Consider the following 60948-nt stretch of genomic DNA (forward strand, 5'->3'; position numbering starts at 1 on the left):
GGTGGGGGGTCATGGTTTGGTCCTGCCTTTGCTATTGTGGTTGATATGGGGGTAGGGACGGCCTTAGGGCGTCTGGGGAGTCCCTAGGGACGTTTTCCCTGGAGGGCCTAACCCGGGGGATGTGGCCATGACCTGTTAGGGGCTCTGGTGGCTCTTAGATGGTGTTTTCCTTGTGGCTGCGTACAGCGGAGATGGGGGAGGGTTTGTGCTGGAGGACGTTGGTTACTGGCCTGGTAGCCTGGCTGCCCCTGGGTGGGTCCGGGACGGGCGTGGAGGCTTGGGGGTCTGAGAGTGCTCCACCCCCGGTCTGGGGTGCTGGCTGGGCCTTGGGGGCTTGAGTCCTGGCTGTTGTGTCGCCGGAGCTGTGGGCGGGTGGGTGCAGGGGGGCTCAGCCCCAGTGCAGGGGACCTCTGGTGCATTGGCCCAACTAAGGGGCTCTCTAACTGGTGGGGAGGTTGTTATATCTTTACAGGTGGTCTCCTCTCTACAGGAGCTCCCTCTGCAGGTGTGGGAGAGATAAAGGAGAGGTAGAGAATGAACTCAACCTGGGTGTCTATTGTCTTGTGTAGTTTGGGAGATGATTGGATGATGGGGTGGGTGCAGTTTTCGCTGGGGTGGAGTCGGGTGGGCTGCCCCGGATTCTGTGGGGCTGGGCGGTGCGGCTGCTGCGGGCTCCGGTCCGGATGGGCCTGGGCCCCCTTGCCCTGGTGGGTTCCAGAGTGTGGGGGTGCCTACTGGGGTCAGAGGGGGAGCTGGCCCCAGGGAGGGGCCGCTTGCCCCTCCCTTTCTTCCCTCCCCATCCTCAGCTGCCTCCCTATTCCTGCTCTACCACCCACATACGCAGGGCTTGGGGTGCAGGTATGTCACCAGGGTGCAGGGGAGGCACTCCCCCTCTGTCCCCTTCTGGCCGCCTGTGCCTCAATTTTATTCTGCAACCTAGACATCCACATTACTCACACTCTCACATAACACATACATATAGGGCCTTGGGGGTGGGCACATTTTACAGCATCCAGAGGATGGTCGGTGTATTCCAACCCACCTCTGGCGCTGGTGCCCTACCCTCAATTTTAAATGCATTTAGATACTAAGGGTTTTCGGGAGGAGCCGTGCTGCTCTCTGAGAGGAAGCAGGAACCATGCTCTCCTGCGTTTTAAATGCACTTTAGAACAGCACACAGCAACACTACATATGAGCGGGCGTAGGGAGGTTTGGGGTCTTCACTCACCCCGGCTCTGTTAGCCGTCAGGGCTAGGGGGCTGGGAGGAGGTGCTGGCCGTCAGATTGGGGTCTGGGATGCGGGGCCTCCCTGCTACTGCAGATAAGGAGGTGGTCCGCTTGCCTCCACCCCAGAGAGAAGGGTTACATCTCCTGGGTCTAGGTGCGGCTTGCCCCTCTGGGGACGGGGGTACCTGGACCTGGGATGTAGAGTATGTTTGGGGAGTGTGACTGTCTGTGCAGTGTCTATTTGTGTCTGTCTACACGTTGGGTGAGTGCCGAGTATTTGGTTGTGCATATGGGGTGGGAATGCACGTTTGTGTCCGCGTGCGCCTGTTCGTCTGTGTCTATATGTCAGGTTGGGTCTTAGACTCAACCTCTCTGGGTACATCTCAGGCCCTCCAAAGTACGGAGGCCTATCTACCCTCACCACATTCCCCGCCGGTGGCTGTTGCCCTCAGACGTTGGTGTGTTGGTGGCCCTTGTCGTCTGGGGCTGGGAGCTCATGTATGTACCGGCTCACTCCTGGTGGCCGATTGGCGGGGCCTGGCGCCTGTGGCCCGGCTGGGCCCCTTCCAGGGGGTGTGGTGCCCTCAGGCCTCTAGCCTCTGGGCCTGAAGCTCGGTCCTCTCTGGCACAGCGGGCACGCCACTGCAACCCCCTCTGGCCTCTGCTCCGTAGCTGCTGGGTGACCTCTCGTTTGGGGCTCTACTCAGCTCTTACCAGGAGGGTGGCACGGTCCCCCCCCTTTTGGTGGTCCTCCTCGGGTCCTCGTACTCTGGGACCTCTGGATATCTGGGGCCTGGATCTCCTCCATACCTGCTTCATGCCCTGGGGGACGGAGCTATGGCTCCCCACACTCCCTAGCAGATCGTTACATGGAGAAACCTTTGGAATACAAGCATGCTGATCCACACAGGTGTGCACACAGGTGTACACACGGGTGTTCACAGACGCGGACTACACCTTTCTTGGCTGCTGCCTCAAAGCACATTGTACGCTGTCTATCTTGCGTGCCGCACAATATCGTTTAATATTTAGTATCTACTGTTATCTACTGCTAGATAGTTTATTGTGATGGTGCTGTATTTATTATGTTGCTCTTTTTTTTGTTTGCTTTCTCTTCTGTTTTTTTTTTCTCCATACAGGTGATCCAGGTGTTTTGTTTGTTTTTCTTTCTTTCTTCCCCCCTTTCTCACCATCTCTTCTCCCCTCTGGTTTTCTCTCTCCCTCTCTTTCTTTCATTCTTTCTGCCTGTCCTATCCCCCAGTCATGTCTGTCCCGTTTGTAAAATAAATACATAATTATAATAAAGGTCAATCAAATGGACCAATATGGCAAGGCCATGATGATCCACTTGGTAAAATAAATCCGCTTGGCATCTTTCTTGGCCTTAAGACGACAATTCTGATGGCTAAAGATCCAAACGGGACACACACACAAAAAAAGAAATCCTTGAAGTGCTACAGAGAAAATTACATTTTATTTATGTAATTAACACATTTTGAACTCTTAAAGAAATATAACAAAAGGAAAGTGTTAAAATCTCCCAATTCTTTTAATCTTTAATCCTCTCTCCCTAGCCTTGATAATCTAATGTTGTTATCCATTGTTCCTCTAGTGATTCAAAGTTGGTTTAGAATCTCATGTTCAGGACTCTCTGACCCAGGGACTTATTCTAATCATAATCTATGTGTGTAAGTGTGTTTGCATTTACCCCTCTGCACTCAAAGTCAATACCTACAATATATCCATCCGGACAATAACGCCAAACGAAGCTTACGACCTTCAAAAGATTGAGTGCCAACCCATTATGAGCACATTTGCAATGTGTGTATATTTAGTAAAAGAAATCAAAAATTAATGAACCATTTCTAAGTCTAACACATTATAAGTTTTACCATACCTAAATTATTAAACACACAAACAAAGTCATAAAATGTTCATAAAACCATTGTTTGATGTTCAGACACAAAAACCATTGTTTGATGTTCAGACTCAACTCAACTAGAACTCAACCTTTGTTCGCAAAATGTGTCTTGCTCTAGTCCAGAATAAATGTAAACCCGTGATTACACAGCGGTTTCAGTTTTATTCTGTAGCTATGCGGGAGTCCTCAGTTCTCAAGTCACCACCTTGGCTAACCAGACGCCGCTGGACCGGCCGGTGCGTCCACAGACAGGGGGGCTGCCACACCATGAACAAGCTCTTTAGGGGTTCCACTCCCAAGGTTGCTACCCTAGTTACCTCCGGGCCGCGTCCGATCTACCGGTTGGGAAACCACTCCCGGAACTAATCCACGAGGCCCGCTAGACATCAACCTTTGATCCTAAAATGTGTCTTTGCTCTAGTGTCCTCCCATTCACACATCAACCGGCACTGTCACCATGTTCATATTTCACACAATGAAACACACAGAGAGCGCGTCTCACATGCAGAAACACACACAGAAACCTCTGAGCTCACCTTTGAAAATGCAAGCGCACCACAAGCCAGACTCCATTTCACCTCTATTTCATATGCTAAACTTTGGCCGCGTTTTAGAAGTTTTCCCCATTTCTTGCAACAGAAGCCAATCATAGACAAAGTCAAATGCGGAGGGTAACGTGGGCTGCAACTCTAGTCTCAACGTAGAATGTTTTTAGTGTCTTGCTAGAGCCAGTTCCTATGACACACTGGAATTTAGCCTCAACTTATGATGTTAGTATCTCGTGCCAAAAACCAGACACCGACAATTTAATGTGAAAATACGTGTAACTCAGCGAACAGATTAATTTGGAAAGCCCAATATGCACATTTGGTATTTATAATACAACAGGCTGTGCTTACCTTTTTATATTTGGACCGGTCCTCTGTTCGCCTCGCCCCACAATCTCACCACAGGCCAAATCTGCCCCTCCTCAGCACACCAAAGATCCGGGTCACGGCACCAAGTTGTTAAAATCTCCCAATTCTTTGACTCTTTGGGCTGAAGGAAGGACAATACTCGGTGTATAAATGCTCAATCAACAATCCTTTATTTCCATACAATCCAACACTTTATGAGCATAAGCCATCATGATGGGGAGACATGCATGAAGGGGGTCACAGCAAATCTCAAACTGGTAGAGGGTTACTCAAGCTCTTATAGCCTTTAGTGGCCCCCACCTAGTCGTAAAAGCCTAAACATTCACATTCTTTCTCTGTTACGGCGCCTAACTTATGACCTCGGCTCCCTGTCTTTCTGCTCTCTGTAAAGGTGGGGGTATGGATTGTGGTCTGTCTCTTCTATTATCGGCACAAGGTCCTCTGCACCCAACACTCTCTTCATGATTCAGCAGTATGAAATGTCAAGAAACCATGTAACACATTCAACAGTGTCGAATAATATAGGTCAATCCAATAGATCTAATGATTTTCACACTCTTTTAAGTCAGAAGTATAATGCAAACTAAAACTATATACTGATCACACACTCTATACTAAGGAGTATAATATGACCTACAGCAGTATCCTAATTCAACTACTTCAATTACAGATATAAGGTAACATATGATAACAGAATAATCTCACAAAAGACACCCAGCTAAACTAAAATGATCCATGTAGCAAACAAAAACTGTTGTGAGCCGCCACCCTTATATCGCCTTTGGGTTTTTGGAGCCTTGACCTGACTTTTAAAAAATAATTGGAAAAAAAGCACTATGCTGCTAAAAGATGAAAAATAGATATTTGCAAAATTCTGCCTAAATATGTATTTTACCTGGTTAATGTGTGTGGCGCACCTGAGCAGTGCTGTAATTTATTGGGGCTGAGTGGAGAAGTGAGAATACGTGAGTGTGGCAGGCAGACAACGTTGGAAAAAAACTGAGGTTATAAACAAGGAAGGAGAGAAGAGAGACAACAGACACAAAAGGGCTCAGAACAAAACATTCTGCACAGGACTGACCATCGTATTTGGTTATAAGATTTCACGGACGCAGTCCTGAGGTCTCTGTTGTTGTTTTCAGTCCAATTTACCCTTCAACATTTGATCACCTGTGAGTGGCCTGCTGGCTGCTCTTCCTAACCTACAGACACATGTAGTGCCTCTGTTAACCATCCTCCACATAATAAATTGTGGTGTCTGATTATCATAGGACTACTCTGTCTCCTACAGAGACTGTTTTGAAAACACTAATTGCCCATGTGTTCATTTATCACCTGAGAAGATTTATCAAACAGAAATCCAGTGGGCTCATTATCATGATAAACTGTTTTTCAGTTGCAGTCTAAAGTTATGTTTTGTTTCCGAATTGTAGGTATTGCTTTGCTTTCAGTGTGTCAACAACAGCACACCAGACCAATTTAAAGTGGCACCATAATGAAAAACTAGATTTGGGACTTGTTTTGCAATTTATGTGTGTAAAACAAAGTTTTGTTTTGTTTTTAAACCATACTATTTTCACTTCTCCATTGTCTTCAGTATATGTGATTATACAAGAGGTTGTGAAAAAGTTTCAGGAACAAGAATATAAAAATAAAAAACCTTACACAAGAGCTTAACTTGGCTAATCCCCCAGTGAAAAATTTCTTTTCAGGCATGCACAGATGGATTCAAAAGCAGGTGCTACTTTTGGTTTAGTCCCCTGGAAGTGTCACTTCAACCACTTGCACTGTGCCTTTGCAAATTTAACATGGGCCTCAAACTTGGACAGACCGCAAATATCTTTCAAATATGTGAAGGATCATTGATGCGAGTTGTGTCTCCAGCTATGACCATGCAGTTTTCAACAGTTCAAGGGGTTCTGCACTGTGAATTGGTCCCCCTGGGTGAGACTGCCAATGTCTAGTTCTAGTGTAACATGCTGAGGCGTCTGAGAGGAAACATTAAGTGGAAATGAACTGACCTGTGGTGTGTGTCAGTTTGTGCCAGCACAGAGTGCATTGAAAACAAAGACGTTTTTAGTCATGTCCTCTCAGTGTTTGCTCACTACCTGGAACATTCACTGGATTTTGCTTGAAGCTTTGTCCAGTTGAAGTTCAAGTTGAAGGATCATCACTTTGTCATATGGGAAAAGATCTATCTTCACTGCAAAGACACAAGTGAAAGGGGATATATCACTGGAAATCGCACCAGTGTATGAAAAGGATCTTGACTGGGAATCCAAATTTAAATCAGGTCATGTTTTTCATTTTTATTTGGCCATTCACAGAATTTTTGTTCACCCCTTCCTAGGGATGGGTATCGAAAACCGGTTCTTGTTGAAAACCGGTTCCCACTGTTTCAATTCCTTGGAATTGTTTGCCATTTTTGCAAATGATTCCCTTATCGATTCCAGTCGCCCCAAATGACGTCACCACGTTGCGGAGCGTCATTTACCCGGCAGGAAACACGGCGCCTAAGCGGCTCAAACGCTCAAAAGTTTGGTTATACTTTACGAGAACGGATGACAACAGGGCAACTTGCAATACTTGAAAAGTAGATATTTCATTTAAGGGAGGAAACACTACGAATATGCAAAAGCATTTGCTCACAAAACACACGATGACCTTAAATGAATGTCGTGTTTTTAATTCCGCTCCGGACTCGTGAATCTCAACCCAGCAGCAGCGGTAACGTTTGCACGTCCTCTCCCGTTAGTGCGGCAGGTAAATAATCAACTAACAGTGCATATTATGTTAGCGCGATCTGCCTTATTACAAAACCTGCCATTACTGTGCATTTAGGTGACCATGATGAGAGAGACAGAGTCTGGCTGGCTCAGATGCTGGCAGTTTTCGCTGCAGTCTACCGGTAGCGTCTCCTTTCAGGCCAGGATAGACGAATGTCACCGAGCAGTGACTAAGTTTGTGGTAAAAGGCTTGACCCATTTGCCACAGCAGATGCCCCGATTTTTGGTAAGTGAATGTGTTTAATTGTAGACAGGGATATTACAGGATATTCTTGTGTAATTGCTACAGAGAAATTTATGTTATACTTTGTTATTGCTACAGAAGAATATTTATTTTGTTATTTTACATTTAAAAAAATTTTTCCTGGGGACCCGGTGACACCCCATTGAAGAGCCGTAGGCTGGATCTCTTAAGATCTCACTGTTGGTTTTGTAAGGCCATGTTACTCCTAAATTTCTATCTTGTTCAAAGAGAAGATATAAAACAAAGTTCTAAGTTAATCGACCTTAGTGTTCTCCTTTTTTAAAAAGAATCGATAAGAGAATCGATAAAGAATCGAATCGTTAAACAGAATCGAAACTGGAATCGGAATCGTGAAAATCTTATCAATACCCATCCCTACCCCTTCCATATATTGATTTCTCTAGAGCTTTGAATCCATTGTCCTTCTGCCTGCAGAGTTTAGATGATGACACTGTTGTGAAGCAGAACTGGGATTATGTACTGTAAACCGGCTTTTACGATTATTCACATCACTCTTTCGGTAAATGCTAACTGTCTATCCTCTGAGGGACAAGGCTAATCTGAACCTATCGGTCACTTCATAAAAGTTGAGTTCCTTTCACTTTAACAACAACAAGCCAATAATTAAACAGATTTAACACTAGCAAGAAATAATTTATGACATTGTTAACATAATATAAGGTCACTTCAGGTTAAATTAGCTCGGAACGGTAATTCCAGGTATTGCCGGTGGGCAATTATTGAACATGCATTGAAATGATTATAATTTGCGTTTTATGGGCTTTGCACTGTATGTTATTACATTATGTAGAACTCTTTGTATTAACCGCTGGTACAAATGGGGCACTGCTGTTCCTGCAGTTTGATTCTGACAGCTGGTCCTAGTGGCTGTAATAGACATATACCTTATCACACACACACACACACACACACACACACACACACACACACACACACACACACACACACACACAGAGAGAGAGAGAGAGAGAGAGAGAGAGAGAGAGAGAGAGAGAGAGAGTAAATTGCACACTTTATTAATCTAAAAATTTTAATTCCACCAAATAAACCATCTTATAGTGATGGGACATCAAAACCCTGGAGGCCTGACTGAGAGACTAAAAAAGGAATCATTACATAAAGAATATGACTGAGGGTGTTTGTTTATTTATTTATTTATTTATTTATTTATCTATTGGTAGCGTGGCCTACCAAATTCAAGCATGTCTGCTTATTCGTCCTTACACTCTAATGTGTTTTTAAGTTAGTTTCCAAGTCAATAGAACATTTTTAATTATTATGACTTTTTTGGCATTAAGACTGCATTTAATTTTCAGTTTTCTGTTTCCCATTCTCTCTGTGCTTCTTATCCAATGTGTCCACTTTCTCCACTCTTACACAAGCAAATAATCACTACACTGAAACCTACATACCAAAATCACATGCTATCATGCTGATCCACCCCCCACCGTTGCCCTGTTTCATTTTCTCTGTGCGGCAAAGACAGCAGAATGAACATTTATGCATTTTATGTGGATAGAACTGGGGGCAAAATAATCCTCATCTCAGGGAAAATGAAAGTGAACTGTGAGATACCAATAAAGGCCAAGATTAATCTATTTTCCCTTTAAATAAGTTCTATTGCCTTTTTTGGCCATTTTAATTTTGAGATACAAATGGTCACATTGGAGTGCCTTGACCTCCTGCCTTTCCTATAAGACCTACATATTGGCCGTCTATTGATGCAAACACGTCTTTATGCGATATTTCTAGCAAATCAGTTTTCTTTTAAGCCTAGCTTCCATTCCAATGTTTCAAGTAATCATATGTCGGTTAAAGTGGCAAATGTCTACAATACCTGCAATACTGTAGGATTCTGTAACATATTCTGTAATGTCAATCATCAAAGCAAGTTTTTACAATATATACTCCACATTTTTTATCCTTATGTCTCTAAGTGTGCATGCTTTGACTTTATCAGAGACAACCTAAGGTGAACCAAGTCCCTGGTGCACTTCCAACCACTCGTTAAAGCATGCACTGCTTTCTGAGTTTAAATATGGACGTTTTTTTGCACTATATATAAGCACTTTGTGTTGATATATTTTCATGTGAATAATATGTATATTATGTATCTATGTAATGCATTTTCTGAAAAATGGGTTGGCAAAAATAGACTACATTAAGATCCAAACATTTTGTCCCCTGTTTCGCCTTGACCTACTTCTTGCTTCTTAGTACCTAGCATAATTAGGAGGTTATCCACCAAGTGGTAAAAGGTGACACATGACAAATTGAGCATATATACTTTTGCTTTAAATAGTTTCAAATGGAATAGTGATAACATTACTGAATTCACTTGGCGGGAACTTTTGGACGGTTTGTGTTTCTCTCATCTGTTGTCTATGATATGGACCTGTACCATGTTGAAGTGCCTGGCAAATAGCCACCCAGTTTCGTGCATTTTCATTAGGCCTGGCTGACCGGGAACCAGCAGGACATCAGTATGGTAATACCACGGGAGGTTGTCTGAAATTGGTTTCTTAGATTTGTTCTTGAACTGGGAATGAAGCAGATGAAGTCGAGAATGACACTGATTTGCTTTTGGAGCTTGGGGTTTTAGGAGAAGCTATTTCTTGTATAGATGAATGAAATGTACAGTTATAACATGCAAGTTAATTATTCTGAAGGATCCAGTATTTTCAGAGATGCCGTGAACATCACTGTAAAACACAGACATAAGAACACAGGCACAGCAGAGAGAAGAAACTATATTTTCTGTCTTTCTTCCTTCTTTGGTATCATAAAGTTATTATGAACCCCTCTAGGCATCCCCCTTCTTAACTTTTTCATATTGTTGCAAAACAGCAGGCTTCTATGTCTACAGACTGCAAACATTAATGCGCGAAATGTATTTGCACAAGAAAATCTGTTATAAAAATATTGATAGTATAGAGGAAATCTGACTAAAATGAAAAATATTTCCTCTTTTGCCGCTTCCATTTCTTTAAAGTAACACTCCTCACGCATCAATTTTAAGTTAGGACAGTGGATTGCAGGAGCAGTTTGAAGGACAGGGCTAAAATAAAATAGATCTAACCGTATTTCCAACTAGAGCAAGAGGCATGTGCCCTATTATAGTTAGGTCATTAGTGGCTCAAAGTAGAAATGACTGCAGGAGGGGGAGGAAAAATATCTGTCACAAATGCCATGCATAAATTCTTTGTGGATAAGTAAGAATAATTTAATGTGATTTCCTTAGACAGATGTTGTGCAGGAACAAAAAACATCTTGATTTGCCATTTCAAAAGGCCACTTTGACACCCCAGACAGAAAGGGCAGAAGCAACTTTCCACTCTGTCATCTTCCTTTGCGTACTTCAGTGAAGAACTGGCTTCTCACACTTCCAAGCGTTATGAGCAGATGTCACGCTTGAAGTTATTTGTTAGACAAGAATATTAAGAGAGACAGAAAAGGTGAAGGAAGGTCAAAAGGGAGATAAGAACGTGATAAAGGGGCATAATTAACATTTCAAAAGAAAGAAGCTATACTTTTCTGTGTGCGCATGAAGGCTGTATTTCCTGATGTGCAGACATTTACATGTACAGTTGTAGAATTGTTGATGTTTTTACACCCGGGGTGAGGTAAATATTTACAGCCTCTAATAGACGTTAGTTTCCAATTAGCTGATGTAAAATCTTCCCACTCCTGTTGCTTTGTGGGTGTATTCCAAAATCTTATCGAATTAAACCTGATGCAAATTTGCAGTAAAACGTATTTATTTTTCCTCTCATGCTGACACATCTGCAGTTGCTCAGTCTCTTCTGTAGATTTGTTGACGCTCAGCCAAACTGGGTGAACATTTACAAAAATCTAACCTAAGGCCATTTAGTGCTCTCCAATGACAACCAATGACAAGTCTGATCACCAGCCTGCTGTACTTGCGTCTGAACAATTTCACTTTTTATGGAGCTATATGTCTAGGATCATAAGATGTGTGCAATATTATCTTTGTTGTTGTAACATCACAAATTCCCCATTTGCTGGAAAACACAAACTATGATGCACAGAATGCATTAGATGGGTGATGGACCATTTTCAGAGACTACATTGCTTTGGACTATTACTTTTGGACTCCATTTAGGGGTATTGGTCTTTTCAAAGAAGATATTTTGACATGTCTTACTTGTAAAAGGTGCATCAGCTGTCACAAAAATGAAATTCAAATTTGCTCCATCCCTAACTCATCAAGTCAATTGTTCCACTATATCTCCTCTAACACATCCACCAAACTCCTTGTGGAAAGTAGCCCTTTGTTAGATATTGTGCGAATGCGGTCACACGGCATTCGCCGTGACCGCATTCCACTGTGTCCACTGTGGCCTCTCTGCATGTCTGTGTCTGCAGCTTCGGTCCTCCTTTAACCAAACAGACACACATGCATGAACAGCAGCTACATTTATATATTGCCCCGCCCTCACAGACGGAATGGTTTTACTGGCTGGGAACCCCCTTCTGAAAGGCTGACATACATAAACATATGTAGAGTTCCACAAGGTCATAACTCTAAATATGTTTTCCCCTCTGTCAAAGTTTGAAAAATGTGATTCTGTTTTTATTTTTATTTTTGCTATTTCAGTCATTTAGTCAATTTGACATTTGTTTCCATATTTGTGATACTTAATAGTATCAGTGCTGGACTCAAATGTTTCCAGTTTATTGGATATATTTCTTCATACAAAGATAGTTGACGTTGGGTCGTGGTACAAGTATTAAAACTATAACAAATGTTTGTTTTGTTTTGGTTTTGGTTTTCCTTTTAAAAGAGACAAAAATGATCCGTGTGGTAAGGAATTAGAATGATGTCCTGCAAATTGTACTTCTTTTCTTTGGAGTAGATGTATTGGTGTATCTGTTAAAAGAAAAGAATGAAAGAGTCAAGATAGATAGCGTTAATCAGAGTGACTGTAGGGAAGGGTAAGAAATCTTACAGGAGGATAGAGATAGAGTCAGTCTAAGGACATCTAAGCAGGGCTATAATTTCCCAGAGGGACCCTGCAAGAATCTTGTGGTCCCTGGTACCACATTTTAGCTGAAGAGAATTCAATCTGACCAAATGAAACCAAATTAAAATCCCATGGTCAAAGATGAGCCAATTTAAGCTCAACCAGTACCCACTTGTCTCAGATAACTACTGACAGGTCGGACTTGTGTGAACCATACTGTTCAAAAGTTTGGGCTCACCTACAAAATTTCACAGTTCTCCAGAAAACTCTTGGAATACTTTTATTCATCAAATGAGTTGGAATAGAGTCAGTACACTGACAAGGCAAGAAATATTAATTTTGTCCTTCAAACTGTCAATTTGCAGCAATCACAGTCTAAGGGGCCTTTGTCATTCTAGCTGTCAGTTTAATCTGGAGGTGTTTCACCTCCTGCTTCCCAAACCTCCCTCATATTAGACTGGTCAGATTGGTTTGTCTCTGTGCAAGATGATTGCTTTTTTCGCTGCATTGTTCTTGTGTATTTGAAGCTTTGGTCTGGATCACTGTCCTCTTGAAAGAGAAAATTATCTCAAAATAACCAGCATCTCTGATTACATTGTAAATGGAGTGACATGCACCCTTGTTTAAGATCCTATTTTTCCTTTACAAAGCTGACATTTTTAGTATCACATAAGCACCTGCACACCATTTCTCCCATTTGTTTGATTGATGGTTTCTGAAAATCCTTCTAGCACCTTGGAGGTTGAGATTATTTGGAGCAAAATAAGAGCACATGAGTAATTATTTGAAAAGTATATGTTTTTCTGTGTGTTTTGTGTCCTGTGTTGCATTCTCCTTCTTTTTTCTTTTATGTGCCGCTCAAATATGGGCTCCTTTCTCCAAGTTTGCCTGGATGGCCAGGTAACATTTAAAATATGCTGCCACTTAAGAGCCTCCGAGACACTTATATATTTTTGCTCTTCGTCACTTGTACACTGGGGACTCTGTCTGTTGTGGTTTGAGTCAGATTGGGTGGTTTATGATTCCATTAAAATTTAATTTGCACCATTTTGGATCAATTTCACACTCCTTAGTAAACTGGAGAGACTGTCTAAGAGGCAGACACAGAACATATGAATTACCCCTGTTACTGTGATCTGTCATAAATTCATGATTTTTAACCGTATGTGGTATATGTGTCAAAGCACCACTTTATTTCATTGGTGGAGTGAAGTTAAATGCATTTGTATCTATCCTACAATTGGCATCTGGATTTAAAATGATTTACCTTCACCTTGTGGAAAAACGTTAAGCTAACTTCTAACTCTTTTTCTTATCACTTTTACTCTATAGAAATCTCAGCACTCTCACAACCTGCTGGACTGGAACACTTTTTATTTCAATTTGTACCACCATGGGTACATGCACATGCGGGAACTGCACTCATCTCCTCTAAATCTAAAAGCTCTCACGGTTCAGTAGGCTTAAAGCTTTTAAAAGCAACTCTGATTATGGAGACGTGCTTGTATTTAAATATATTAAAAACACTGTAGATCTCTCAAAACTTCCTACTTTAAAAATGTAATAAAGTACTTTGTAGAAAAAACAATGATGGCCCAAAAGCCAGAGAGCAGTTTGGGTAGTGAAGTCAAATGTGAAGGTCTAGATAAGGATGTATTCGGTTGAACATTTTCAGCATAATCAAGGAGGAAAAACATACTGGGCATTACATAGAATTTACATCAAAATGAAGATGATCACAGAGGTGAGGAAGCAAGAGGCCAAATTGTTGCTGTCTGTGAAGGAACTGCTCCTCTTTGCCAACAAAATGGGAGAGCGTGTCTTGTAAAGAGCTCCACTTTCTGTCTTCTACTGGTAAATATATGGATCATTTTATGCTGTACTAATTTAAGACATTAACATCCACTGCCTAAATACACAACTGGCTTTCTCTACTTTTTTTATGCAAGCTAATTGTTCACACACGCAAATACACTGCATAATTACTAGCACACATCTGCTGGCCACGTTTCTGTAGCAGCGTTGGTCTTAATTAAAGAACACTGTATACTTGCTGAACTGACTAAACCGACAGACTGTGAGTGTCAGTATTCCGGCCTTAGCAGATGGTTTGCTGTGTAGCAGGAGACAATCTGATATTTTTCATCTTTCACATTCTTATATCGATTTTCACTTGCTATCCAAGGGCATTTCGCCTCCTTATGAGAGAAAATTCTTGGCACAGCATTTCGTTTGAGTCCTTGCTTATAATGTTTGTGAGATGTATGAAATGCAGCAGGAGGAAAGGGAACACTGTGATGACGATATCACGTTCCGTGATTCTATTTGACTCGAAACTGCAAACAAAGGCATCAGAGCGTGGCATTTTTGATACCTTGAGTACTCTGTGCTACTAGAAATAGCAACTTTGCAATGATAGCCACAGAGTGCAACCTGTCTATATTAGCAAAGTGGAGTGGTCTGTGCACCCAAAGTAATGGCAACCTTACTTTGGGTGCCCTAAAAACATCGGATGCAAAATCTCTGCACACCTGAAAAAGTGACAGGTGTGGCAGTGACACAAAAACTAAAGTGATACTGGCATCTTACTATAATGTATGAAATGTCTCTTTGTTTGTCTGTGAATTCCCCCTATCAGCTGAGCAACCACAAGTGACACATACATACAGTAGCTACATCTTAAGCCCCTGAAGGCTCTTAACAACATCATATATTTGGATGTCAGTCACATAATAACAGGCTGAAAGGAAATGTTTTCAGCAGTTAGGATCCTATAACACGATATAAAAAAATCATTCTATTTAATGACAATAACATCTTATTTATATCCACAAAAGTTGAAATATGCATGCTAATACGCATGCTTCTTTTCTTTCTTTTCTCAGTCTAATTGAGTTAGCTGACAGCACAAACAGGCAAAACGATACTGTGGCATGGGCATATACTACCATTCAAATTATAATGCTTCAGTCCAGTTGAACTTTATCAAGTATTTAGGAATGTGGCCCATATACCTAATTTATTAAATGTTCTGCAGAAAACACAACTATGTATGGGAGTTCTGTTTCATTGTTTATTATCTTCCTAGGTCTAAATATGTATGGAATATTCTCACAACTGCAGTGATGTGATATCTGCTCCAGGGTGTTCAATATAATTCCCAGTCAGTTTAAAATTGACTCAGACCTTTTTAGGCTGATAAAACAGATGTCACGCAACAACAGCAGCATCTCCTTGGGTCCTGGGCAGTTAACTGGATTAGCACCAGATTTGATACATTCATGCATCTTTGGTTTCGAGTAAAATGTCTTAACAATTATTGGAGACATTTCCTTGACATATGACGTAGACATTTGTGTGTACCGCAGCAAAATAAACAAACTGTAAACGTGATAAATGTAATTCGTGTTCCTATTGAATGTGCAGCCTTTATTGAAAAACAATACTGTGCCCAAGTATTTCATCACAGAGCTACAGGCATGACTAAATGACACCCTCAGTTATAATCAGTCAATCATCATGGACTATTAAGACACCATGAGGAGAACATCATTAGCAGACTCATAGGGAAACCAATGAGTCACACTTAACATGTTTGTTTTTCAAGACGTTGTTAGATACATCCATGAGACTGCATTTTATTTGCTAAACATATTCCTTTCTGTTCATTTTACGGTATTCAGAGAATATTTTTTATGGCTAAATATGGAGCCAAGATGGTGAATGTCTGTATACCATTGTTTTATATTGTGTTGAAACTGTTTCTGATGACTGATATCAATACTACTAAAATACGACAATTCGTCCAGAGAAAGACAAGATTGCCTTCATTAAATTTCATAGTAATCCATCCTATGAGCTTGGATGTGTTTGGTAAGTTTCAAGTTTACCAAATGACACTGCCATCCACAGAGTAACGCTACATGCATAAGGAAATTGTAGCAGTCAAGAGTTATGTGAAAAGATCAAATTTAAAGGGAGCAATGGTAAACATTTTAAGCATGTTAAATATGGATATATCTCTGATTGTCTGAAAGTAAGCTACAGAAGGACTTGTTGGCATTGCTGACTAGAAATTTTATAGACAGTATATACAGTATTAGGTTGTAGCCATGTACCCTATTCATAGTAATGTAATTAGTCTGAACTACATCACTGTCCCCAAAGGTATTTTTATTTTTATTTTTTGTATAAGAGAGAGAAGCCATGCCCTGAGAATCACTGGTGCAGCTGAAAGCTACTTAAGAGATAATGATCTTTCATTATCATTTTATTAGAGCATTTACAAACTTACAGATATGCATTAAATATTTTTTTCCAGTGACGTTTTACTGAAGTATATTTTAAATGTGACCACTTCAACATATATAAATCACTTTCACTTTTAATGGTAAATAGACATTGTGAGACGGAAGTAACAAACATTTCAGCTGATCTGCTAACAGAATAATAATGAAAGCATTTCATCCAGGGCCAAAGCGACTAAAATGTGATTTGTTTGATTTTGCTTAATTGCCCAATCCATTTTTAAAATATGTTGTAAGATGCTCTGTTATAGTAGGGTATTGAAATTACGATGCAAAGCACCTTGAGGGAGTTGTTGTAATTTGGTGCTATTTAAGAAAATTGTATTGAACTGAATTTAATATTTCCAGGAAAGAACACAATCCTTGCAAAAGATAATTAGATCCAGGTCATCTAGTCCAGTTTGCTACCATATCAACTTAGAAGTTATTTTTTATTTATTATTTCTTTAAGTGGTTGGCAACTTCACAAGAAATAACTAAATAAATACAAAAATAAAACTTCACTACTGTAGTGAGAGCTTAGGAATATTCATGGGCAGTGCATATTAAGTTAACAATATGTCCAAGTAGGTTAAACATGGTATGTGTTCACCACATATTACCATACTAAAAATTCATATATTAAAATACTTACATTTGCATTAACCTCATTGGGAAGCTCATAAAAATAAATTTATTATGCTTACAAGTTATTTCAGTCTACTCCTTGTACTCGTCACTGGCATGCAAAAGATTGTTATTGCTATTATGAATTCGTGTTTCATATACATACAAACAAAGTAACAGGAAACCCAGAGTGTGATGAACGATTGCTGAAATATATATATATTTTTAATATCAAACAGCATAAAAAATAAAGGTTAACTGCAACTACTAATGATGCATTGTGCTGATAAATGGGGCAAAAAGTAAATGAGACAAACAACATTAAGATGAATGATAATGGATCCAGGAGCACTATGTTTTATGTTTAGAAGTTTGCAAATGCCAATACGACCAATTAATTTGACATTATTAACAACAACAATGTAACTCATCAAAACACTTCCACTTGATCTTCTAAACAAAATAACTTTTCAATTCTGAGCCATTCCAGCAGCAGCAGCAGCAGCACATACACAGCACATAAACTATTTGAGCTTCTTTAATGATGCAGCAATGGAAGGAAATGTAATTAAACTGGATCTTTACTGTTGGATAATCTGACACAGTTTACACAATTAGGGAGTGAATCAGGCACAGCAAGAGCACCATTGCCCATCCCTCCTAGCCAATCACCCCTGCCCAGACTCCCTACAGACTCATCAATCAGAATTAATCAACTCCACTTAAATATGACCCCCTGTTGTCTTCATGCATGGCAGCTCTACAAAGCCTGAAACAAAAGATGATGATTCATTTATATGAGGAACATGATAATTCTTAAAATTAATGTATTTATTTTGACATCTGTTTGGCTTAGCTACAAAAATGATGGATTATCTATAGTTTGGGAATGACCAGGCTAAAGGGAAGCAAGTCACAAGTAATTGAAGGTGGGTTTTTAGTTTGCAGACACAAAAATGTCCTCTTTAATGAGGAGGATATGCTTCTCATTAACAAACCAGGACAAAGCAAAAACTCAGTTAGACAACGAGTCAACCAGAAGTTTATAAACTTATATTAATCAATAAGAAAGAAAAGGTACGCTGAAGTTACATGTTCAGTGGCAGAAACATGATATTTTAGTTTTATAGGGTAGCAAAAAAATGTTTGAAACAGAGGATAAGAAACCATTGTTGACCACTGATAAAGAGACAAGAGATTTTGTGCTTTTCTAAGTGTCAGGTGAAAAAATGTGCAAAAGTTTGTGGGATACATGAACCACATGATATAACTCCAAATTAAAGAAAGTATACATTATAGGTGCTTTGTCAATACATTCGACAATGACATAAAAATATTTTCTTCTCTAACTCCTCTATAGGAAGTATGTAAGTACGGTTTACTTATAAAGTGCTTTACAATACAGAAATAGGTTGTCATGGTCCCCGTGCCTGCTCGGCTGGCCCTGTGTGGCTACATGTTATGTTTTGTCTTTTCTCTCTCTCCTCTCTCTCTGCTCGCTGCCTGGGCGGAGCTCATTGTGAGCTCCCGGCCTCCACCACCTGTAGGCAATCACCTGTGGCTCCTCACCTTGTTTGCTCCCGCTACTTAAGGCAGTGACTGAGAGCACCTCGCCGCTGGACTATTGAATAACGCTCGTCAGTGCTACTTTAGCCTCAGCCAGTTTTGAGCTCTGTCCGTGAAAGTTCCGTGCTAACCCTTGTTCTCTGTATGCAGATTTCTCGTGTTTGGTTTGGAGACTCTGGACGCTTTTCCCGACCCCGCTCTGCACCCCTGGGAACCCTGGCCCCCTTCTCCTTCACCTGTATATAGTGCACCTGGAGTGTGTAAATAAACCTGTTTTTCTGAGATTTCAGTCTGCGCCGAGTCCTCCCTGCTCCTCCGTGACAGAGGTATAAAATAATTAAAGCATAAAGAGATAAATCTAAATGAAAGCATGCCTGCACAGGTTGGTCTTAAGTTTCTTTTTAAAGATATCAGTGTCCAATGCAAACAATGTCCACAATTTGGGACCCACAACCTTGAAAGCACAGTCACCTTTTGTCTTTAACTTGGACTGAGGTAAAGTCAACAAGCACTGATCAACAGACCTCAGATGTGTGGTTGTAGTAGTTCACTGATATATGGAGGCATCTAAAAGTGATCACCAAAATTTTGGGGAGCCAGCGTAAGGAAAACAAAACTGGTGTCACGTGGAACATTTAAGAGGACCTGGTGGTGAGTAGCCTCGCAGCAGCATTCTGAACCATTTGTAAGCTATCCGAGGATGATTGGATCTACTTGAATGAAGTATTTGGGTTAAAAGAAAAATCATGAAACTTATGATCTACCTGGACCATTGTTGTCAAGGTAATGGAAAGACTGCAGCCAGCCATTAAAAAAAAACGACTCTGACTGTTGCTTGGAGACAGGCCATGAAAATCCAACTTTTTGTTAACACATCCATCTGAAATTGCCCTTTGGTTCATAGGGAATGTTTCACCCCTGAAAGGGTTTTTGAGTTAAACTCAAACATACGGTACAGTGAAATAACAATGCTTTGCTGAACCAGGAGAAAGCTTCACTAATAGAAGAACAATGTAGTAGAAGTACTGTATCTCCTTAGAGGAGACTCCTGTAACATTTTGCTTACATTAGATATTCTTGGGAGAAACGATAGATGTTTGACGTTTGTCAAATCTTTTTCTTCTCATCTCGACCCACAAAAGTTTTCGCTTGCTGCGATCCTCAGGCCTGCTCTTTGTTCTCTGCCTGTTCTCCTCATAAACACTCTTGATCTCATCATAAATTAACATGGCAACATTAAAAAGAAGAACTAGAGCATATTAAATAAATCAGACAAATGCACAAAGATCAAATAGTGGTTTTGTAAAATATATCCTCATATTGGCATTGTATCGTCTCTACAGCTTAAACTGAGAAGTGGAAAATTTGCTAATCAATACTCCCCAACAGCATGTTTTTTTTTCCCTTTTAATGTAGAAAACAGCAATCTAAAATATCATCCCTCACACATCTTCATGTACTTTTATGTTGCTTATGTTTTAAGAAATACCTCAATGATTGTTTCTTTCACTCTTGTAATTTGGTATATTTGTTTAGCCAGTCTCTTAGCCAGGCTACTTTAAAGAAGCCATAGGAGGAAACTGAGATCCTGTTACCATTCCTGGCTCCGCACCAACTGCTGAGGTTGTGACAGGCAAATCTCTTTTTTCTCTACGTTTTTCACAAATGAAATAATTAGACTTACAATATGGATGACTAGATTTCATTTTTGTTTCCTAGTTGCTGTTTAGAGCTTCTGTACAGCCTCCATATAACAACTAATGAATTTAAACTTCTGATTAATATGCTATGCAAGACAGACTAACTTTTGATTTAGTAGCATAAAGTAAAAGCTGCAGAGTTTTTGCCATGAATGAGCAATGCTTGTGTGGATCACATAGTGGGAGAGTCGCTACGCAACATTCAAAAAGTCAACATCATGTAAGGTTTAAAACACACAACAGCAGGCAGAAAAGACAAAAAACGCTCGAAACAGTTTTCTTGTGTGTAATTTCTTTTTCCGGTCTGCGTCCTTAAACACTTTCTCCTCTTTATCACCAGTGTTGGGTAAGTTACTTTAAATTAGTAACTTAGTTACATTACTAGTTACTTCTATCAAAAGTAACTCAGTTACTTCAAGTTACTCGTTACTTTCAGAGTAACTAGTTACTAGGGAAAGTAACTTTGGTTTTACTCAGAATTCTCTTGTTAATGTGTTGCTTCCGTAACTGGATATCCAGCAAGAGTGCCAGTCTTCTAACTTGCTTACTTGCCACAAGTGCACTGTGCCAATTACCAATAGAAAGGAAAAAATAATGTGCATATTTCCACGAGAGAAATCCCACGTCAATTCTAATAAGCTTGAAAATCAATATTCAATATATCCCCCACACTTATTAGTGTTGCTATTATTAGTGAGGATTTATTTGAGTTTCTTTCTAGTTTTCCGTTTCTTCTGTAATTCCTGATTTATAAGTCTGTTCTTATATTCTGTGTCAATATGTCATGTGTTTCTTGCCTGAGTGTTTAATGTTGTCAAGCTTGTGTGTCATGTCTACGTCTCTCAATGTTTCCTGTTTTATTTTGAAGAGTCTGGTGTCTCCTTCCGTGTCTGCAATTGGGTCCACTATTCTCACTCCCACGCAGTAGGTTTCCACACACTGTGACAGCTTTCTAGCAATTTCTTTAAGAAGTCCTCAGGAATAGTTTTCCGGAATTTTTGAGGGATGTCCCAAAACCCATGTGTGAATGTTTTATACAGGATATATATAACATTCATTCTGAAGAATAAAAAAAAACATTGACATCCAGGCTTTGGGGAGGCCAATACATTAAATTCCACTAATTTTGTCAGAGCTTCTACTGTGTTTGACAGAGGGCTGCAGACACTAACTGTTCGAGCTCTCTTCTAACCTTCTCTGTACATCTTAATGACAATTTTAACCACATTTACATTAATCACTTTATAAAACCTGTTGCTACTGATTTGCATTCCAGTTCTTGAGAAATTCAGCAGCCTTAGCTCCCCGCTTCCCTTCAATAAGAACAGGTTCTTAACAGCCACCCTTCCACTGAGACCACTTGTGATAGGCTTCAGTGAACACTAAACGGATCAACTAAAGGGCCATGTCGGGATTTTGCAAATTACTTTCATATTATCTGCCTAGTTAGCAAGATGACCTATTATGGTGCTTTGCTAAACAAAGCTAAAAGTGTTGCTCTCATATTAAATTAGTTTAGTGAACCTGATAGTTTAAGTACTCTTGAATTCATAGTAAAATTCACTGATAAATTTTCATTAAGGTTTTCAGTTTCATTTGCATCTAAAAGACAATTAGGCTGTTGTGAGCATGTTATTAATTTATTAATTTATAACAATTGCCATACAGTTAACAATTGCCACAAGAAATTATGATGGCATCTCTGTTCATTTTCACACAGAGAAAACAAAGGAACCATGGCTTTGGGAAAGCTGCCTTACAGTGCTGAAAGCTCACACATATAGGTCATTCCCTCTGCAGAAAATATAGGTCTCTGAGATAATAAATCATCAAGCAAAAAAAGTGCTCTGACAGCAATGGCGAGAACATATTTGTCTGTGCATCTAAGCGCAAAATGTACAGGATGTCCTAGGTTACCTTGTTTTTTGTGTGGCCACATTCAGTGTTCCTTCTGAAAACTTACAATCTCCTGGGAGTCTTTGTAAAAAATAATGTGAATAACATTTATTAAAGCCACCTACTGAGGGCTGTGGTAGAGGAAAAAATGAATAAAAATCATAATTAAAGTACTCTTAGACAGTACCTAGAACTCTCACTCGGACCCCTGAGTTTAGGATAGAGTTTAATATGTGTACAAAGGTGACAGACTCTTCAGTCTATTTTATTTATTCGGTTCGGTTATTTATGTTCCTCATCTTGGAAAACACTTGGAAAACACCGTGACAAGAGCACATAACCATGTTTGTACAAAAAGACCAGGTGTAAATCTTACTCTGTGTCTTGTCTGAGTCTCAGATGTATATATATATATATATATATATATATATATATATATATATATATATATATATATATATATATATATATATATATATATATATATATATATATATATTAGGGGTGCAACGATATTCGTATCGATATTGAACCGTTCGATACAGTGCTTTCGGTTCGGTACGCATATGTATCGAACAATACAACATTTGTAATTTATTTTATCAACTTTCCTTCTGACGATGCTGTCTGTGTGGAGCGCTCAGTGAATCTGCGTTCGACTACTCCGCCTAGGCTGCACTGTTGAGCGCAGATCCACTGAGTGCTCCACACAGACAGCATAGTCAGAAGGAAGAGCGCAGGGCACCTCCCCCACCCTCATTCAGATCTGGCGTTTGGAATTATTTTGGTTTTCATGTGACGTATGACCCTGAAGGTAAGCGAGTCATGGACTAAAGTAAAACAGTATGTTGGATGTGCCATGCAATGCTCAATTACATGGGTGGGAACTAGTGTGTTAGCGCAGTTAGCTCGTTAACGTGTTAGTCGTCTAGCCCCATGCACGGGGCGATCGGCGGTAGCTCGTTAACGGAGATTTGCCGTGTTGTTGTGTTAAGGTCATTTCAACGAGATTAACCTGAAAGCACTGGTGGGAACACAACGAATATGACTGCACATTTATGCCGACATCATCCTAGTGCAAAGACAAAAACAACAAGCATGCTACTAACTTTAGCCGAGTCATTTAGACAGCTGTTAGCACATGATTCTCCTTATGCTGCTGAGAATATAGCCCAGAAGAAGCGGATAGTATAGCTTTTATTTTGGAAAGAGACATTTCTCTGTAATAAACTCTCTTTTCCAAAGATGAGTGATTCCTCAATCAGATACAGGGCTTGCAATATCGCTAGCCTGGCATCCTGGGGCTAGCGATTTTTTCAGTCGGGCTACCCTGCCCGTCGGGCTATTGTAGGAAGGAAAAATATATGTCAATGCTTTTGCATTCTTTCAGAAATGTAGCTGGGTAATTATGTCATTGGCATCGGTGAGCCACTGTCAATATGTGACATATTGAAATCGCGTTTGAATTTGCGCTTGTTTTTTTGCTTTCACTTTGCAATCGTGTGAACTGTGTATAGAGAGCGACAGCACTGATCTGTGAGTGATGATAATTTGTGCACCAATTCCTCTGACATCGTCTTATTAATCGTTAGCTTACTATGCAAACATGACAAGTGAAATCTCCCGCAGCAAGCTTAAACATGTGAGAGGTTGATCGCGCAGAGAATCGCTGAGCTTATGTGAGTGAGTGTGTAAAAGCATTTCAGTTCTGCTGAGCCAAACAAGACAGGTCAGGGTGAAGAAGTGACAGCCAAAGAAAAGCTTACCACAAAACGGAGAAGTTATGACAAATCAGACTATAAGGCAAAAAGAAAGTGCAGCTTTATGGTTTCATGGACAAAATAATTTCTGTGGCTGCAATATGACGAGCTAAATAACCAGGGCTGCACATAAGTGGTCCGCAGGTGCGCATTCGCTGTCAAAATAAAAAACACGCACAAGGGTTAGGGTTAAATTTAAAAACTGTACTTTTGAGTTAAAATATATATTTATAATTTTAATAAATGACAAATTAAAAATGCATGAACATTTTTTTTGTATCGAAAAAATATCGAACCGTGACACCAAAGTATCGAACCGAACCGAACCGTGAATTTTGTGTATCGTTGCACCCCTAATATATATATATATATATATATATATATATATATATATATAGCCACCTCCTGTACATGGATGACATCAAGCTGTATGCCAAGAGTGAACGAGACATCGATTCACTGATCCACACTACCAGGCTATACAGCAATGACATTGGAATGTCGTTCGGACTGGAGAAGTGTAGTCGGATGGTAACAAAGAGAGGGAAGGTAGTCAGAACTGAGGGGATTGAACTACCAGAAGGCAACATTGCAGACATAGAGGACAGTTACAAGTACTTGGGGATCCCACAGGCGAATGGGAACCAGGAAGAGGCCGCTAGAAAAGCTGCAACCACCAAGTACCTGCAGAGGGTCAGGCAAGTCCTGAGGAGTCAGCTGAATGGTAAGAACAAGATCCGGGCCATCAACACGTACGCCCTGCCCGTGATCAGGTACCCTGCTGGGGTAATAGGCTGGCCAAAGGAGGAGATAGAAGCCACTGACATAAAGACAAGAAAGCTCCTTACCATGCATGGAGGGTTTCACCCCAAGTCCAGCACCCTGAGGCTGTACGCTAAGTGGAAGGAAGGGGGCCGGGGACTGGTGAGTGTCAGCACCACAGTCCAGGATGCGTAGTGGTTAGACTACACGCCTTTGGAACAGAGGATCGCAAGTTCGATTCCTGCCTGGGGCGTCTGTATCCAGTAAGGGTCCTAAGGCTAGACCCCCTATGCTAAGCAAGCCTACCGCAGACATGAGCGAGACAGATAAATATGAAGGCATGCCGGCTCGGACGTCGCCCGGATCAACAAGGTCCGCGTCAGGTGTTGAGGAACCAGGGCACCCTGACGAAAAGTGGGCTACTGGAACAAGAAGGCATCGGTGGGCAAGAGACGAAAACAGGGCGTTGTTGGAATGCTATTACGCAAGTAACCCCGGCGGAAGGGGCTACATGAATAGGATGAGGGACCTATGGATTCTTCGATACCCAACATCCACAATGACGGCGAAACAACTAGTAGCTCAGTGTTCCAACATTCGAAAGAAGGGACTGCTCTCACAGCTAGAGATTGACGAGGTACAACACAAATGCTACGGCAAGGAGGAGTCAGGACGCCAGGTCAGGGGGGCGATATCATCACCCCCACCTGAGATTGGGTACATAGCCCCAAGTGCGATAGGAGAAGGATCGTTGAGTGCGAGAGGAACTGACCTGAAAAATAGGATCATGGCCAAGCTTGAAACCTGGATCCCCCATAGCCGGTTACCAAGATTACGTGAAGTACCCTCAGAAGGTCTGCTAGATGATGTTAATGCAGCACTACGGGCAATACCTACAACCACGATTACCGACACTAACAAGCTGATCTACAATACGGCAGCAGTGATCAGTGAGATGCTTGGCTACAAGTTGAACAGCGACAAGGGGCAGTACCCTCCATGGAGAAGGAGGCTAGAGGGAAAGATCAAAGTAGCACGGAGGGAGGTTAGCCAACTAACGGAGTTGCAGAAAGGTGCGACAAATAAGGTGCCTAAGAAATACAGCAAGCTGTCCATACCTGAGGCCTTGGAAACTGCCAAGCAAAGACTCACAGCCTTGGCCAGCCGCTTGAGGAGGTACACCAGAGAGATAGAAGGCAGGAGAATAAACCAGCTGTTCTCCACAGAACCAGCAAAGGTGTACTCTCAGTGGCAAGGGAACAATAAGAGAACAGCACCACCAAGGTTGGAGACGGAGCAATACTGGAAGAGCATATGGGAGAAGGATGCAACCCATAACGGCAATGCTCAGTGGCTAGAGGATCTAAGGGCAGACCACAGCGACCTCCCTGAACAGGGTCCAGTAACCATCACAGTGGCAGATATCCAAGAAAGGGTCTCCAGTATGAAGAGTTGGACAGCACCAGGGCCCGACATGGTTCACGCCTACTGGCTGAAGAAGCTGACTGCACTCCACGAGCGTCTGGCAGCACAAATGAACCAGCTGCTAGTTAACGAGAGACACCCGGAATGGCTAACTGAAGGCCGGACGGTCCTGATCCCCAAGGACCCCAAGAAGGGACCGGTCCCCTCCAACTACCGACCAATAACCTGCCTCAGTACTACATGGAAGCTCCTGTCAGGCATCATATCGGCTAAGATGAACAGGCACATGGGTCAATACATGAGCGGGACACAGAAAGGAATTGGCAAGAATACCAGAGGCGCAAAACACCAGGTAGACAGAACAATCAGCCGAGACTGCAAGACCAGACTGACCAACCTGTGCACTGCCTGGATTGATTACAAGAAGGCCTATGACTCAATGCCCCACAGCTGGATACTGGAATGCCTAGAATTGTACAAGATCAATGGGACCCTAAGAGCCTTCATCAGGAACTCAATGGGGATGTGGCGTACAACACTATATATATATATATATATATATATATATATATATATATATATATATATATATATATATATATATATATATATATATATATATATATATATATATATATATATATATATATACACACACATATATATACACACACACATATATACACATATATATACGCATGTATACATATATAAATATATTCATTATTATTATTATTAATGGGTGTTTTTTACGAGGACTGTAGTACTTAGACATGCATAGACATGCATGATAATATATGATTTTATATTGCACTAAATTGCACAAAAAAATTAGCAAAGTGTATTTAATAACAATAACAACTTAATGTACACGTGATGTACGTGTAATATTGGTGATATTTATAATATAGCAACTTATTTTGATAGGTTTTGCCTAAATTAGTGGTCAGATATATACTGTAACTGAATTTTCTCAGTGCATTTGGAGAAAATGGCATTTTTAACCCTCTTACTTGGTTTAGTCACCCATACATCTTTTTAGACAGAAAATATATTTTGTGATTGTGTTGGTTTTTATGATTGATTGAATTGTATAGATCTGGAAAGAAGTGTGTCTATAATAAATAGACACACTTCAGGAAATGACAGAAATAAAAAATGCATTTACCCCTTTAGGAGGGTTGAACAGACCATCTGGAGTAGAGGGAGTTTTCCCTACTGGCCACTTGACCCTGTGGGTCAGTATTTGGTCTTACAAATCAATATAACAAGATTAGAAAGAAACATAATTTCATCAGCTAACCGTGTTATTGTGTGACCTGAGGTAGCATTGATGAGTTCACCCATAAACCGAATATTAAGATATTTCTTCTTTAGCAGTTTGTAACCACAAGGACCTAAAGTTGCATTTGTGTACTATATGCCCATTGTAAATACTAGAATTAATGACAAAATACAAACTCTCAAACAGGTTCACACAAAACACACATTCAGACTTACAACATAACTTTAAGATTAACTAAGCAATGGAGAAGAATGCAGAGGAGCCGGGCTAGCAGCAAGAGAACTAAAGCTATGCCGTGGTAGCTGGGAACCTAAGGGCAAGGGAAAATACAGAGAAGCCAGGCAGAAAGGGATCCAGGAAGCAAGGAGCTGAGCTGAGCCAATAAAGGGATCAGATGATGCAGGAGGTTGGGGAGCAAAGCAGAGATACCTGTGGGAACGTGCAAGCAGGCTTTGTTCAGGCTGCCTCTGAGATAATGTATAGCAATCCAAGTAGTCTAATCGTTAGCTCCAAGAAAGATGGAATTTGTATGTTCAGCAAAGTGAAAAAGGTAGTGAGAGTGATTTCATAGGATTTTTATTAGGTCATAATCAATGCTGACCCATCCTTCCATCCATTCTCTTCCACTTATCCAGTTTAGGGTCGAGGGGGTGCTGGAGCCTATTCCAGCTGTCTTAGGGCAATAGGCAGGGTACACCCTGGACAGGTATCCAGTCTTTCACAGAGCTAACACATAGAGACAGACAACCATTTGCACTCACATCCATACCTATGGGCAATTTAGAATCACCAATTAACTGGTGATTCAAACTAACTGCATGTCTGTGGACTGTGGGAGGAAGCCGGAGTACCTGGAGAGAACTCACAGAAACACAGGGAGAACATGCAAGCTCCACACAGAACTCACTTTTCACACTGTCAGCACACTATAGTCCATGGTTAATTAATTCAACAAACGAGCTAAGCAACGATAACAAAGATGTGCGGTATTTATACCAGATCACTGATCAGCCACATATGGTAGTGGCAGTCTTTTGGTGGTAGCTGTTCTTCACAAACCCAGTCATTAAGCCACGCCAATGGATAAAGTAAAGTAGTGTGCAAGTCTCGAGTCACTGCTCACTTCTTTGTAGTTTGCTAGGAAAATGGGAACTAATTAGAGCAATTTACTGAAATATCTGCAAACATAAATGTAAATATAGTATAAAAAGCAAAATTAGAATTTATACAAGTCTAAGCTTGAAAGTCAATATTTGGTAGAACCATCTTTGTTTAACAACAAAGCCTGATTTCTTTTATAAGCCTCAGTCACATTAGAGTCAAAATAAGACAACCTCCACACCATGACGCAAAAAAATGTGATTGGAGATTGTTTGCATTGCGTTTTGTGTTACCTGGAATTATCTGCAAATAGTTGCACCCAGAAGTTCATTGAGCAACACCTCCAATCTCTGGATTACAATTTTTGGTCATAAATTGATTGCAACAGTTTTCTGTTTGGAAGTAACCTGTCTCAGTCTAACACAGACTGACTGCAAGTGTAGAGTGGTTTCCAGCATGCTGCAAAGTCAGACTGTGCTAATGAGGGCAACTTCTTTGCGCTATCAAATAATAAAGTAACACAAACATGCATTACTACAGTTTGTGGCAGACAATTTACTGTAAATTGTATTAAATTAAACACAAAAATTGCCTTGTTTTGAGCCCAATTTGTGTTCAATGGTTTCTGCCAGAGTTTATTTTTTTGAATGAAGTGTCTAATTGGGACTGGTGCATGCCTCGAATCTTTGAGTGCACTATGCTGTCTCCTCTGCACTCCGTCTTTATGCTGAGTGTGCTCTGTAATAGTACTGGCATTATATTGAAATAAAGCAGAAATGAACTTAGCTGAGCTTCAAAGGACAGAGAAGAATCGCAATCCAAGATGCATCTTGGTTTTCTTTTTACAGTGAGCAGCGTAGGTTCCAGTACTTCAGGACTTTAGTCACATTTCTACACAGAGATTAGTGCACAATGAAAACACCTCTGCATGTCTTTTCTCGGCAGTTGCAAAAACAGAGCAACTTTTGTGTTTTGTTCATTTTTTTTTCTTTCCATAATAGGCACCATTATAACATATGCCTGTCAAAATGCACCAATTAATGGAACTGTGTTAGTATTAATTATAAGTGTTAAAATATGTTCAAGTTAGTCAAATTAAGAGATGCAATATTCACAGTCTCATGCTTTCCTCTTTAGATACTGCAAGTAAAGTAGCAATCTAGCTCTGTCACTTTCCTTAAATATTTAATAAGAAATCATTTCAAGATGCATCTCCACAAAATGCTGTTAAAGAAATAATTAATAAGTATTGCACTACAAATCTGCTTTGACAATGATTTTCTGCCCTTTTTTTTATAAATCCTCATACTGGGAACACTGGATCCTACTTCTTTTTTACTGAGATCAACAGGAGTGTTTCAGAGTTTGAGAGTTATTAAATATGTGAAAATTATTTGGTTTTACAAGGTGTTTTATAGCATCATAGACCAAATTTGCAAGTTATAACTGTGAATGATGCAGTGAGTAACATTCAGGTTAGGATTGATCTTTTCACTAAGGAGTGAGGTTGCTCCTCTCCATAAACCCATCACAGCAGCCAGACTGACAGTTGCAAAGCCAACACACCCCCACCCCATGCATATAACATTTCATCAGAGAAATGTAGCAAGGCTTTCCTAACTGCAAAATTTGAGACAGCTGCCCTGATGCATCACTCCAGTTCAGTTTCACGCACTTCAGAAAAACCCAGAGCAATGTGTATATTTAGTTACAACAGCTTCATGAACACAGGTCAAGATCTGATTTCAGGTTTATATGGAAGGACATCCTGTATCTTTAAAAATAAAGAAATGATGAGTGCCTCAGGACGACTCCACAGCACTGTATATGTAAAGGTGTTCATTGTGTTTTTTCTACCTCTTGTGTGTGCTTTATCCTTCCAAGTACAGTTCTAATAAAATGGTGATTTCATTGGTAGCATCCTATCTCCCCAGTTCACAATCAGACTGACTGACTGGGACTTGTATTCATGACAGCTGGCTATACTGTATATCCCTGCAAGGAGAGTTAAGATATGTAAAGCCACATCAGTTCGCTCAGAGTGAGACAGACTTCATCTTTAATTCAACTAGAAGGCACTTCATCACAGATGAATATGAGATCTTGAGATTCTTACAGAGCACTCGGCAGGAGGCCGTCTAGCAGCCCTGAGCCCTCTGGTAAAGGGTGTAATGTAAGTAGTGGCAGTGAGTGCCACTACAGTGAGCAAAATGACAAATAATGCCAGTTTATGATTGAAAGGACGCTCAACAGTAAGTCAGATACATGCAATGAAAGGGGTAGGAGAGAAGTGAGAGCCTGGACCAGAATGAATGGAAAAACGTAGCCCAGTTTTGTTGCTGAATTTCAAAATCCCCAACTGTGAAGTGAAAAAAAAACCACTGATATCTTGTTAGCTAGATTGTGAGATGCCTCAGCTAAGATGAAAAAAAGTAGAGTCTTTTCCAGCTGGCAAACTTGGCAGTTGGATAAGACTAGGAACTGTAAAAAGTTGCCTCTCATCAAAATTGTGAAACCTGCAGAAACAGATTGTAAAAGCAACACTGATATTTTTTCAGTGATTCTTGTAGATTCTAATTCTTATGAAGTGAATAGCGAAACAGTTCATTTTGGCATTCTCAGAAATTCAAGTCCACCTTCTTTTAGTATTTGTCTTCACAAACTCCTGACGGCCTGCAGGAGATATCGAGTGAAATGGACAACTACACACCAGTCGTGCCTGTCTACAGTTTGGTGTTTCACAGATAACATGCAGTGGAGTTTTTAAAGCTTTATCACTGAAAACAGCAGCTTGCTTCAAACATGAACAACACTGATGAGAGCAGTGAGAGTAAACTTGACAGGGTAAGATAGGACCGTGAAATACAAACGACAAGCTGGATGAATGAAGATGAATGCAGTTGATAAGAATTGTGCGGCTGGTGATTCGCCAAGGGAGCCCTTTCACATTGCTGTAGCCATTTATGTGATTATGTTTCTTCATATAAAAATATTCACAGCAATAAATTTAGACGGTAAAATTTAATGTTTAAAAGTGATTTTACCTGTTTAGCCAAGAAACCAAAACAAACGTTTTGGCTGAAAATAAAGTAAAAGCTATTGAATTACAATAACAGATAGTTCTTGCTGCACAAGTTCTACAGATTTAATTTTTTGATACTCATATTTTTTTGGAAGTCTGAAATGATTGTGTGCCTGTCCTTACTTCTCAGGTACACAGCGGCAGGCATCTGTCATGCTGACTATTGCAAAACTGAAAGCAGAGAGAAACTGGACAGAAACTGATATCAACAAAAATGACAGTGCAAAGTCAAAGCTGCTGAAAAATTGTATTGATCAGGCCCAAGAGTTATCACTATTTACTCACACATACTTTACTAGATATACCTGAGAAATGTAATGCAATCCAAGACAATAGTTTATTTATATACTTAGTGATTAAGATTACAGTCTGAACTTGGGGTGAATTTGATTTCTTTGGGATGATTAACAACAGTTAAAAAAAAGCTGTGAAAGTTTTCCACTTGTGAATAATTTCTCACTGAGGATTGACTTGAAATTGCTTGGAAATGTCAATACAACCTTTCTCAAAATGACAGGGTGATGACGATGTCTTTGCTCAATGGAATTCTATTAAATCACACCTTAATGCTCAAAAAATGTCTGCTTTTATAGGGGTGCCCGCACAGGTGGACCTGATAAGGTCCAGAGTATTTTATTATGTTTTGGCAAAAACCTTAGAGTAGAAAGAGGGTGTGCTGTCTTTTTCATCATGACTGTACATTAACATAGATGAGAAAGAAAAACTAATCTATGACAAAACTGTTGTGTTGGACTGCATTAGATTCTACTGGTGTAACAAAATGACCAGTCGATGTAACTTTAAAACAGTATACAACACAAAACGACCGTGGCTCAGGGGGTTGGGAAGCGTATCTGTAACCGGAAGGTTGCCGGTTCGATCCCCGGGCTCTCTGTCCTGGTCGTTGTGTCCTTGGGCAAGACACTTTACCCTACTTGCCTACTGGTGTTGGCCAGAGGGGCCGATGGCGCGATATGGCAGCCTCGCTTCTGTCAGTCTGCCCCAGGGCAGCTGTGGCTACAACCGTAGCTTGCCTCCACCAGTGTGTGAATGTGAGAGTGAATGAATAGTGGTATTGTAAAGCGCTTTGGGTGCCTTGAAAAGCGCTATATAAATCCAATCCATTATTATTATTATTATTAAAACACTTGCTCTTATACCCAACAAAATAAAGGGTTTATTGGAGTTAAGAGTGCAAATAGCTTGAAAGACCATGTTAGCATAAGACAATATGATAATGACGAGAAGAAAAAGTGCATGAGCTCACATGCATAGAAGACTCAAACTGAGGGTACAACCTAGAGGAACATATAAGAAATTTTTCATGAATAAAACATAGTTTCTTAACACTAGAACAAAACAATGCTGCAGAGGTTACTGAGGGAACTTACCTCTCTAAGGTTTCCATGGCTCCCAAAGTTTGTTTTCTTTTGAAGGAACTGATGGTATATTCTCAGTAATAACGGAAAAAGTCACTCTGATAAATGTTTATGCTTGTTATATATATATAGAGAGAGAGAGAGAGATTTATTCAAATGCTTAGAAATTTCCACACTGCGATGACCCTAAGTCTTTATGTTGCATCAATGGTTCTGCAATGCAACACCAATGCTGCTCACCAGCCCCAGGCTAACATTTTGTTTGGGCAACATGACAAGATGCATGGCTTGATCCATTTCTTGATGAGATAAAGCACTTCACAGCTAAAGGAGGGTGAGTCATAAAGCAGATGTGAAGGAAAGTCAAGGGGAAGGTGTGCTGTATGAATGCAAAGAGAAGAAGAGAGTTAAAAGGGGAATAAAGTAGAATCAAGGTTCAGCTGGTTTTAAAGCATGAAACATGGGCAGGAAGAGACACATTACAATGTAGGATATAAATGTGATGGCTTGTTTGATGATGATGATGATGATGGATGATTGTGTCTAAAAAGAACAGTTTTGCAAGCTGGGCACGAATCCATCTCAATCCAATGAGAGATAACATGTTTCTTTTCTGTTTTTTCCGTTTAAATTTGTATTTCTAAATTTGAAGCACACATTTAAAACTCAACAGGCAACCTACAAACAAGAAACATAACAACAAAAAAGAAAAAGAAAACCACAGACAAATTTAATGAAGAAGACAAGCAGAAGGCTCTGTATGAGACACTACACAACAAAAGACTTCAAATCAGCTATCACAGCCAAACATTGACTGATAGGTCGCCTCAAGCAGTGACAGATAGGGTCATTCTGTCAGCTGTGATGATCAATAATATTGAAAGCAAGGTCATAGTGATTCCTTAAAGTAAGGCCAGTGTCACTCTTTGATCCTCTGAGAATTTATTTTTGAATGTAACAACATTTACAGCATTGAAATGAAGCAATGAAACCGCCACGCTTCTGTTTTTTTTTTTGTTGATCAAGGGAGTAGAAGAGTCAAGCAGATGCTATATAGGTGATCACATTCCCCAGTTTCTTAGTGCTGAAACAGAGGCACATGAGGAATGATGGAAGTAACTGTCAAAAAAGCCTCTGAAATTTCAAGCAGAGACCCGGGTAAAGATAGAGTTCAAGGACAACTAACATGAATAAAACAAAACCCAAGTCCCATGGGCAGGTAGTGTACCATAAGGTTGGCACAAATATTATCCATCTTTAGCATACTCAGAAACGTCAGACCAGAAAGACCATTAAAGGTTTCTTGGAGATAACATGCAAGAAAAACACCTCAAGGTCCACCATCTGGAGGAAATGCCATCTGCCTACAAATGTGAAGTATTGAAAGTTCAGGTAGTCTGCAACATTTAGTAGATAACATCATTTCCTGGAGAAACCTGTTTGATGCTCTAGTAATGTGTGTGTTTGGCACAGAGAGATAACACCGGTGATGTTGCTGGGTAAGAGTGAATTTATTAACCACCATCTGTTGTCCAATCCCTGTATACCAAAATGAACAAAAATACTACAGCAAATCTCTGTTGTGTATTTTATTTGCAACAGAATTTATGGACTTAATGGCAGCAACAGATCTCAGGAAAATTGGTCAGGGTCAACGAAAATCTGGAAATGTAAGTGGTGCTAAAGAGAAAGCAAAATTAGTTGCAAAATGTAGAAACATTTTGCAACTAATTGGGTTAATTAGTCATTAACATAAAGCATCTAAAATGAGCATCTCAGACATGCAGAAGCATCTACAAAATGTGTGAACAATGTTCTGTGAAAAGAATGTTTTGTGAGAACTTTGAATATATCATTATCAACAGTATATAATATCACTGAAAGATTCGAAAATTCTGGAGAAATCTCTGTGCGCAAGGGACAAGTGTGGAAATTTATACTGGATGCCTTTGACATTTTGGACAATGAATTCAAAGCTGATATAATTCTGCCATGGGAATCACTGAACGAGTTCAGGAAATATCATTGTCTCTGAACACAGTTTTTTATGCCATGCACACATAAAGAGCTATCGTGCTAAGAAGAAACTATATGTGAACATGATCCACAAACGCCGCAGTCTTATCTCTGCCAAAGCTTATTTAAAATAGACTGTGACAAAGTGTAAAACGTTTCTGTGGTGAGATGGATCGTTTTCGCTAGACTAAAGAAAAGTGGGAACATTTAGCTTGTTAACAGCCCTTAGTTCAAAAGTTGCATTTATGGTGCAATATGGTGGTGGATTAATATGGTGGTGGCAAAATATTCCCCCATCCAGACATCATCTTTTGCAGGGATGTTCTTGCATATTTATCAAAACAATGCTAAACCACATACAGTGGGGCAAAAAAGTATTTAGTCAGCCACCGATTGTGCAAGTTCCCCCACCTAAAATGATGACAGAGGTCAGTAATTTGCACTAGAGGTGCACTTCAACTGTGAGAGACAGAATGTGAAAAAAAAAAATCCATGAATCCACATGGTAGGATTTGTAAAGAATTTATTCGTAAATCAGGGTGGAAAATAAGTATTTGGTCAATAACAAAAATACAACTCAATACTTTGTAACATAACCTTTGTTGGCAATAACAGAGGTCAAACGTTTACTATAGGTCTTTACCAGGTTTGCACACACAGTAGCTGGTATTTTGGCCCATTCCTCCATGCAGATCTTCTCGAGAGCAGTGATGTCCACTCCTTTGTTGCCCGGGTGGTGTGTTTTGGATCATTGTCATCTTGGAAGACCCAGTCTCGTTTCATCTTCAAAGTTCTCACTGATGGAAGGAGGTTTTGGCTCAAAATCTCACGATACATGGCCCCATTCATTCTGTCCTTAACACGGATCAGTCGTCCTGTCCCCTTGGCAGAAAAACAGCCCCATAGCATGATGTTTCCACCCCCATGCTTCACAGTAGGTATAGTATTCTTGGGATGCAACTCAGTATTCTTCTTCCTCCAAACACGACGAGTTGAGTTTATACCAAAAAGTTCTACTTTGGTTTCATCTGACCACATGACATTCTCCCAATCCTCTGCTGTATCATCCATGTGCTCTCTGGCAAACTTCAGACGGGCCTGGACATGCACTGGCTTCAGCAGCGGAACACGTCTGGCACTGCGGGATTTGATTCCCTGCCATTGTAGTGTGTTACTGATGGTGACCTTTGTTACTTTGGTCCCAGCTCTCTGCAGGTCATTCACCAGGTCCCCCCGTGTGGTTCTGGGATCTTTGCTCACTGTTCTCATGATCATTTTGACCCCACGGGATGAGATCTTGCGTGGAGCCCCAGATCGAGGGAGATTATCAGTGGTCTTGTATGTCTTCCATTTTCTGATGATTGCTCCCACAGTTGATTTTTTCACACCAAGCTGCTTGCCTATTGTAGATTCACTCTTCCCAGTCTGGTGCAGGTCTACAATACTTTTCCTGGTGTCCTTCGAAAGCTCTTTGGTCTTGGCCATGGCGGAGTTTGGAGTCTGACTGTTTGAGGCTGTGGACAGGTGTCTTTTATACAGATGATGAGTTCAAACAGGTGCCATTCATACAGGTAACGAGTGGGGGACAGAAAAGCTTCTTACAGAAGACGTTACAGGTCTGTGAGAGCCAGAGATTTTCCTTGTTTGAGGTGACCAAATACTTATTTTCCACCCTAATTTACGAATAAATTCTTTACAAATCCTACCATGTGAATTCATGAATTTTTTTTTCACATTCTGTCTCTCACAGTTGAAGTGTACCTCTGGTGCAAATTACTGACCTCTGTCATCATTTTAAGTGGGGGAACTTGCACAATCGGTGGCTGACTAAATACTTTTTTGCCCCACTGTACTGCAACTATTACAGCAGCACGGCTTCATAAGTAGAAAAGTCCAGGTGCTCAACTGACCTGCCTTCAGTCCAGACCTTTGACCAACTGAAAACATTTGGAGCCATCAAATTCTAAATGACTATATTTTTACTTAAAATGGTACATTTACTCACTTTAAACATTTCATATTTTTCTACCTTCTATTGTAAATAAAATGTGTGTTTGTGAGATTTGCAAATCAGTGCATTCATTGCATTGGTATTACCTTTTTGCACTTCATCCCAACAGATTTAACTCATCAAATTACTCTGACTCTTATGATATAGTATGAGAAATTACCCACAAAGCCTGTTATACCAATTTTCCAAATATGCTGTAAAACTGTCAAAGAGCAACAAAACACTTTTATGTGAAAATTACAGTTAATGAGTTAAAGCTAAAAGTTAAACTTTTAATTATGACAACAACTTTCTGTTTCATAAACATCAACTACAGACCAAAATCAAACTGGATTAACCCTGATTACCTCCATAGATGCATGCAGTGCACTGTATGTGTGCACCTTTAGACGCCAAAAGCAGTCCAGCAATGAATATTGGAGAAATTCTGAAACAACTCCAGAAGTGCATCAAAATTATATGAGCATGAGAGTGCCAAGGGGAAAGGGGAAAATTGAATGGCATGTTTCTAATCCTCTGGGTGCCCTCCCTTGACAAAAGGTGTTACTTTTGCAAATAAAATGATTTCACTATTAATGCGAGGTGATTCATTTTGCAAATTGAAACTCAGAAGTAATCAGCTCAGACTCAGCTCATCTATGTGTCAGTGGATCTCCAACTTCCTAACTGGCAGACCACAGGCAGTAAGGATGGGCGGACATGTCTCAGCCTCCACCACTCTCAGCACTGGAGCCCCCCAGGGGTGTGTTCTGAGCCCCCTGCTGTACTCTTTGTACACATATGACTGTGTGGCCACTACCAGCTCCACCACCATCATCAAGTTTGCTGACGACACCGTCGTGGTGGGCCTGATCTCTGATAACAACGAGACGGCCTACCTGAAGGAGATTAGGAATCTGGAGAACTGGTGCCAGAGGAACAACCTCCTTCTAAACGTCAGTAAGACAAAGGAGCTGATAGTGGACTTCAGCACTAAGCAGGAGAGGAACTACCAGACCCCCGTCATCAACGAGTGCCCAGTGGAGAGAGTGGACAGCTTCAAATACCTCGGAGTTCACATCACGCAGGACCTGTCATGGTCCTGTCACATCAACACCGTGGTGAAAAAGGCCCGACAGCGTCTCTACCACCTCAGACGCTTGAGAGACTTCCAACTGCCCTCCAAGGTGCTCAGGAACTTTTACTCGTGCACCATAGAGAGCATCCTGGCGGGAAACATCTTAACCTGGTTCGGGAACAGCACCATGCAGGACAGACGAGCTCTACAGAGGGTTGTGCGGTCAGCTGAGCGCACCATCCGCTCCGAGCTCCCTGACCTGCACTCAATCTACAGCAGGCGGTGCTGGACCAAGGCCAGGAAGATCGTGAAGGACCTCAGCCATCCCAACAACAGACTGTTCTCTCTGTTGAGGTCAGGAAAGCGATTCCGCTCCCTGAAGACCAACACAGAGAGACTGAGGAGGAGCTTCTTCCCGCAGGCGATACGGTCTCTCAATCACACCACCACACAATACTGACCCACACATATGGTTCTTACACACACTGGACTTTCTGGACTTTGTTTTTGCACAACACTGGTCACTATATTCTTCATTTCCAGTTAATACTTGTACAGCTGCTGTTATTGTGTATATATTTATTTATATTTAGATTTCTTCATACATTCTTATATAGTTCTATATTGTGTATTTTGTTGTACAGTTATTTTATTTTCAACTTTAATTTATATATTTTATCTTATTCTTCCCAGTTAAATTTACCCTTCATTCTAATTTGTGTTGTACAGTTATTTCATTTTTAACCTTAATTTATATTTTATTCCTTCCTAGTTAAATTTACCCTTTTTAATTTTTCATATTTATTTCCTATCTTATTCATAGCCTTTCCTTTTTTGTTTTCTTTAGGTCACGAGCAGTTGTCCAAGCATTTCACTACATATCGTACTGTGTATGACTGTGTACGTGACAAATAAAATTTGAATTTGAATTTGAATTTGATTTAATCATTTGAAGCAGGGAACAGGGTAATTCACTCGTGAAGGCATGTTAAATATTTAAATTTTGACATTTTGATACATCTTTAATGGAAATAACATAACATCCAATATGACAGATTGATGATTTTAGACCTTTCAGCCATTTGTTTAACCTCTACCAAATTTACCAGCAAATCTGGATGGAAATGCTCTTTCTTGTAAGTTGTGAACCTAAATGAGCATTGCTGCAGTTACATAACCATTCTGTAGTGTTGTGCATGCATGCTCATTGCATTTTGCTGCCTGCAGTCAATCATTAACCTTAACTGTATTTCCACTGTGACCCCACCGTGCCCCTCAATCCCTCTCAGAATAGGTTAAATATCAATACAAAGGCTGATATGGGAGTTGCCAATGTGTCAGAAGTGGTGAAATTTAAAGCTAAGGTTCACCTTTTTATATTCTCTCTCTTCCTTTTTAAAATATCTTACAAATGTGTTATATCCAATCATTTCTGTGTGCACTGCAGCATAAGCTGATGGGTTTAGCTCTCAGAAATGTACCACTCTGCTGCAGCCTCTCACTGGGCACACTTCAGAAGGAAAATGGTTAAGCCTTCAAATGCTATGTTAAATCTTCTTTTCAAGTATAATAAAGCATGTCTCTATATGTTCTATCAAATCAAGCGAGTACAAAGCTTGTTTTGCGTTTCAATTTTCTACCAAATTTGTATCTCTTTACCTTTATCTCCACTTGAGGTTGTGCAAAGGCAAGGCACTTAAACAATGCATTACAACCACATTTAAAGAATATTTGGAGCTTCTTCTTTTCAGAAGGAGATTTAGCTTGGTGATTAGACGTTAAACCATTTATCTATGCACTTATATTTAATATCTTCACATTTAGAGCTCTGCTTCACTTTAAAGGGATTTTCAGATAGTAAAAGGGTTTTCAAGTTTTCTGCAAATAAACCGAATTTCTTTTTTAAATCTACACACAAAAACTCACAATGACAAAGCAAAAGCAGTTTTATAAAGTGATTACAAATTTCTTTAACGTCAGAAGGTCTGAGAAATGCTGAATTAAAAAAAAAAGTAAAACAAGCCATGAAAACAGATTTAGAAAGAACTTTAGAAAGAGTTTCAAAACAAGTCATCATCAGCAGAGCATGGTAGTGTCTATTAGTCTCAAATGGCAAAAGGTCTCAACCACCAACTGTCTGTTTAGATCTGTCTACCCAGACTAAGAGTAATCGGGTCCTCAGTCAGAAAGGTAACAAAAAAGAAAATGAATGAGATCCACAGTTTGTTGGTAGTATGGACAGAACTGACTAAGCCATCCTGGAGGCTGCTTTCATTGCCCAGACAAAAGCCATTCCTCACTGAGCATGTCTCCATAACACCAGGAGAAGCAAAACCCTTTTTAAAAAAATACAAAATAATGATCATTTTCAGTTGTGATGGTAACTGACAGGAGGGTTTGGGGCAGTTCCTTTTAATCTCACCTGTGTTTTCCATCCCAACTCGCTCTCTCACAGCAGCGTCTTATCTTCAATAACTGTTTCTTCCTGATTGCCTCTTGTTGCATCCACTCCCACAATAGCTCTAATTTACTTACTAACCTGATTCTGTCCAGGAGTTTCTTTTTAGTGTGGGATCTCTCGTATTAATGGAAAGCAATTTACTTTTTCCATGCTACTTTGTTATTGGTCCAAAATAAATGCTCCACCACAGGATATCCAATCAATTAACAACCTGAACAGAATGTGCAGGTCTATGATAGGCTCCTAATGTCATGATCAATTCTCCAAAAAATATGAATCAGAAAATCAGAAGTAATAAACTGGAAAAGAAATTTTGAAGCTATCAATTTTAACTCTAAGTGACATCACATGTGGGCAAAATTACACTGAGTTTTTTTTCCCTTCCTACTGATTTAGTTTCCCTTTTCCTAACTGTTAAGGGAACCATTAAATGACTGATTTGGTTCATCGTTGCAGCCATCTGGGCTGAATCTACATCGGGATTACGTTAGAGTGAGGTCACCCAGCATGCTACCTAACTCTACTCACCTGGATCTAGGTACTGCATCATCCTCGGTTGGGCTTACAGGTTTCTAACACATTATGCAGTAGCTGTCGTAGTTTTTTTTTTAAGAAATCTTGCATACGTCTCACTTAATTTGTTTACTGAACACAGAGATAAGTGCCTAACTATAAATCAATCCATCCATTATCTATAAGTAAGGAATAATATGTTGTGGTTTAGTTTTCCACATGTTACTGATGGCTTTTAAGTCCCCAGCAGTTTAGACTTCTTCTTCTCCTTAAGAAGGAATGATAACAACTGTTAATTACAAATGTATAATCTTTTGCTTTATATTTGCTCCTAAGGCTAAAAGCTGACAAACCAAGTTACAGCCAAGCGAGCTGAAATTAAACTATTGATTATCAAACCTATTCTCCACAGGCACAAAGATAAACAGGGTAGACCCTCACAGGAGGCCACACTTTGATTAGTTTTAAAAACTAAACAAAATCATTAAAGCGTTTTATTTTTGAAGGTGCAGTCTATTTGAGTGCACGCTGTTACAAGTGTATTTTAACTATCAGCGAAGATGCAATTAAAAAAAAAAAAGAAGTGTATTTTTCATCTCGTTGTAGTCGGCTCAGCAGTATGTTACCGTATATCTGCGCCTGCAAGGGTTTCCACCCACATTGAAGTTAACAAATGAGGCAGGGGTAAGAGTGGAGGAAGAGGACATGTCAACTGTCAAGTGGCTGTCAGGTTATGTAAAGGCAGGGCGAAGGCAGGAGCAGCGAGGACACCACGCTCAGTGAGCTGGAAAAAAATATGCGTCACAATCAATCTGCATTGATCCTCTGCAGTGGCATGATCTTCCAATATCCACTGAGTGTCAGAGGTACATGACCACTCACACCCGTGCATCTCTTCAAAGTCAAAAAATTAGGAAAAAAAAAGGAGAGAGAAGTCACTGAACACCTATGAAAAAAAAACCATGTTTATTTTACAAGAAGGGCACGTTTTCTGTACAAACTGTAAACTAAATACTGTAATTATTCAGAGGGTTATAATCTTTGACATCACTTTCATGAATGAACACCAGAACCATGTAAATAAATAAATATATAAATAGCCAGTGACTGTTGCATCCTACTGTAAATTATATTCCCACACTGGAAAAAACGTACAGCATGTAAGCTTGCTACACACATTAAGGATTTTTTTTTTCAAGATAAAAAGCACTTGTGTTCATCACGACTACATTTTGAACATCATTGTACAATACTCAATCCCTGCAAGCCCCTATCCAAAAATACTGCCACTGAATTATTTTTTTACATGAAGCTCTGTCACTGAATCAAGGCTGAGGTAGGGACTCCATCATTACTCTAGACAGTTAAATAAGCTGAGACATCATTGTTGAAATGGCTCCACATTCCCAGGGCTGGGGAGTGTTGTTCAGCCCTGCGTCTGTTGCATCGCTTGGCCAGTCATTGGAGGAGATGGAGGAGGAGCGGGACGAGGATGAGGGATTGTGTACTGTCAGATTTGCTTAAGTTGTCATACATCATGTAACTACACTGATTGAGAGACCATGTACTGTCAACTAAAGCTCCCCAAAGCAACTTGTAAGGCAGCCTAGAGGAAATGCTCCAGATCAAACAAAACATTTTGCTTGTGGGACTCTTGCCTGACATCGCCCTTCTCCAAAATCAAAGCAGTGGCAGCTGAAAAGATGAGTCACTGAGTTTACAAGGTGAAGGCTCAGGGGGCGGTTTACATGGAGCCATCATCTGAACTCTCAGCTGGAGGTATGTTTTCTATAAATGTCTACATACAGCATATACAAAAACATCTGGTAAAATGTGCGAATCCAATCATGTGGCATGAAATGGCAGATTAATCCCAGTCCCATTCAAGAGTACCCGCACCCACCCTGAATTTCAGCTTATAAAACACTGTTTAGATCACAGCTTACTCTACAGTACAACCACATTCAGCCAGAAATAAGAATTTTGGCAAAAAATAAAATATTAATAATAATAATAATAATAATAAAGTCAGCAGGTGGGAGTTTAATTCAGCGCTTCAACTTAGATTAGAGGCAGGAAACAGTACGCGCACTCTATTTAATAATAAATTCAATCAGTGTTAACATGAGGGGTTGACTCACGAAGTTGACAGAGCCAGCCGAGAGAAAAGAGAAAGAGATGGAGAAAGAAAAAAAAAGGTGAGTGTGTAAAGGGGAAGGGGTGGGAGGGGCAATCTTCCCCAAGGCAGTTTCCTTCCATGTCCAATCCTGACAGATTATATGCACTTCATGTTTTATTGCATGTTTGAGTTGGCTTCTGTTTGACTAAGAGTGAATTTAGAGGAGCTGCTGCAAAGTGCTAAGCTGATATGGCTAATAATCTACAAAAGGCAAGAGCTGAGTATAATTGGGCCGAGTTACAGCACATTGTGGCACTTGAAATAGCTTGAGCACTTGTAAAATTGAGTTAATTCATTGTGAAAGATACCTAATCTAAACTGCACTTAATGAAAAGAAAAATCTCATTTTTTTAATAGATGGACACGTGGGAGGTGACAGGGAAGCAGAGAGGACAATGTGTTGCTTTTGTGTCACAAGCCAAGCCACATATTGAACTAAAAGCTTTCCCCCTTTGTTGCCATCTAGATACTATTGGATTTTCCAGAGCAGGAAAATCAAATGCTTCGTTCAAGACCTACTGCTTTCTATTGGATCGGTTCTTCCCTTCCCTGATGTGCGACAGTTTCATGCCTTCATGGACACAAACTGCATGCGATGGACACTCAAAGTGCAAAGTGCCTGAAAGCGTGCTGCTGAGCACTATTTCCCAAGGAATGCAGAGCAGAAAAAGACTATATCTATATTTGGCTCTGACAGTCATGTTTGCCTAAATACTAGATTTGTTTTAAATACTACATGAAACTGAAATATGTTTCTAGTGTATAGGCAGTGATCCCTATAAATAGATATCTGCATAACTTCCTAAACTCAACTTATTCCTTTATGCCCTCTGTAGTGGACACACAAATCTCAAAAAGTTAGACTAAAAAGGCATTTTTTTCCCTTCAGTTCTCAGGAAGATATGAATCTGCAGATATCTATTTATGGTAGACCCTAACAGATATCTATACAGAAAAGGCTACGTGAACCTTTCTGGTTTCTTGTTTGTCGTCCTGCTCTGTAGCACTTTTGACCAAACACGTGTGAACAGCTTGCGGTTGCATGTAGGTGCACGCTCCACATGAAGAGCTGTCATCTTTTGATGATTTAGTTTTATATTAGCTTCTTAAAATGAAACTGTATTGGCAAATGCAAGGCCACTAAAAAAAAAAAAAATCACCTGTTGTCTCCTAGGTTAAGGTAGCAGAGTAGTCGATTGGTTCTGTGTCAGTCAAGCCAATGAATAGGCTTTAATCCTTCTCTCCCTATAGTTTCAGTTGTATGCTTGAAATACATAATTTCTTACTTTTTGTTTGCTTAGTTTTGCTACTACACTCTTAAGTGATCGTTGGCATTGGCATGCACTGGTATAATCAATACTATCTTTTAATGTAGCTAAGGCTAACTAAGATATTAGCAAAGTTCAGACTGATTTAGTGCTAAATTGGACCTTATGGAGTCAGTCTAACTGGTGCAAAAAGCAGAGCTGTTCAAAAACATGACAACGGGAAATGGATGGCAGCACATCAGAAGCACTCACTAATGAAAACTGTCTTATAAGATTTCTTACTTCCACAGTCCTACATAAATTATAATTAATGTTTAGTTTTCAAATTTAACTGCGTTCAGACTTGACTCTGCACAGAGAGATACTGTCAAGCTGCAGAACGAGCAGTTTACAAAATCATATATCTGCAAGCTTACAAAAGGTCAGTAAAAGTCACTTGCATTACGGCTGAGTCGACTTAGTAGCTGCTGCTCTACCCTCTCTGTCCAAGTGCCGTTTTTAGTTTTACACATTTACAATCTTTTTTTAATTATGGGCTGACGGCATTTGCCAAGAATAGAATCACAAGCACCACTTTAAATGGATGGTGGTGGCGGGGGGAGGGGGTTAAAACGGAGGGCTGCCAAAAACAATGGTGCAGACAAAATGAAATTAAAAAGAAGATACGGTGCAGGTGTGAAGGACTAAACTAACAGGGAGAAGAGTGGAGGAAGGAGAGAGGCGCTTGGCATTACTCAAGAAATAAGGGCAGCGTGAAAGGGGGAAGGGGATGAGAAGAAACTCCAAAGAGGTTTCACTGAAGAATGGATGACGGCAGGCAAAGCCAATGAAAACAGGGAGTAAGGAGTAGAAATGGAAGAAACTTCAGGTCAGTCCCAGCTGGCTGAAGAAAGATCAGAAAAGGCAGGAACTTTCTCCATTTCCTCGTCTCTTTCTCTCTCAAGTACACCTCATTTGGATAACAGTGGGTGATGCAGAGGTGGGAGGATGAGTTAAGAATAAAAAATTTTGACAATTTGGCTTACAGCATCAAACTCTGTTGTTGGTTTTAGTTGTAATCAGAACAGTGTTACTTTGGTATCAGTATTTTTTGTTCTTACTTCAAATAAACTGCCACTGGAATTTAGCGATTTTGCTTTCGCTGTCATTAGAAATGTGCTAAAGGAAAAAAAACTGCAATAGCTGACTAACAATACTGTAGCAAAACCAATTTACCCACTTTGTTTGCTTTTTCATGAAACACATACAAAGCACCTACCTACAAGATATTTTACTAATACTATATTTTCTCCCACTGTATATACTGTGTTTGAATCCCTCCAGAATAGTGTCATCACTGTACAGTATACACATGCAGATGTATACATTTTTGCAAAAACTAAAAAAAATGTATACATGTGCCCATAGGTAGTATTCTGCTGTTAATATTCACATTATCAACATTTATCATCAAATGTGTCAATGTCATCAATAAATGCTGAATATATTTTGCAGATAGTTATATCCAGGATAAAGTGCCTGTACTTTAAAACATTCTGTAGGTTTTTCATGTAGGTTTTTTTGACAGTCTTAAGGACTTGTATAACACACTCACTGGTTTCTTGTTCCTATAGACATGTGTCTCTGCCGTTTGTTTTTGCTGTCCTCCTGTGTAATCGTTTCTTGCCTTTGTGCATACGTGCATGCCTCACTGAATTTCAATGCGCCTTTGCCTTTTCTCAACATGTCACGGCTTTGTGCTGTCCGTTCTGTGTTATGGGGTTGATCTTTTCCAGGGTGACTTCAGCATCGCTGTCTAAATTCCCAGAGATGGCCGGTGAGTGTTTCTCAAGGGTGTTGTTTGCCACGCCCACCTCGGCCTCCCCTCCACTTCCGTCTTTCTTCTGTAATTCCTCCTCCTGACACAGGATGCTGTGAGGAATCACATAGTTTGCTGAGCTGTTGCCCTCCTTTGGGATGTGGCTCTTGGGCTCATACTGACAGTTGGGGTTCGAGGTAGGAGCACCCATATTGTTGTTAATACTGACGATCTCAATGGCGTTGCTCCCCGGGCACAGCCGATGGCAACCCAGGAGGATGGAGAAGGCCTTGCGGAAGTCGGCATTGAAGGCATAGATGATTGGGTTGAGCGAAGAGTTTGCCCAGCCAAACCACACAAACACATCAAAGGTGGTGGAGCTGATGCAGGGGAATTCTGTGGATCCATCTGGCATGTGTGTTTCACAGAATGGAACCATGCAGTTTAGGATGAAGAAGGGCAACCAGCAGCACACAAACACACCCATAATGACAGAGAGCGTCTTTAAGACTTTGGTTTCTCTTTTGAATGACATTTTAAATGAGCTCTCACTGTCCATGTTTGAACTGTTTCCCATGCTGCTGTGTCGGTTTTTGGCACTCTCTGCTGCTCGCTCCAAAGCAGATATTCTCCTTATCTGTGTCTGGGCGATGCGGTAGATCCGGGTGTAGGTGACGATCATAATTGCCACGGGGATGTAGAAGCTGATAAGGGAGGAGGAGATGGCATAGGTCCTGTTAAGACTGAAGTCACAGTTGTCAGGGGGCAAATCATCAGGGTAGGTTCCATTTAGCTCGACATAGCTGGTGGTCTGAGCTTTGTGCCAGTTAAGCTGAACAGGAATGAAGGAGATGAGGACAGACAAGGTCCATGCCACACTGATCATCAGACACGCTACTTTAGGGGTCATCTTGCGTTCATAGCGGAATGGGCTTGAAATGGCCCAGTAACGATCGACACTAATCACACACAAGTTCAAGATGGAGGCAGTGGAGCACATTATGTCAAATGCCACCCACACGTTGCAGAATGCACCAAATGGCCAAAACCCCACAATCTCTGTCGCTGCCTTCCATGGCATTACCAAAATAGCTACCAGGAGGTCAGAGATGGCCAGCGAGATGACAAAGAAATTGGTGACCTTCGACCTCAGGTGTCGGAACTTGGTGACGGCAGCGCACACCAGGGTGTTGCCTAGCAGCGTGGTGAAGATGAGCAGGGAGAGAAAGCATCCTGTCAGAACACGTTTCGAGGAGTCTCTCTCTGGCGTAAGCTGCTTTCCATCTCGAACCGTTGAGAAATTCTGATCCATTGTTTATATTACAGTTTTAATAAAGAGAGAGGGGATGGGTGAGGGGGATGTCAGCAGTCACCCCATCACATCCCCAGCCTGCAGCAGCTGTGTTCCTCCAAGGACGACTCTTAGACGGAGAGCGTAGCTGGTGGAGAGGTAAATTGTCTTGGCACCAGCTCTCTCACTGACTGGGTCATCAATAGGTTCCTTGTCACAACCACCATTCTTGCACAAGGGATGCTATAAATATTTCAAAATTCTCTCCTCAGGAATGTTTCCCTTAAAAATCTCTGGTTCATAAATTCCTGCAGCAGCAGCACAGAAGGCAGACATTCTAGTTTGCAGAGGAAGAAGAATATTCCAGCAATTCGCAATTGTTTTCTTTTTTTTCAATCGCAAATTGAGTCCTAAAAAAATGAGTAAAGCAGCAATAAAAATGAGTTTTAAAGACAAGTTCTTGGTCCCTTTTCTCTTGGCATTGTATGCCTCAGCTGTCAAGCCCTCAGCGAAAAGTTTCACAACATACTGTTGCTAAGCTTTTGAGTAAACAGAGGCTCAGCCAATCATTAGCCTTATATACCACCTCATCAATAACTTCTATTGATGGTTTTCGCACCGCGTTTATCTGATTTGTTTAATGATCTGCGAGGCGTGTCCCTGTGATTGTCCCAGTATCGACGCTGATCCAACCGACTACTAGGTAATGTCCTCTGTGTTATTCTTTTTAATTTCTCTTTAAACGCTCCTCTCTCCTAGTAAATGGCACGGTCCCCAGCTAAACATAACACCTGAGTGTTGAGGAAAAATAAGAAATAAATAAAATAAAAATGCATTCAAAAGTCTTAATGATGCGTTTTCAAAGAAGAGAGATGCAGATTAAACGAGAAAACCAGAAAAAAAACGCATCACTCTCGCAGCGCTTTGTATTCTGACACGATGCTTCAATTCAAACGCGTTTAGTTTCCTTTTGGCTGAATTTTGTAGCAATTTACCAAAAGCCTTTCATCCTTTAAAGTGCAGAGTTTTCATCCGGACATCAGCCCAAATCCCTGGATTTGAAATAAAGGCTCACTTCATTTATTTATTTTATTATCATTATTATTATTATTATCGATTTTTGTAGACAGCGTTTGCTTCGCTCTTTGGATGTGGATAGCTCCGGGCAAGTTTTAAGCGTCTTGGGTTAGCTTTGAAAACAACTGAATCCAAAACGAACCAATGAAACCATCCGTTAATTTTTAACTAATAAAAAAAAGTTCCGTTCCGAATCCACATTTCTTCGGTATACATCCAACTTGTATCTTGGTAGTGAAGGAGAAGGAGCTCACCCTCTCTGCGCGCTCCTCTATGCCAAGAAAGTCACGCTCTCCCTTTTTGCGGCGTTTCCTTGGGTGTTTAAATGAGTCTTTATGCTTTTCTTTTTGGGGGCCATCCTTTGTGATGCAACATTCAGATACACTGCGATGTGTCTTCGGTGTGACTGGCAAGCGGAGAGAGATAGGAATGACTCTGGTCTCTCCAAGAGCGTGTTTCTACGCGCTCCTCTCTCTCCGCTCAGCTGCTGCTGCTGCCTGCTGCTGCGCACCACGGTCCCTGCCACAACTGCTCCATCTATTCAAGCAGGATCAGAAGGGTAAAGCTGCACAAATTCAGCCTATACTGCACACCGTTTGCTACTGAAAGTGTTTAACCAAATAATTTACGGCGACCTTTATGATTGTGAATTTATAAGTGTCCGATACATGCAAGGCTCATTCTGAAAAAAGAGAGAGGGAGTGCGTGTATTCTCTGCTCTCCAAATTACGCGGATTTCTGTCTTTGAAGTTACGCATTTGAATTTTGGTGACTCTTGTCTTACAGTTTTTATAAGTACCTGAATTACTATTTTACACTAGGCTACCATTAACTGTGGCATTTTCAGCTTCTTCTTCGTCTTTTTTTTTATCACCTGCACTTCACCTACACAGACCTATAAAAAGCCATCACTACCATAAAGTCGCGAAAAGACAAGATGAGCTATAAACGAATCTACCGCGATATCCTGGGATGAATTTGTAGCCAGCAGACACACAGAGGCACAATGAGGCCATCTACAGGATACAAGACTGCAGGAGGCTATGTGAGAGTGGGAGCCGACAGACTGAGCCGCAGCGTTGCATTAACGTCACCTCAGTAAACATGAATGACCAACTTTGAATTAAATTAGGTTCCCAGGAGCCGTGCTGCAGCATGAAGAGCCATAAATTAAGAGAGGTACAGAGTGTTGGTGTGTGTGTGTGTGTGTACTTCTGTTTACTATGGGGACAAAATCTGTTTATACTGTCAGCTGTGGTGAACCCCCCGCCCCACCCCCCATTTTGGGACAAAAAGCAAGTTCCCATAAAGTAAAACATTAAACCGAAAAAGGTTTAGATTAAGTTTTAAGTTCAAGAAATAAATATAAGCCAAAGTAATGTCCTCTGAAGTGATGTTTGTATGTGAGTCAGTGACTGAGAGAGAGAGCGAGATAGAGATGTGTACTACTCAAGTTATGCTATCATGCCACTGGCTGCCTGACAGGCTTGGCCAATTTGAATATTAACTATTTAGCAAGATGAAATCCTCAATGGACGCCCTCTCACTGTGTGTGTGTGTGTGTGTGTGTGTGTGTGTGTGTGTGTGTGTGTGTGTGTGTGTGTGTGTGTCTCTATGTGCAAGTATGACTGTGCTCATCTGTGTGGGGGTTTGCAGATGTGCATGTGTGTGTATGCGTGTGTGAAGTGAGTGAGTAATGCATGTAGACAAGCCAAGTGTAAGAGGCCTAGCAGACACAACGCCCACATTTCCCCGTAGCACAGAGCCAGGGTGTGCGTGCAGCCGAAAAAGTTCAAACCAAGACCATGTCACACACAAACAGAAACACACACACACACACACACACACACAGTCTCACTCATTCACTCACACAAGACCAACCATGCAATGGAATTTACGTCTGCTCCAAAAAGCAAATAGAATAGAATAGAATATGGTTTTCAAAATTAAATTCCAGTGGTCAATTTTTCTCACAAGCAAACAGGAAATGTAAATAATATGGTGCCGTTTAAATGAATATGATGATTCACTTTATGGCTTGTTTGTAATCTCTGTACATACAACAGCACACAGTTCAGTTGTAATCGTCAAAAATCAATTTAAAATCAGTCTTGCTTTTCAAAGTCAGCAGCAAAAGTTGCATGAGGTCAGCCGTTTCAAAAGATATGAGTACTATAAGTACTGTGTTTTCTAATGAACTAGCGTTGCAAAACTTTGCATGACTTTAAATGACACCACAGTGAAAATTTGCCATTGTGCTGGCCCTCAGTTATTCCTAGAGGCAATGATTTGGAGGAGATGATCTAAAAACTGTCCAAAAAGCTTCTCATCATGACTCCACGGTCCATGCTAATATCTGTTGGGGGCTTTCCAAGCCCCATTTAAAAACATTACCACAATGCATGGATTCACCCATTCAAACCAGGAAATATCAAACAATTCAAGTTGTCAGGAGGAGTAGGGGCAAAAGCGATGAGGGAAAACTCAAACTACATCTTTAACGCTCATTGCAAAACATTTGACTACTGAATAAGATTCACAAAGCAGCATCTTACACATGCATTAACATCTGTATGCATTGCTGTCATGAAAAACTAGCATCAGGACATACATGATGCCAAGCTGCATAATCAGCATCACACAGATGACTGTATATTAAAATTAGCCATTGGACGCTAAACAGGAAGTTCCTATAGCTTCATTAAAATATAGCTTTTTTTTTTTTTACATGACTACTTATATAAGAGACTTTCTGGTGCCTGGTTTCCTTTCTCTAAAATAGAGAAACTAGTAATTACTGTGCATAGCCTTGAAATGCTATAATCATCTGTCAAGTGTGTGCAAAAGCTCTGTTCTTCCTTGCAATCTATTCAGCCTTCTATACAAAACAACGTCTTTTTGAATCTGGGAAAAAGCTGTCAGTTGATACTGATAGCATGTTTCATTTAGTTTTGAATAGTTTAGCATTTAAAATTATTAGGGGCATCCGGTACCCATCTGTAACTTAGAGTCCAGCAAGCAAAAGTACAAAAACAGGTAACATGCATCTCTCAAAAATGTGGTCTTAAAAAGAGCAACAATATTTATTCCTCTTGGCCCAGCCAAACCACCGACGTTTGCTGTTGGAAACGATTGCATTTTAAAAGCACATTGTTTTCCTTTGTGGTTCGAGAAATTCACTTTAAACACTGATAATGAAATATGAGTAATGAAAAAAAGAAAATGATGACACTTGCATCAAGTTGATGCTTGCATTATGACACAGTTTTTCAAGCCTGTCAACAGCATTAGATAATTCTCTGTGAAATGTCCAACTGCAAATAGAATTTAAAAACAAGACCTGTCAGGCATTTCTGATTCATGCTTTTCCAATTCTTAACCGACATACAAGGCATGGAGGAGCTTGTATGTGTCTGTGTGTTTTCATATGTGTAAGGTGACAGGAGACAGAAAGTGAGATAAATGAATATAACACTAAGATTGACCCTGTCTTTGTCACACACATTTTCACTCTTTCTTCCTCTCTGCCCTGCTCTAAATCCTCCGTGTCGGTGTGACATCCATCAGGTCCCACAATCTGCTCGTGAAGCCTTTAACCTCCCAGACCCCCAGCTTGAGCAAAATGTTGTGCACTAATCCCACCACTGAGATTTACCATTTTACACGCATATAAAAGCTGGTGTTACACTCGACTATAACTGCATAATTATCCTCACTGTGGAAATCTGAGGTCTGTCTAATCTGTCTAATCAACCTATACTGTTTTTGCATCTGTGCATTATGAGTTTATGACATCTTTTCACGCATCAGGAAACTGAAAAGACCTCTAAATGACCTCACTGAGCCATTAGGCCCTTAATTACTGCTTTAAATGATTTCTCTCAGAGCTAAAAGGGTACTTATTTACACCAAATATGATAATGAGGACAGAGGTGAAAGCAAAAAGATGGTATTCTTGCATGATCAAAAAAACCCAGAAATTATTAGCTGATAGGCTTCAAAAGTCTAATTTATAAAATGTAAATTTAAAACATTTATATGCCACATCTTATTTACAATTGTATTTACTTTGGTGGAACAACTTCAATGGATACCATTATAATCAGGCAAGTCTTACTATCAAATGTATAATGCAACCTGTTGAGATTTTCTGTCCCTTTCTTCTTCTCAGTCTCTTTTGCCTCTTCCTTTATACCCCAGGATAAAAGAATCACTGCATCAGGACCATCTGTCTGCACTTTCATTTGCTAGAGTAGGTTTATAAAGAAGGGGAAGCATCAGTCATGTAAAAGGTTAATCTCTAAGCATTCTGCAAACATATTTAGATTACTATTTTGATATAATGCAATGCTAATCCCTTTACTCTAACATTAAGCGTCACAACTTAATGCCTCACTCCAATTTTTTAACTTATCCCCAAAACCAAGTGTTACGCTTATTGTCTCTGACTCAATCTCATGAAGCCTTTATGGCTATCTGTGTCATGGTACCGGGTCTATGACTCTGTGTTTCTATGTTTCTTATGTTCTTATTTGGTATCGTTTAGTTCCTTGTTCTTCCTAGTTTATCCATTTGTATTTCTAGTTCTGAGTTTCTTGTTCATGTAGGTTATTCCATTTTGTTCCTGCCTGCATAGTCAGTCATGTATGTTAACTTCTATCTCCATGTTGAGTCATCTGTTTCCCAGTCATGTCTCTCGCGCCCTCTGTTCCCTCTATTCACTCAGTCCGTGTCTCAGTGTGTTTCTTGTGTTTCCTGTTTTATTTTGGTAGTCCCTTGTCCTGTGTTCACTGTGTTCAGTTTTGCTTCCTTCCTGTTTTATTGTGTCTGATTAGGTGCAGCTGTTTTCCCTTGTGTTTCCCATCCTGTCATTAGTCGTTAGTCCTCTGTCTGTGGTCATGTTGTCCCTCATTGCTGTGTGTGTTTCTCTGTGGTCCTCGTTTGGCTCACAGCTCCTAGTTCTTGTTCCCAGTTTAGTTCACCCCTTTGTGTTTTGAGTTCTGCATTTGGGTCCTACTAATGCCTGCCACGCAGCTACATCGTGTGAATCTGACAAAGGATTTCAGAAAATGCTGATCTAATGAGATTTTCCAGTACACCTATCTCTTGGGTTTACAGAGAATGGTCTTAAAAAGGACAAAGTATCTAGTGAGTGGCAGTTCTGAGTGGTTAGAGTAACAGGTTTCACATGTTAGCGCATTTAAAGTGAGAGAATTAATTCAATTTGAATACAAAAATGGAGTAAAAAATGAAAAACAACTTCACTTTCAGTACATTTTTCTTGTTGCACTTTTGTTTGTTGCACTCTATCAACCAGTGATATGACTTTTACAGAAAGGTAAGCACATCTCAGAAAAACAGGGTTATATCTTGATTTAAAGAAAGTTTATTATATCACATGTTTACCAAGGTAGTTAGCAGGAGGAAACTCATCTGCTACAAAGATAAATAACTGAAGCTCATTTACTTACCATTGCTAGCTGTGTTTGTTTACGATAAGCAGATCATAACTGATCTCAGGGCAGTGAAAGCTAGAACAATGGCAGCTTTTCTTGCATATCTCCCTTCGTCTCCCATCAATTTATCCACAATGTTTATCCATAATGTGCAAGCGCAAAACACCAGAAAAAAAAAAAAAAAGATTACTGGCCTCTGCACCTGCCCAGCTCAATTATTGTTAAAGGGAGCAGACACGACCATGACATGCAGACATCTACAGTTTCCTATGTACATGAAACAAGTGGAGCTTTCACACACATTCACGTGATGCAAAAAAAATAAATCAAACAAGCAGGCAGACAAGTGACTAGATTTTCCTTACTGAACTTACAGTAAGCTTCATTAGTGAAACAATTCAGCAGGAGAAAGACCCAAACATAGAAAACATAGAAAAATTCAAGTCTGAAATCCAAATTTTTCATCCAAAACCAGGTAACGGTCACACATCGTGCGGCAGTCAGTAAGGCAACTACTCCAGAAGAGGAGCAGTTAAAAGTCTAATAAACAGTTAAGAAGTTCGTACACAAGAAAAAAAGAAAAACTAGGAACTCTAGAAAGCTAGAAGAAATAATAGCTAGAAATCTTGAGTAAGGAATCAAAATGTTCAGGTATAATGACTAATTACTGGTTGAACACAGGTGGCAAAGAAAGTGGGGGAAACAGAACAAAGACTGAGGAATAAGACAGAAATTTCAGGAAAAAAAAAAAAAATGTGACTAACACAAACTGAGTAAACAGTAAAAACTAAAGTAGACCAAAAAAAAATGATCTCCTGCCTCCTTTAACCGATCACTTTTCTTTGACTTCAATGAGAAATGTCAGGAGGTCACGGAAAGGCGTGACGGAGAATTTATAAGGATTTTACTCATGAACGCTCATTTTGCTATGAACTGTGAGACAAAAATTAGCCCACCTCCTTTCATAATGGAAAGTTCATTGCTTAAGGAAGCAATAAAAGAAGCACTGAACCATCTTAGTATTTAGAGGATTTACATAGTAATTAGAATGTCTGTCACACGAATACTTCCAGGTCACTTCACTCAGAAGTCTTTCTAAGTGAAATTGACTATTTGACTGCATCCTAACACAAGGATGGAAAACTGACAGCAATATGCAATGAATAAGAAGCTAAGCAGGACATATCTAAACAGTAAACTCCACATCATGACAAATAGTCTCTCTTTTGGCAGCTTGTGAAATGTCAAACAGTATCAACAGAAGCCTCACTTCTTGATGCATTCTCAATCATCCAGGTAAGTAAATCTCCAAAAAGTTGATTCTCTTCATCTGGATGTAGCGTTTTCACTACATCCAGTGAGACGCAGTGAGACCACACTTGTGACAACAGGTCTCACCAAAAATCTCAGCTGCACAACGTTTTGACACACTTGTGGTTACGGTAACTAGTAACACTGAAAATCTTACTAGTTAACTCCAACAGTCAAAACACTGAACTTAAACTCTAACTAGTAAAGAACAAAATGCAGGGATGTTCCGGGTTAGGCAGTAAATTGTTGTATCACTAGTAAAGGAGGCAAGCATGAACTAGTCTGAAATAAGGAATTACACTGAAGAAGATGTTGTTGAATGAAGCATCTCAAGATACAATTCTGATGATTAATATTAACATATGTATATGCATAAGTATTAACATATGTATATGAAGTCAGTGCTTCTCAGCTAGGGCAGCTAGGGAGGAGGAATGTAATCAGCAGAGATGAATGGAAACAGAAAAGCCAACACTGGGCAGGATATTTGATGGAAAATGCAAAATTTGAAATGAGTGAAAATAATGTTTCCAGAGATGATCAAGCTTACAATAATGGTTTATTACAGAAGCAAAATTGATGATTTGTTCCATTAGTAGTCCATTAGGATATCAGATAGGGCATTTGCAGGGTTACGGTGCACATCTGCATATGGTTATCACACAGGTCAAACATATAGTGATATGCTGAGGTAGACTTATACAGAAGAACAAGGTGGACAAAAACATACAGACACATACCAGTCACACATGTGTAAGCATGTTAAAAAGAAAAAACATCTTTTCACAAATTGCACGATTTTGCACTAATTTATCCTGCACGTGTTTTAAAAGTACATACTATACATGCTTTCCAAAAAGTTACAAATTTAGACAAGTCAGCCAAGAAGGATTCAGTGACATAAATATAGACAAGCATGAATAAACATTGTTATTATACAGTGTTTGATAAGGTAAGATTAACATTACTGAGAATTAAGGAAGCAAAATGTAGAAAATACTTCCATTTAGCAATTTGAATGATGTTATTGTGACAAAGTGGCTAGGACAGAATTCATTTGCCATTTGTCACTTGCATATATTGTTATTTTGTGTTCTGTTATTTTACAGTCAGCCATAATGCTTTGATTTAGACATTGCTGGTGTAACTTCTCTTAACACACACTATCCCGGGTTTTGTTTGTGGTAGTAGTAGTTACATCCTTTACATCCATGCATGTGTTTTAAAGCAAACACTACTAAACATCAGGTCATCTGAATTTTCTTCTGTTTATAGGCACATGTCTGGTAAATTATGTTTCTTTATGTTGCTTTGGTTATACTTACCATGGTGTCCATGTTGTGCATTCAGGTCGTATATGTGAGACAGGTGTATGGGAAGGGCAGCCCACTACTTCCTGTTTATATAGGGTCATGAGGTCAATGAGTGCATCATTGGGTGTAACCAAATGGGGGGGTTTTCATTTTGTATAGTATTGTTTGTTTTCTTTAAAGTAGCCTTTTGAGTTATTTTGTATGCAGTGTTTTACTTTACAAACCATTTAGTTGAGTAAATGAGTTTGTCAGTTTCATGCATGACTTTATTCCTGTTCTTTGTTTAGAATTGTATTGTTTGGTCTGACCTATTTGTTTCAATGGTAGGGACTAACGAGGTCAGGTGTGGGCAAAGTCCTGTATAAAGCAAAGTGGGATTTTTGCATGCCTGATTGATTATTTTATGGTACAATGGAGATGCCAGCAATAAAATATGCTTAAAAGAACTTCAATCGTCTGCTAATGCTATTTACTTATCACCTTCCTTGCTGCTTAAGTTATGCTACATCAGTTATATGAATTTGTTACTGCTGTGACTTGACAATTTCACAGGGGTATTGTTGTTTCTTATTTATTTTGAATTGTCTCAAAAAAAGGAAGGGAAGCCAACTGGATCGGAACATCCATGGGTCAAAAAACAACAATTTAGATGTCATCCACTGCCATGAAAGCGCTGTTGTCACTCTGATACCGGCTGTCGCAGGATGCTGTGGAGTCTTTAATAAACCTTCAGAAGAACTGTCAACAGCTGTATGCTCGGTGAAATTGGTTTTTGCAGCAAAGTCAAAGTATCTGTGAAATGTCAGATGCAATCATGTCCACGAATCATATTAGATGTTAGCATCACAAATTGATATATTCAAAATTTCCAATAATTATTCTGTTAATTTCATTAGCACAGTTTCTTTAAATTGAAAAAACAAATGTCAGGCTTTAAACAAAAGAGAAATGCCACCATATAGTGATAAATACACTCCTGGTGACGTTCTAATCAGAAAATAAACAGTTATTGGGGTAAATTAATGTAAATGAATGTGTACTACCCCATGCTTAGTGATAGTCTCCAGTAGGAAAACATATACTAAAACAAATTTCATTAATATGTCTTATATTGTTTTATTATACATAATCTAGATAACTACAATTGACCGTTACATTTTAGTATTAAATGAAAGGTAATGGTCAATGGTATCTTTGACAATATATACTCAACAAACACATAATATGATAAACATGAACTACAAAAATGATTTGCCATTGTAACAATTCATCATAGACTTGTCTCTCTATTTCTTTTTTTTTCCTTTATCAAACTCCATTATTATTATATTTCTAAATACAGCAGATAGTACATCAGTAACACCTCAAATATTTAACTCAATTCATTTTCAATTAAACACAAAACCTCAGAGTATTAATATCATATTTTAATGGCAAGTAAACCATCAGTATGTACATCCATATATTGCTTTCTGTGACCTTCTCCTCCTTGTCCCCATATAAAGTGCATTAACCACACTGCCATATGTCAGTTGACTATTTTCTTCAATCCCATTGGTATTTATTTCAGTTGCCTCTGTCAAATTTGTAACCCGCTACCTCATTTGCATTCATAGTCTCTCATGAGTTCTTCATGTGGTTTTAATGAGATGAGGTTACATTTTATGCCATATACTTCCTCCTCAAGCTTGTATCTTGTATCTGAACAGAAACCACAGCCACCTGGAATCAGCTGTAGCCCAGTTCAGGGTCAGAGCCCTTTTCTTTTGTCTTTTATTAGAAAGTTGCAGGTGTGAGAAATGTGGAAAGGAGAGAGAGATACACTAGCCACATTATTAGGCATATGGCCTATAGCGCTTTACTAGTCCCTAAGGATCCTAAAGCGCTTTACACATCCAGTCATCCACCCATTCACACACACATTCACACATTCACACACTGGTGATGGCAAGCTACGTTGTAGCCACAGCCACCCTGGGGCGCACTGACAGAGGCGAGGCTGCTGGACACTGGCGCCACCGGGCCCTCTGACCACCACCAGTAGGGAACGGGTGAAGTGTCTTGCCCAAGGACACAACGACCGAGACTGTCCAAGCCAGGGCTCAAACCAGCAACCTTCCGATTACAAGGCGAACTCCCAACTCTTGAGCCACGATTGCCCCAATAATTTCAACTTCTTGTTAACACAAATATCTAAACAGTCACATGGCAGCAGCTCAATGCATGTAGACATTGTCAAGGCAATCTGCTGAATGCAAATCAAGCATCAGCATGGGGAAGGGTACAGGTAGTACCAACAAAGCTTTAAGCGTCCAGGCTGACCTGAGTATTGTAGCAGACCATAGCCATTCTTTTTTGATCACAGTGTACTCATCTTCTACTACCTTGGGTCCACAATCACTGTTGGGATGTACAGCCAGTAGGCCTGTAGGAACTGTGTGAAACTGTGATGCGCTCCCAAAAGGTTGATTCTGTTCATCTGGATGTAGCATTTTTCAGTGGGAGAAATGTTTCGTCACTCATCCAAGTGACTTCTTCAGTCTCAGGTGACTGCAGATTTTCCCAACCTTATAAACAGTACATTGCACAATGACTGAAACTACCACCACTGAATGAATAATGGACTGGGAGGTCAATATGGACCAAAATGGAAATGTTCAAGAAATGTTTCTAGCAGCTTGTTGAATCTATGTCTCAAATTATTAAGGCTTTTCTAAAGGGCAAATGAGGGTCCAACACAGCACTAGCAAGCTGTACCTAATGAAGTGGCCGGTTATTGTAGAAAGGAATGGAAGAAAGCAGAACTGTCCATGTAGCAAGTGTCCAGGGCAGCCAGGAATTGAGCTAGGGACTTTTTCCTTGAAGAGATTTGTGCTTATATAGTATGTGCACCACAACTCAGCTTTAACTTTGATCAGGTTTCTTTTTTTTTTAACCTCTATTCACGCTCCTTCTTCCTAAAGTCACTGTCAGTTGAGATCGTCACATCTATCACAAGTACTTTTCCTGCATCTTGTCAGCCACCCGGACTGTCTGGTTAGTCTGTCTGGAGCTTGAAGTCCCAAAGGACTTTAACTCTGCTATTCTTACCCACTTTTGGTGGTGTGTTTCATTGGGATTTGGGGACTTCCAACCCGCAGATGTTCCTTTTCACTGTCCCAGCTAATTTGTTACACCTGTCAGTGTTTGCTGTCCCAGTACACAGCCTGGAACTTATGTCCTGTCTACTGCTGTCTCCGTGTACTGAGGGCCTGTTTTTGTTCTGCCATGATCAGAACCTAAGAGCTGTTCATCAAGCAGCCTTTTTTATCCACAGGCAGTTTAAAAAATAATAATAATAAAATAATTTAATAAGAAGAAAAGCAGAGACAGCTCACTACAGATTAACTAAGAGACATGAGCACACAAAGCATTGCTTTGTTCTGCACTAGTAATGAGGGATTTTAAAACAACAAAATCATCAGTAATATTTACAACATCTGAGTGTTTCCTATGATAAAAAATCACAAATGGACACTAATACGTATAAAAAACAGTGTACTGTTAAAATACAGTATACTTTTATTCTTGTTTCTACAAATACTCAATTTTGTAATAGGATGTAATGATCCTCTTTTATTGTTCTACCAAGTACTTGGCTTTTTCTAAGCTCCTTGGCTATAACAAGAACAGAATGAAGTTGATCCTTTCATCCAAGATGCTTTATCAACTTCCCCTTTATCATCAGATGAGAAAGTGCTTCTTTACTGGCAATTTTGCCATGATGCCAAATGTTATGTGGCTAACTGCTTTGACAAAGGGCCATATTCAAAACCCTTCTGTATGAGCACAGAATTGCTTGGATAGACCTTTTCATGAAAGTGTCTCTGTGGGATAAACGCAGCTGCAGCTATGATAAATAACAGTTCTGTCTGATACAGGTGTGCCAGTGTGCGAGCACTGAATAGTCAATTGTATTGTGAAGCAAATGTCGATAATTAGCCCACCTAAATAAAGCATGCACACAAGGTTTATCAGATGCAGCTGCTCATTATATGTCCTTAAGCAGATTTTTAGGTTATGCTTCATTGTTTTAATGTACAAAGTAATTTCTAGGGAATGGAAAAAAAGATATCTGACTGGACATGAGCCTGCAGACATACAGGAAGGACACTCTGTGACCTCATTACTGTTACTCACCCACGCCCATTTTCATTATTCCCATCCTCTTCACTAATTTCACTTGTT

The 60948-nt window shown here is 40.1% G+C and overlaps 1 protein-coding gene across 1 annotated transcript; it reads right to left on the bottom strand.

Moving 5' to 3' along the window:
- Positions 1-41971: 41971 nt before the first annotated feature.
- drd1b (dopamine receptor D1b) lies at positions 41972-49577 on the bottom strand. The gene has a single exon (XM_004550333.3). The coding sequence runs from the start codon at positions 47583-47585 to the stop codon at positions 46194-46196; it is 1392 nt and encodes a 463-aa protein (XP_004550390.1). The 5' UTR covers positions 47586-49577; the 3' UTR covers positions 41972-46193.
- Positions 49578-60948: the final 11371 nt, after the last annotated feature.

The sequence above is a fragment of the Maylandia zebra genome, linkage group LG10, assembly GCF_041146795.1.
Source record: "Maylandia zebra isolate NMK-2024a linkage group LG10, Mzebra_GT3a, whole genome shotgun sequence".
In the NCBI taxonomy this organism is placed as follows: Eukaryota; Metazoa; Chordata; class Actinopteri; order Cichliformes; family Cichlidae; genus Maylandia; species Maylandia zebra.

What these genes read in the sequence shown, in the direction of transcription:
- drd1b (XM_004550333.3), bottom strand. Translation starts at nt 47,585, where the DNA reads ATGGATCAGAATTTCTCAACGGTTCGAGATGGAAAGCAGCTTACGCCA.